Raw genomic sequence first — 72,089 nt, forward strand, 5'->3', positions numbered from 1 at the left:
TCATATATTACCATATATATAAATAATAGGTATTTTAAACACCCGTCATTTATTTATTAACTATCACTCCCTTCATCATTATATGACAGACTTTTTTATAACCATCATATTTTTAGGTATCTTATATTTAAAATTCTGCAGTAGTGTTTTGCCAATATGAAAGATCAAAGATTGATCTTTTTTTCTCACAAATTTTTTTCACTTGTAATTTTTTGATTCTTACTTAGGATTACATTGATTCTTTGGGCTCGTTAATAAAACATGGTCACTAGTTAATGCCTTCAAAGCAAATTTATACTCTTGTAAGTTGTTAAAATCCTTTTCTTTTAATCTACAGTAAGGGTAAAAATGATTTAGAAACCTCCTATGATCAAAGTAAATTGTTTTCCTTTCATGTTTGAGTTGTTACAATATGCAGTTATTGTAGAAAGCATGTTTTTTCTTTTATATTCTATACTCATTGGATATAAGATTTTCTTGCTCTTGCAATTACATGCATTTCAAAAGTCATTATCACTTGTAAACATATTGATGTGAAATGAGAAAAGGGTAGTTGGGGAGGGAGATAGAGAGAGAAAAAGATAAAGGATGAAGAGAGAGAGAGAGAAAAAAGGAAGGGAAAAGCCAATACTACTAAAAAAGAAGAAGAAGGCTTTGACATTTTTAGGTAGGAAAAACATAACTTTAAATTATTACATTTTGCTCAAATTTTGTTACAGGTCTCCGCACTTTTTTTTGTGTATTCTAAGTCTTTATATTTTTATTTTTTAATATTTTAGATTCTTATAACACCGCTTATGGAGGGACTTGTAGCACTGAAAAACAAAAGTGTGGAGACTTAAAATATAAAAAAAAAATATAAACCTATAACAAAACTCAAGTAAAGTAAAATAATTTAAAGTTATGTTTTCCTTTAAAGTATATTAGTCAAGTCATTTTTCCCCTAAAATATTAGTCAAAGTCATATCCCTCAAAACAAGGCACAAAAATATAGTCTGTCATTTTCACCCCAAGCTTCACGGCCAATTATCATTTTATTTATTCTGGTGTTTAAAAAAACACCATCATTTTTCACATTTCATTCTAATTTCCAAAAGCATGCGGTTGGAAAAATGGCAAAGAATTGACGGCAACACAGAACGGCATGATTCCTAGCAATTTCCTGGCATACTTTGTTAATTCAAGTCTCTGCATGAATAATCAATTATGGCTTAGAGTGTATGTTATTTTTATACAATTGAAATGAACTGCATATTCTAAAATGTGTAATATTTTCTTTCAAAAGTGAAGAATTAGTTTCTTCAATTTAGCTTCGCATTGCTATAGGCTGCTTGTTGAGAAAATTATTCTTTCTTATGATATATCAAAAAACTTGTGATATATATTTGCCTACGTTTAATTCAGATTAAACAAGTTTGACGAAAATCTTATTAGAGTATTGCGTCACTAAATCAAGTACCTGAAGTTTTCTCATGTAATATTTTTTATTATTACATTATGCATGCAATTCATTTAAATTTCCTCTCTTAGGAAAGAAGAATAGAGAGAAGTCAAATACCCAGGAGAGAAAGATTCAATAAATTTAACTTGTTTTTATCTTTTGTTTTTACATAACAATATAAAATAATTTATTGCATACAATAATCCTCTTATTGGGTATAATTATATTCAAGATAGGTTCAGGCATTAAGTATGGACCAGCAAGAATTTGAATATTAATTCATTACATTGTAAGAAATTAACTAATTTCTATTAAATCCAACCCTTATTAATAATTTCTTATGATTTTAATATCAGTATAATATAATTATTCTACAATAAAATTTCAAGTATATGTAAAACTATGTCAACTGAACTTATGGCAAATTTCTCCTAGGATCGAATTATTGTCACAAATTGGTTAACATTTAAATTGTTTATATTATTTTATGGTTTAATCAAATTATCTTGTAATGCAAAAAAACACAAAACTATGACTGTATATTTCAGTATGTTTCACATGTGTCCTAATGTGAACTTCGTTATCAAAGTCATGTCCCTCAAAACAAGGTAAAGAAAAGTACAGTGACTTTCGCCTCAAGTCTCGTAATCATTTTCATTTTTTGGTTAAAAAAAAAGGTGAATTGAATTCAAAAAACTTATCATTTTTTTTTCTAATTTCTAACAAGATAATCAAAGATGAGCATGTAAAACTCATCAAAAAGATATTAAAAGTTAAATCAATTATTGAACCAATTAAGATAATAACTTGAGTTTGAAATTCAATTAAGGATTAACCCTTAATCAGATCAGTCATGATTTAAATAATATAATAAAATTTAAATTCATTAAATATTCATATTTGACTATAAAAAACAGTAATATTTAAATAAAAAAGTCTTTAAGTCTCAAGAAAATGAAAAATTCATCTGTAAAATCTTATATTCATCTTATACAAATATTAATTATAAGTTTCTAACAATAATAAAATACAAACATTTAGAATGTTAATTTAGGGATTCAAATTTGATTTAGGGTTCAATATTTAAAAGATAAAAGAAAAAAGTAAAAATAAATGAAATTTAATTTAATCCAGATCAACCTATTAAACTTGCCAAGTTGACTTGAAGTTCATGTATGTTGTATGTTCGTTCTAATGTAAACTTTGTTATCAAAGTCGCGTCCCTCAAAACAAGGCAAAGAAATGTACAGTTATTCACTTTTGTCTTATCATCATTTTCATTCTTTTTATAAAGAAAAAAGGTAAATTCCATCCAAAAAACTTATCATTTTCATTCTAATTTTTAAAAAAATAATCAAGGATGAGCATGTGAAACTCATCACAAAGATACTAAAAATTAAATTAGTCATTAAATCAATCAAAATAATGACTTAAAAATTTAACATCTAACCAAAGACTAATTCTGAATTAGATTAGTCATGATTAAACTAATATAATATAATTTAAATATATTAAACACTCATATTTGACTATGAAAAATAATAATATTTAAATAAAAGTCTTTAAGCCACAAGAAAATGAAAAATTCATCCCTAAAATCTTATACTTATCCTATACAAATATTAATTATACGTTTCTAACAATAATAAAATGCAAACATTTAGAATATTAATTTAGGAATTCAAATTTGATTTAGGGTTCAATATTCAAAAATAAAATAAAATCTAATCTAATCTAATCTAATCCATGTCAATCCATTAATTTTGCCAAGTTGACTTGGTTTCTCGAGTTGAAACCAGGTTGACTAAGTTGAAATTGAGTCACAAATTGATTGGTTTGATCAATCAAACAGATTGGCCAAGTGACCAATCCATTAGGTGGTTTGAGAAATACTTAGATAGATTAAGTGCATCACGTTATTTATCATCTGTCCAATAAAAATATAACTTTTACATGGCATTAAATATAAATTCATTATAATATTAATGATAGTAGAAAGAGAAAAGGAAAGAAATCAAATATGCATTTTATTATAAAAATATCACAGCAATTTTATTTAAATTATTTAGAATATTTTAATTGAACACGCTATAAATAACATGATGCACCCGATCTATCTAAGCATTTTGCAGGTCGTTTTCTCGTTAGATTGCAACAACTTGTATGTTTTATGACAAAAGTTAATCCAGCAAGGCGAAATTGTACCAACACTGAGGCAGCACCCAACAAAACGAGGAGATCACAGATAGTAATTAATTAATTAATTGAGCACAAGGGGAAAAATCCATGAAGATACTCAACCATTCTACTCTTACAAACTAATTAATTTGATGCTTAAATGGCAAATGCTTTAGAAGGCCACCTTTCTGGGAGGAATGACTACATTTTTGTTTCCAGGAAAAGCAGTTCGAGAAATGTCTACCAAAGCCTTGAAGCTATAAGGCTCATGCATGGAAATCTCTGACAAAACCTTCCTGTTAAGCTGGATATTCTCCTTCATCAGCCCGTGCATGAAGTTCCCATAGTTAACCTGTTCAGTAAAACCAAGGAGACAAGTGACCAAGGGTCAGAACATTGATTGACCACTCTACATGGTTACTAAACTTCTGCAGATATATCTAATCCTGCTTTAAAATTGAATGAAATTTTAAGTAAAGAAATCAAAATTCCTCCTTATCACTGCAAAACCATGTTATCATGATTTAAACCAAGCCATCAGAGAAGAGCAAGTCTGTTTGTTCAATGTGCAACTAGCGAAGGAAAAAAGTATGAGCCTAACTGGACTTCCCAACTCCTACTCATACATGGTATAGATTTCATACTGGTTTGTCCAAGTCCAGTAGATATATTGCCACCGTTTACAGGCACAAGTGGCTGCCCTGTTTGTTAACGAGGAGGTAGTGCTACATGGTAACCCAAAATCAATAGTTTCAGCAAGAGAAAAAAATAAATCGATTTTGCAGGTGAGTCGTTTAAATTGGCTGGCTCCACACATGAATAAAATTAAGCATACCAGCCAATGGACAAACCGAAGTTTGTAATCAAATTTGAGATTTATTTGGATTACGTTGTGTAAGGGAAACCAATATAATCAAACGAGGGGCTATTTTGCAGAGTTTCGGTTCAATGCCTAATATAATTGCTCCATTGGCATGTCACAAAATGTTTTGCATGATAAGTAAGTCACCAAAAACAGTATGCATGACATTTTCCTCAGATTCGAGTTATATAGAAATGCAAAATCTCTATACAATACCAGAACTCATCTGACTTTAAATATGGGACTCAAATGACATCATGATGGCAAAATTGTTTACAAAGGAATGCAATTTTTTTATTTTAATAAAATTCTTAAATTTAATATTAGTGTTATGGAAATTAGATCAAGGAGGATAGGATAGGCTTTCACTAAAAATAGATGACAAAAAATTAGGAAATAGAAACAAGGATAGTAAAAATAGACAAGACAAATATCTTCAGTAAATATAGTTTTCCATAATTTTTTTTATGACTAAGACAAGAATATACACAGTGACGCCAAGATAGAAGCACACATGAACACAGATATTCAATTAAAAGAGGCTCTAGCAGAAATAGAAAAGAGGAAAAAAGTCCAAGATTTTCAATCAAGTAGTACTTTGATAGCTTTACCACACACACCTCTCCAATTAATGAGGAAAAGAAAAAAATGAATGCCAAAAGGCAGATATCAATAAAATCAAACAATTCAGAACAATGTTCGATTCACGTAATGACTGCATGCAAGCCAGACCATTTCAACTACTAAAAGCCACGTACAATTTAAATTCCTTCTGAGCCAACCATATTAGTTCCAAGATCCACAAATTCATTTTTGTTTGGACCTCCTTATTCTGTCATCCTCCTCTTCACATTCTTAACGTTTTTAAATCCACTAAAGGAAAAATCCTCTAAAAAGAAAATTATTTATTCTTAACCAATAGATGATCATATTATTGATAATAAATAGAATATTGCAGATGAAGAACATCCCCCTGCAATCATTTTTTTGATCAAGGTGCACGTATCACATGTCTATCAAATGGTTAGAAGGTTGACACACGCCAGTAAAAAATTAAAATTAAAATTAAAATTAGGTAAAAGTGAACTTTTTTAACTCTAACTTCACAAAAGGTTTCAATTTGACCTTTTAATTTTATAAAGTCTCTCTTTAATCCCCTAACCCTAACACGTTAATCTGATTAACAAAAAATGTTGATGAAAGTCAGTGAGAAATGCTGACATTGATTTTGAAAACCATGAAGTGTCTTTTGTGGCCTAGTTTAACTTAAAAATTTCAAATGATTTGATTAAAAAATATCAACAATTGAGAATGCTTTATTAGCTGTTAAAATTGCCATGTCAGCATTTTCTGCTAATTAGATTAACGATGATAAGGTTAGGGGACTAAATAGATGATTTATAAAACTTTAGGATCAATTGGAAACCTAGTATAAAGTTAGAGGATCAAAGGTGCACTTTTGGCTTAAAATTGAAATAAAATAATTTAAAAAAAAAACCCTGACTAAAGAGAACAATGCGACGCATAAGGTGGAAAGCACTGATTTTACAAAACAAGTTGAAAACAGAAACTTAAATGCTACAAGTCTTGATATAAATCATTAGGATGAATCTAGTGGCTAATATGTGATGACTGCACCCTGCATATACTGCAGGGGATCGGCTCTATATTACAGAGTAGAGAATCCTCTTCTAATTCACCAACAACTAATGCTGGTAAATACATTTTCCGAAGAAACTAAGGTTCCAGATGAAGCAATCAAGAAGCAAGGAAAAATAGAGATCACTTAAGAGCAAATGATACTTTGAAATGGTTGGAACTTGGGAAAGCAAGGTCATTTCCTATCACGAAAAACCAAAGAAAATTTGATGACTGGAATAGTCTGTGGGCAATAATCTAAGATGTGAACAGGAGAAAACTGGCATAAACAAAAGAAAAGGGAGGTCAGTCCAGTAATATCCAAAAAAAAAAAATGGTGTGAAACCCAAAAGGGGCGAACAAAGAAAGGGAAAAATGTCTTAAAATAACAAGATGAGAAAGCTGGAAAAATCAATTGAATTAGCACTCCTATATGACCTTAAGGTACCCATGCAGCCTATTTAAAGGAGCTGTGCATTTAAAATAAGACAGCAGTCAAATACCATGTGATGCAATAACATTGAGAGGGAAGTCCAAAAGGCAATTATGATACTCAAAATATCAATCCTAAACCTAGATTCATGAGATTATTTGATATATGTATACACATTTTTGCAAGTCATAAGATATGAAAATAAAATGAACAAAGAAGACAACTAGATTGAGGAGTTACAGAAAGCTTCATATTTTCATGATGACAACCCATTTGGATAAAATATTATACAGAAATCTGGTGCGTGCATATAGGGCAGAGACTAATCTCTAATATGAGTAATAACTAAGAGGCCTAATCCTCTGCAAACTAATAATTAGTAAGTGGAAAAGGAGGGAGTGATACATACACCATGAATGGGGGTGCCAGCATTAATCCGTTGGATCCAAAGGGAGCGCATGTCCCTCTTTTTGTTATGGCGATCTCTGTAGGAATATCGCAAGGCCTTCTCCACCCTTTCCCTGGCTGTCCTTATGCAATTCTTGGCCCTTCCACGGAAGCCCTTTGCCAGCTTGAAGATTTTATCCTTGTTCATTTTCTTGTGTTAATCTACTCTGCAATCATAATTCCACTCATTCAACAGAAGATTATCAAAACAAAAGTCCCAATTACCATAGTTGTACGATAGTTTTTAATATATCTACACTTGGAATCAATAAGAAGGTAAGAACTGTTATTAAAAACTCTTATTTCTGGAATCCATTATTAATTCTCAGTGACCATATGCGGAAAATGAGATATCATCATATGAAACAAATGAACACATCGACAATATGCTCAGAAGTCAAAGTAAGTGAGTCCATAGGCGGACCTACATTACACTCAGTGGGGGCATCTGCCACCACTGAAATCTTTGAAATATACATAGTTGATATAATACCCGTTTAATTTTCAAGCCAAGTTATTTACAAGATCATACATTACAAATACCTTGAGAATTTTCTAAATAGATGATAATATAAAAAGATTAATAAACAGAAAGCTAATACACAAAAAAACCAACATTCCAAAACAACATAACCCAAATCATACAAGTCGCTAGTAATCAAAATGAAGAGGGCAGAGGTAAAACAGCCAATTGCACACCATTCAAGCAAAAACTAGTACAAAAAAAAAATTAAACTCAATCAGTAAATATTCCCAAATTCAAAAGCCTCCATATTTAAACGATTACACGACCAGATTCAAAGCCAAATTAAAATGAAAAATTTAAAACAAGCCAAGAACAACTACGCAGGCAACAGATGACGCGGGGAACAAATTCAAATATACACTCAAAGCCAGATTGAACAAATCAATCTCACCGGACCGAGAACAACCACGCAGGGTTGACAACGGTGGACGGCGTCCCACGGAGCGCGGAATGCTCGTTCGTCGGTGAAGCGAAATGGATCAGCGACTCACGAGATCGGGTTTTGTCGGGGTTTTGGCATAGGTCGAAAGTTTATTACTCAGATAACAAAAATGATTATTTCATCTATATAAAATATAAAATAGTATTAAAAAATGAATATGAATATTAAAATATAAAATAATATTAAAATATAAAATATACTCTTTCCATTAAAAAATATAAGGCATTTTTAATCGAATCTCATCCCTGTAGTTATCTACTTTATAACTAACCTTATTTTTTCATATTTATTTCAATTAAATACCCTATAATAAATATAAAATTATTATCAATATAAATATTTTTGAAGAAAAAACAATAATTACATCTCAAAAGATTAAAAATATTTTACATTTTTTATCATCCAACTTCTCAAAAAATACCTTATATTTTTAATTGAGGGAGTAAATAAATATCTTAAATGTATTTTCATTTTTATTCTTTTTTCCATTTCCATTCCTTCAAAAAATTTCAAATAATTAAAATGGTTCTTAACCTTTTATCATATTTAAAAAAAATAAAGTTTACTAAAAAAAAATGTAAAGTAGGTGGAAACATATTCTAACACAATTTTATGCTAATGCAAGATATATATGAATTGTGAAGATACTAATTCAAATTCAATATACATATATATATATATGTGTGTGTGTGTGTAAAATAAAATATCTATTATCTTTGCATATTTTTATATCATATATAAATATATTAGATATTTAATTTTTATAAATATACAAACATAATAATTACAAAAAACAGAGAAGTTATTACTTAATAGAAATTTTATATTTTACATTGATATTTATTAAATTACATTAAAGTAAATTCATATTAAATTTAAATTTATATTAATTTAACTGAAATTAAATTTAAAGATTACAAAAAACATGATAACACTAATTATTATAAAAAAGACTATATTTTTAAGATCGTAAATTAATTACTTAAAGAAACTACGGCTAATATTTGCTAAATCTGCCAAAACAATAAAATTTGACATAACAACCTACATGATACCCTCTGTGCCAAACGAATCATCCAACTTGCACCACCAGCAAAAAGAATAACCTAAATTTCATTAATATCACTTAAATAACGAAATAACACTCAGTCACTCACATCAATTTTAGTTGATTAATCATATTTAAATTATTAAATGTAATGTTTCCTCATCAAAACTCCCCCTCTCTAAACTCAATTGTTCTTGGCAATTTTTGTGAATTATCATGGCCTCTATCTCATCATTTACCTCCTTCACATTATATAGGAAAAGATCTTTTTCTTTTTCTTTTTCTTTTTTTACATACAAAAGCCAAGACCCAATTTTTCATAAATTCAGACCCATGAAAAATTTTGACATATCGACATGCTAATCCCTTGGATTCAAGTTCCAATTTGATCTCCGCTTGAAAACAGTTTGCTGGATATTATTGACGCCTCAATGTAAAAGAATTGCAAATTTTAAAAAAATTTCAATTGATGTATTCCACATTTTTATTTTTGTCTTATCTCTTTATAAATATACTATTTAATAATTTCTTTAGCCAGATTAAATTCCCTTTTTTTTGCCAGAGCTTTATAAATAGAATACAAACATTTATTTTTATAAACATAAAAAATCAGATTGGAATTTTTTGCCTTTTCCAAGAAAACAACGATTTCACAGCAAAAGGAAAATTGAACTGAGATGTCATCACAAAAATATAAAGAAATCTTGCATATAAATTTAACTAACAAAATTTCCCCAGGGAAAGCATCACACAGTTTTACTTTTTCTCCTGGCTTAACTTGAAACCCATTTCTACAGTTTCTTTCTCAATTTTGTTCTCTGATCCTCACTTTTCCTGCTCCAATAAATATTCAAAAAGCAAATACACATTTCCCACCAGAATGTTGCTGAAAAAGAATCTTACCTTCCTTTCCCTTTCTTTCCATGTCCACCACCACCCTTTCCTTTTTCCCATTTTTACCAAATTTCTTACCCTTCTTAGTAGACTGGCTCTTCAGATGTGAAAGTCTGTTGGCTTTCTTTTGCCGCTCCTTTCGAAGTTGATCAAGATCTTTGATCTCTGAACGCACATGAGCATTAGGCATTGAATGCTGCTTCCTGCCGCCTTTAAATTTTCGAGGACCGCCTCGGAACTGCCCTGAATGAAGGAAAGAAACAAGAGTCAAGTGACAAGAATTCTCTCTCTTAACATTGAACTTGTCAGCCTTAGCACTTCATAATATATGTGAGTGAATGGATAGACGAGATCTACCGACACTGGCATAAAATTGACGATGGCAGTACTTTGTTTTTTGGCATTTACAAAGCAACAGTCACTACCAGCATAGAATGAACCAGATGTTCATTAGGTGAACGAAATCTTGAAAAAGACCTATTCGATCAAACCAACCATGATCAAACATAGAATAGAAGCACGTGAAACATGAAATCCACAGAAGTCTAATCATGTGCTGATGAGTTTACTTATGATTTTATTGGTCACCTAATTTTTCCTTGGCAGGATCTATGTTAAGAATATTTTCTAGTTCCACGGGAAACTTTACAAAAATAACTTGCAAAAACTGCACCAATTGTAAAGAAAAACTTCAGGATTTTATTGAAATAAATCTGAAATTAAGCAATAAGTCCAAATTCATTGCAAAAATAATTATGCCCTCCTGTAGTTTTTTTTTTTTCTCACAACACACGGGAATGGCCAGTGAGTACAAGCATGATTGACATACAATTAAATCATTCCTTTAAGTTTTTGTTCTCATTTCTTCGTAGAATGCATCATGACATTAGATAAATCCAGTGAATGGATGGGAAAAAATGAATTACAATCTAAGATCATATAATGAGAGCGAGCCAGTTTATGTAACTTCTTAAAACCTGTTAAACTAGCCTGATAGTAGGTTGATGGCCTTCCAATCATTTTATGTTATATAATTGTAATACTGACAATTTTAATTGCTGTTACTATCAGCAAGTAGTTACTGTAAGTTAAGTGATTATAGACGTTAGGGGGTTAGATGAGACAACATAGGAATAAAAGGCTGTATATAGAACTACGCTTGTAAATCAACCCATACTCATCCAAAATGAGAATTATTCAGCATATAATTCAGTAATCCTCTTGTATCTCTGTTTTCTCTCTCATTTCTTTAAGATCTCTCTTCTCTTCTTTCCCTCTCTTCCTCTTCTTGGCGAATCACAATCATCTATCATTTTACCTTCACCTCATTCCTTTCTATTAGCAATTAGAAAAAGCCAATGCCCTTTCTCAGTGAAGAAGATACAGATGATAGCCTTAAAGTAAGCTAAAGCATAATTAGGTACGCTTACAGCAACAGCTGCAATAATCCTGCCTAGGGAAACAAGGCAAGACCAACCCATGAGTCTCCTTTGTATCTAAGGATAATAGATGATCTCCAACATACAGGAACTCAAACAAAGGAATATTAAGAGAAGCAAATTCATACTGCTGAACTCGTGGATCCATGAGAATCGCCATCATTGTCCATCCCTTTAAGAGCTATCTTATGCCCTCCTGTAGTTTTTTCCCCATTTACAACACACGAGAATAGCCAGTGAGTACAGGTATGATTGACATACAATTAAATTGTTCCTTCAAGCTTTTGTTCTCATTTCTTCAAAGAATGAATCATGGCATTGGATAAATCCAGTGACTGGATGTGAAAAATGAATTACAATCTAAAGAAAATCATTACTCATATAACTATCATACAATAAGAGAGAGCCAGTTTATGTTACCCCTGAAAATCTTTTAAACTAGCCTGATAGCAGGTTGATGGCTTTCCAATCATTTTACCTTCAGTTAAAGCCAATGCCCTTTCTCATTTAAGAAGTTATAGATAATAGTCTTAAAATAAGCTAAGGTTGCGTTTGGATGGGTGGATTTAAGTTAGGAATTTGAATTTAAAATATCATATTTGAAATTAATAAATTCTAAATTCTTTGTTTGGATGATATTAAAAATTTCTAATTATAATATTAAAATTTTTGGTTAGATCTAAAGAGAAATTTCAAATTTCAAATTCTATTTTTGAATTTAAAAGAAACTTGGACGACTAGTCAAAGTTGACAGTTCGAATAGCCAACTTCCATTAAGATCAAATAGTTAAAGCTGACTGGGACTATAGCACTAGCAATAACCAGGATGAGATGGTCAACTTCCACCAAGACAGGAGCGATATGACAATGGGGATCAAATGACCGACTTCTACTCAAACCAGACAGATGGCAACGATGGCAACTGGATGGCCGACTTCAACTGGGATTGGATCAATGGCAATGATGGGGAATGGATGGCCAACTACCATAGGGACTGAACCGACAATGACCATAGAGATAGGACAGTCGACTTTCACCAGGACCAGATAGCCAACTTCCATCAAGACCAGACCTAATAGAAGTTAGCCGTCTGATCCTAATAATAGTTGTCTGTTTGGTTTCAATGAAAGTCAGCCATCAAGTCCTCGTCATCACCATTGCCATTAGTCATGTCCTAATGAAAGACGATCATCCCATCCAAGTGGTTGTCGTTAGTCTGATCTTGGCAAAAGTTAGCTGTCTAGTCCCCGTCATCACCGTAGCCCTCAGTCTTATCCCTACAAAAGTTGGCCATCTAGTCCTTGTCGTCAACACAGCAGTTGGTTCGATTTTGACAAAAGTCAGCCTTTTAATCCCTATCGTTGCTATCTATACTATCTAGATGGAAGTTGGTTGTCCAATCTCGATCGTCACTATCAGTCTGGTCCAATCTCGATAGAAGCCACCCGTCCCGTCCTAGTCATTACTGTCAGTCCGATCTTGATGGAAGTCGGCCTTTCGATCCCGGTCAATGATGAAGACTTGTTTCCATCAACTTCGACAGTTTGATCCAATTACCATTGGTGGGCTAATCAAGCCTTCTTATATTTGAGTCAAATTACAAAAGTGAGCCACCATGGATTTGAGTCAAATTATAAAAGAGATTGAGTTAGGATTTAAAATAATAAGAGTTTAAAAAAGGATTTCAAATTACAAAAAGATTAAGATGGAACTTAGATTGGAATTTTTAATTACTCAAATAATAAATTTGGCTCAAATTCAAATATAAATCCATATGTATCCAAACATAGCATAAAACATATATAGGTACACTTCACAGCAATAGCTGTAATATTCCTTCCTTGGGAAACAAGGTATAAGACTAGTCCATGCAGCCTCCTTTGTATTTATAAGGATAATAAATAATCCCTAACACACAGGAACTCAAATAAACATGGAATATTAAGAGAAGCAAATTCTGACATGCCAGACTCATAGATCTATGAGAATCACCTTCATTGTCCATCCTAGAGCTATCTTATTGTGTGAGCATTCTTTCCACTTCTTATATATTAGGTTGCACAGATATAGGTACAAATATCAAATACGATATGGCATGATATGGTAATACGGTAAATTTTAAAAATTTTAGGATATAGGTATAGGGATATATGTATTAAAAATTTTAATATTATATATGTATATCTAAGTAAAAAAGAAAGAAATAAATTAAATAAATAAAACTAACCCTAAACAATTAAAAATCTAATAGCCAATAAAAAAAAACAATAGCCTATGAAAAATACCCAAATCCATATGGCCTTGCAGATCAATTCATTGCCCAATCAATATCCTAACTTCTAGCCTAAAAAAGTAATAACCTAACCACTAACCATACCAAAAATAACATAGGGAGAGGAACAAGCTTACATAAGGGAGAAGTAGAGCATGAGTAAGAATAGAGAGGGAGAGGGAGGGAGAGAACTTGACAGTCAGTCATTGACAAAAGGTTGCTAAAAATGGTGAAAGCGAATAAGCAAGTTGGTAGAGATAATGAAAGAAAAGCATAAGCAAGAGCAATGATGCGTATCGGGATATGTGTCCATGTCCAATGCGTATAGTGAAAGCAAAGTAAAAGCAAGAGTATACCAAGTTAAACCACATATCCATGCTTCCTAGCTTGTATATACCAATCTTGGTGGCCTTCACTTTCACTCCGCCCTTTGTCTTTATGTATAATCATGTATAGAATATAAACGTGAGGGCTTGTGTCACATAAGAACTTTAAAAAAGAGAACCCTATATTTAGTTGATCAATAAATGTATCTCATAAAATGATTGCACAAACTCATGGTCAACTCCTCGTGCATGATAACATCTGTCATAATTTCTTTATCGATGTTATCCTAGATATTGATAGTGTCATAAACTCTAAGTCAAACATAATCTTCACGCCCTTGATGCAAGCTGTATAATGTCTCAACATCTCTTGATTCTCATCAAAGAGGTTGCTTTAGATTTAAAGAGGGGCCCTAGGGTAACCTTTCACTTAAGCTTCAGAGAAAGGGTAAGGGTAGTCTTTAAGGGAAGTGCAGGAGCCTTTAGGGCAAATGTAGAAGTGGTCTTTAAGGAAAAAGAAGGAATAGGTTGCATGACAAAATCCTTAGTCCCCATAGAAGCTTTCTTTTTATTTCTCTTTCCTTTTATTATCCTCAGAGGGCTTTTTTAGAGGAAGCTTCTCAACAAGCTTTAATCACATCATGTTAGTAATCAATCTAAATACAAGAAAAAGTAAAAAGTTGAGAAAGGTTTAATTGATATACCTTTGACATTGGCTTCAGTTATGGATCTCGTACAAGATGACTAGGTCAAACAATAAAGCTAGTACTTTTTCAACCACTTCAACATCTGGTATGGGCACAGGTAGGGGGTAGTGGGACTTATTTATAGTCAATAGTTAGACCTTTATATGGTCAGTAGGGAGGGGCACATTGTGAATCACATTGCTCCCTACAGTGTTAAACATGTGTCTAATTGCAACACACACTCATGTGGGCTATTAGCCAAGAATTGAACCTTAGCCTCTCTCTAAATAATAAAAGAAAAACACTATACCATAGTTTTATAGTAAAAAATAAATAAAACATTATACTAAGGAATTTAGCGACATTAACTTGAATAGTTTTAGGGCAACTTTCTTTTAAACTCGAGCTAAGCTTTGCTATGAGATTCCCTGGCAGACGTCCATTGAGTAACATCTCAATGTATTTATTTTGTTGGCCTATGATTGCTTGGGTTTTGTGTAGCTCTATCCATAATAAATTCACCTCTTCATGATTAGTAGTCTTTTTAGGCTTCTTTGGCACTGTCATGAAGTACTTCTTCTTGGTAACTCTAAATCCTACACCTAAAACACGACCAGGGTGGTCAACATTCCCCAAAGTCTTCTCCAAGACATCCTCACCATGAGGAATAGAGCCCGAATCACCCTCCTAAGAAAAGGCCACCTATGAATTACACAACAGAGAAAATTAAGCAAATAATTGATTATTTTAACATTAATACAATTATAATTAACATTTACAATTTTTTCAACAACTTCCTTCACTCAAGGGTCTCAAATGTTTCCCTGATTATCTATTGGGGCCAAAGCCTAAAGCTTTTCTTGAGATACAAAATCCTCTAATCCCTGCTCTTTTAAATAGTCCTTCTCAACTGTGGCATAACTTTTACGCCCTTTCAAGCAGGGATATTTGTTCTTTTTGCCCCCACCCTTTTTTATAGCACTTAACTTATTATAAAAATACAAAATATTAGAGCCATTGTACATATATAATCATTAAAAGCAAGCAACATTAAGGAATAATTATTACCTTAAACTCTTACTGTGACAGAAGTTAACAAAATAGCTCATTGTTTAGCTTAATAATGGATTTCAAGAGCATGACAACTTTATCTTCAATTCTCTCTATGTCTAGGTTTTTTGAGAATTTTCTAGTGATTCATACTCTGAAAAAAGCAATGTGCTATCCTAACTTTGTGGAGAACAAATTCTTCCTACTCTTGTAATCAAATCCCGACTGCAAAAGGAATTAATCTTATTGAGGTTAATATAACAAATTTGTTGTATAACAAATAAGGTGTCACAGCCCAGTACTGAGGGTGTGATCGGCACAAAATATGAGATAAACTCATATTCCATAAGCATTAATTTACTAAAAAATTTATTCAAGATAACAATATATAATTTATGTCTAAATTTAAAATTCATAATATCTTAACCATTATTTAGAAATTTTAGTAAAGTCTCCCTTGTAACTAGGACTTCTCAAATTTTTATTAAATACAACCTGTTAGCCAACCCAAAAAGGAGCTTAAGCACATACCAAACATTTTACAATAATAAAATAAGATCAAGACTTAACTATGATATATGTGGAGTGCTGAACTTATAATTTTAATACAATACATAATTATATCAAAATGGATGGTCAAAGAGTGCTTCATTATCTAAAAAGCAATATTGCCCTTTAATATCAGTAGGAAGTGCAGGGTCAACTATAATATCTAAGACCAAAAAAATTTCTGGTAAATAGCATTCCAATTAGAATAAAATTTGAAAAAATTTAATAAAATGGAACTAATAGACTTCGTTTTAAAATGATTTAATGAAGTAATGAAACATACACATAAACTAATAATGAAGAATAAGTTTCTCAATAATACAATCATGAAATTTAAACAATACTATTAGAATAATATAAATTTTTAAAATTTGCCAATGCGTATAGAATATAAAAATTTCAATTAATGGTACAACGAAGTAGAGCACTTTTAAAGAATTAACATAGAATGATAAATGATTTTAACTTAAATTTAGGAGGGCTTTATCAAAAGGAATAATAAGCATGGACATATAGTCCACGAGGATAAATAACCAATCAAGTGTGTCTGGAAACCACGAAATAAGCGTGAGTACATACTCACAAATGTCCATCCCTCTATTCCACATGCGTTGGCCTACGCATGAGACTAGGACCTCTTACAAACACCCTACTAGCTAGGTGTACTATGATACGTCAAGGGCTATGGAACTACCATTAGCAACTAGCATTTTAAACTTAGTCACTTTAATTAAAATCAAGCATATATGGAGCAAGAAAATAGTTTTAAAATTATCATTTTAAACATTGTTCAATGATCATTTTCCATTGCTCTAATTTATTATCATTTCCTTCATACACAAATCATTGTATTAAAAATTGTGGATCAACATGGAATTAAATAAGTAAACTACTTCTAAGAAATAATGCCAGTATCACATATCTATTTCAATTATTACTTATCAGCTATATAAATCAGTAAAATCAACGCATTATCATTAATAAGACAATGGGGAGAAAAATAGAATTACAAAAATATTTGTACAATTTATAAAGGAATACTAGTAAAAGTTTAAATAAAGAAAGTTTATAAATAATTTACTAGAAATTGAGGCGAAACGCTACCCATGCACCAGAAAGTTTTCCCAAAAATTCTAAAAGGGTCTTATCTTAAGTTCCCTTAATTCTAATGATCTCTTAACTTCCTAATAAAAATACAATCATAGCATCATTTATAAGTAATTTTCTAATACTTAGCAAACATTCAAATCAATTCCCAAACAAACATCACAACTTAAAATATACAATCCATAAACTCATTATCAATTAACTAACTAATTAAAAATCCAACTAAATAAGAGAAAAATATTTTCACCTCTTTTGTACCTTCTTAAAACTTATTGAAATGCCAAAATCATCGTTCACTTTAACATAGTCTACCTTAGGATTCTAATTAATGACTCAAATCACTACATATGCATGTTCCTTCAAAATTAATATATAAAATTGAAACAACTTATATTCCACCAAATTCTTCTCTCATAAATCTCAAGCTTAGCATTTTAACAATCTAAATATACTTGAATCAAAAAAATATTTGACACATTTTAAATCATCCTTATACCTTCTTGTAACCCATCCTCAAGCATAAAGCATAATAAATCACATTGACTATCTCATGCTCCCTTTAGACTTAATAAATTACTATACAAGTATCCTATATAATCTCTTTCTCTATACTTTTTTTTATTTTAGTATCTTCAAATTTTAATCAATAACTCAAGCCACTTCTTGCACCATATTTTTTCCAAGCTATATTATACCAATTTAGAAACATTATTTCTACCAATTCCTTCTTTTAGGCATTTCTACAAACATCTTGGGTGCATCTAAATTTAGCTCCCAACAATCATCCAACCAATTAATCAACTTCCAACATTAATTCAAAACCAACATTAGCTTATCACCAACTAAAATCATACATAGGCTTAAGTGAAATTACAACTTAAAATCAAAAAACATCATGACAACAAAATGCAATAATTCAGCCAAAGGAGGGAAGGATTATTCAGTGTTATTATAAAACTCAAAGGGGGGAAGGAAAAATCGCCAACTTACCTTAACAAAACTCAATCGCAACAATTATGATTAACTAATATACTGTGTTGAAGAAGGAAAAGAGAAAAAGTTTTGGTCTTCTACATGAATGAAAAGGAAGGGGTCAGAAATTTCAATTAGCAAACATAAGGAATCAAGCTGCCATGTACACATATATATAACTTTTAGTAGTGAAAAAGGATGAAGAAGGAAGAAGGATTGATCATGCATATACACATTACACCTCTATCAGCCATGTAACAGAGTAGAAAAGAGGGAGAGATTTAGCTACTTTACCTAATAGAAACAGATGAACAATGTAACATTTTAAAAATTTAAACATGATTAATTAAGTTAATGGGGGTAATTAATTAAGTAAATTAGTATGGTGTGTGGCTAGATAAGTCTAAATTATGTAAATGATTGTGATTTCAACCCTAAAGGTGGGGTTTGAAGTGAAGTTGAGCCATTTAGGCATCAAAAGGAGGAAAAAGTAAAGGAAGGTTATATGAGTCACATGCCACGGTGCGAGCAACGTTCACCATTGCACATAGAGGAAAGAATAACGGAATGACCTCTATATGCCATGTGCCATGCTACTACGTGTGCTACAGTGTATGGCCAACTTTCTGATAAACTAGTTGTGAAGTAGACAAAAATTAGAAAAAAATAGAGAAAATGAAGAGCAAATGTGATTTTCTCAGTAAGGCTTGTGGCATTGGAGTTTATGAGTATTTTGGAGCTAGATAACATTTAAGGTAAGGTTACTAAGCTCATTTCTTCCCTTTCTCTTCCATTTTCTCTAGTTGAGAAGTTAAGGCTTGAGTGTTAATGGTAATTTTATATTTATATGAGATATGGGTTTGAACTCATTGTCTTAAAATGGATATAATGAGAGTATTTAGAGTATTCAAACCCTGCATTAATAATTTTAGAGAGTGTTGGATTATGAGGGTCATTAATATCCAAAATTTGCATTTATTGAGGTTGTTGAGAGTGATGATGATCATTAATGGTGGTTTAAATACTCGTTAATGATAATATGGGTCATTAGACCCTAGTAAACTATTGGATATGATGGGTAGTGAAATTATGATTTAAATAAAAATGGAGAATGTGGAGTTGTGATAGTGAAAACATCAAAAGTGGAGTTGTGATAGTGAAAAGTATCAAAAGTGAAGTATAATAATGTATCCTTATGATATGACTGTAGAGTAACCTTTTGGCACCATTCTACCTAAATAGAAAGCTTTGGAAGTAGTTATATTGAGGGGTAAACTTTTTACCTCTCAAAGGTTTGAAGTAACTAAGGAAAATCTAATTTGTATAGTTATATATTAATAGATAATTGTTGAAATTAATGATTTGAAATTAAAATTGTTTGATGTTAGAAAAATTATTGATGCAATTTTTCAATGTGATGAATTATGTGTGAAATTGTTTTGAAAAATGGAAAAACCTTATGCATGATGCATATATGTGTTTAATGATAATGATTGATTATATGTCATGTGAAAATGATGAAAAATGTAATAATTGACATGTGGAGTATTATCAATATGTGAGTAAGGATATATGAATTTATATGTGATGAATTGTGTTGAAAATGACATATGAAGTGTCAATATTTGTATAGCATGATCATTGGTGAAAGTTCACCTAAGGAGAGGAGGAGATTGGTAAATCTAAATGTATTGGTGGTTTACCATTGGAATCAGAAGCTTGCCTTAGCACAAACCGTTGAAATCACAGAGGTAGCCATTGTCTCATGGTTGATTCACGACTGTCTCACTTGTTCTTTGAGAGACTCAAACTTAACTAGTCTCTATTAGTTTATGAGAACGCTAGATTAAGGGTATGACACCTTATAGTTGTTAGTATTAGAGAAAATTCATAGCACACGAGTGGAGTGAGTTAACGCTAACCTAGTAGCTCCTCATAAGTGGAAGCTAGGTTAGTCTGAGTTGCAAATATAACCACTTAATAGCCCCTAGTTTCATGTCAAAGGTAATAGGAGGGTAAAGGTTGTCATTGATCATGCATATAATTCTGACCACATAGTTGTTATTATTGTGGTCTGGCATGTTTTAAAGGCGCATGGTTGTTATTTTTGTGACTTGACGATTTGTATAATTGGATATGATATATGATATGTGTTGCAAGCCGGGTTACATAGTTTATTGTTGTGGCTGTGGCTATTTTTCCATATGTGCATGATATGTGAGTATATTGCCATTTTTATGTTTTTAATTGATATGCAACTGTATAGATTAGATGGATCTTAATTACTAAGTGGTTGCACTCACCCCTCAATCTTTATATTTTAAGAGCCTAGCTCATCAGACAAGGATCGGGGAAAACATATTGAGGCTTAGGATTATGTGAAAATCCTCTTATAGGCCTCTTGTTTTGATTATGTGTATCTAAGTATTGTTAATTTGCTAACTAGGATTCATTACATTAATTTTTTAGCTACTTGTATTTTTGTTATGGAAATATTATGTATTTTATGCCCTAGGTTAGTGATTGTGGTTGTAAACTTTATATAAGGCCAAAATACTTGTGCAAGTAGGAAAAATATATATTCTGAATTGTTTGGAATGAATATTGATGATTTGTGTAAAGATTTTATCCCCTTTGTGTTTTATGAATTTTAGGGTTGAATGGTGAATTTGTGATATATGTGTATTTGTATGGTTATGGTGTGCTGCATGAATCCTAAATAGTCCATTGAGTGTGGTCTGGCACATGTGTGTGAGTTTGGACACCTTTGTTGTGAATTTGTGTAAAAAATGAGTAAAAATGGATTACATGTCTAACTTTTAATAGAAAAAGAATTTGGTTGTGAAACTTATGCTATTAGCTAGAGCTCAGAGAAAGCTCTCTATGGACACCAAGATCACCTCAATCAGATGTCAGACGAAGTTTTGGAACTTGTTAGAAGTTCACTCCCTATGCTATCAATTGACAGCAAAATACTGCCAAACTCATGCAATGTGCCATGGTTCATGGTATAGAGGCTTACAAGCCGTTGTTACCTGTAGTTAGCCATAGTGCATGTGCCATTTTCTGCACTAATTCATTGGTTTGAGTTTTATGCAAATACCTTGATTTTCTTAACTCTTGTGCTTTTGTAAACGTTTGAAACTCTGATTTGGGACTAATGAAAATGTATAAGACTATTTTAAATGTTGAAATTCATAGGATTCCATTTACAATTATTTAGATTTGTTTACCCTATTTGTAAATTGTGAAGTTTGCTTATCTTAATTGTGTAATTTGTCAAAGTTGTTAATCACATTGATTTGTGGGAGATTGGAGAGGATTAGTCAATATAACCTTACTGGTCTAACCCAGAGTTTGCAAATAGTAAGGGAAAGGAATGAGCTCTAACTGGTGGTAAAGAGACATGTATACTAACAGCAAGATGAAACTTATGTGATGGGAAAGGAAAAAGAAAAACAGAGACAACATGAATGCTATCTCTTACTCTGTCATGCAATTCTTCACCAACAAGGAAAAAGAAGAATTTGAATAAAAAGACCGTGGGAAAAATTATAAAACAAGACCAAAGCTTGTTAAGAAAATTACAGCATAATACCCCACCAGATTTTTATTATTGTTATTAGTTATTGTTTTGTATTTTATTTTTTTAAGGTCATTACATAAGGCTGGAATACAAAGTAACATACCAAGACTGTGTCCTTTAATGAATCAAGGGCCTCATATTAAAGGGCACATTAGCTTTAACCACTACTCTAATATAATTGACTAATTGTCAAAATCAATACATTGGCCCTTGTCGTTCCACTCGATAGGAAGCTTTTTCCCGAGATCTTTAGATTGCTAGCATATCCATCACAACCAAACCCCTTCTCAATTTCTCACCTTTACCCCAACCTACTTGCTACTAGGAATCAATGGCAGTGGCAATGGTTAGAATTGGATCACTTTGAGATCTACTATCAAGAGTACGATTATTACTTCCTGCAGTCATTTAATTGCCTATGAAAATCAAACAAAACTAATTAATCAAACAAAATTCATTTACATGTTCATAGTTTTTCTTTTTCTTTTTTGTTCATAATTGTTTGAACTTTTTTGTCATACCTCAAAAATAGAGGGTGGCTGATATGGGTATGAACCATATTGTAAATCCCCTAAGCCTTAAATCAATAATTTTTTATTTCTAAAATGTAATTATATTGATACTGAAATTATGGTATATTTAATAAAAATTTCAGCAGAATTTTCCCTATAAACAGAATCTCCAAAAAATTATACAACAGAATGTTTCAAGGAAAATATCATGTCAATTAGGAGCTTAACTCCTTCTAGTCAACAGAAAAAATATATATTGAAATAAGAAACCTAGCTATAATCTATGTAGAGCATCTATAATTTAATTTTCAAAGTACAATTTCATCATTCAAATTTTACATCAAAAGGTTGCTTAATCAACAGCTCCTCTACTTCCCAGGTAGTGATAAACACTTCAATGATCTATAAGAGATTTAGCATTAGCTAATGAATTTGAGATCAAAATATTTTATAGTGAATAGCATCCCATAATATAATTCAAAGAGTAAAATAATAAACTCAAACAATTATGTGAAATAATTTAAAAGAAGATAATTCAATATAGTAAATTTGTTAAATCTAGAAAATCTTAATCATAATCATAAAATGAGAGTGAATTGAAATTTCTTTATTCTATTATGATTGAGGAGAAAAAATTATTTATATATGAATAAAAGTAGTACTTTTACTAACTAAAACCATTGAAATTTTAAATACACAAATTGATTAAAAATTTAAAATTTTGAGGACTTAACATAACAGGAAACAAACGTGAACACATAGTCCTTGAGGGTAAATAATCAAATGTGGCTCATGCCATGAAGATAAACTTAGACACATAGTCCACAAGGGCAAGTGGCCAATACAACATGAGCTATGAAACAAATGTAGACACCTAGTCCATGAGGAAAATACTAGCCAAACACAAGCGTTAGGCTAACAAATAACAAACGTGAGGACCAAACCCATGAAACAAACTAGCTAGTCATTAACTATGGGTGCCAAGAGCTAACAGAGCTACTGTTAGCAATGCCGTTCTGTTTGTAGTCCTTTTAGTGATCAATTTCAAACATGTGAGAAAGATAATTATTATTAAAATAAAGTTTTTATTCTTAATGCCAAACTCGAATGAATTATTGTAAGCATCAATCCAATACTTGTCAAAATAAAATTTTATAAATAATGCGCATTATTGCATTCATTGGATAACCAAAATTTTCCAAAGCTAATAAAAAATAATTTCATAAATCTTGAAAATATAACTCATAGGGGAAAATACATGTACATGCCATATTTAATTATTCTTTTCCACTATTTTATATTTTCACATGATAAATAATTCAATTAACAACTTATCTTTTGCTTATCATAGTAATTAAAAATGATCTACGTAAAAAGATAATATTTTAATAAAAGACTATTATTAATAATTTAACTGGGATGTTATTCACTAACTTATTGGATTCCCAAATTCTAAATATTTTCTTCCTTTAATTCCTATCAAGGTCGTTTTTTTCCACACACACTACTAAAAAAAGGCTATATATAGTGCTTTTTATATAGCGGTTATTAAAAAAAATCCCTATATAATTATGACAGGATTCAAAAAACTGCTATATATTTAAGGCGGGATTCAAGAAAAAGAGACCCTATAATGGTTATTTTGAATAACCTTTGTATAGTCTCTATTTTTTTTAGGAATTTATTTTCAACTAACTGCTATATGTTGGATTGGAGAATATATAGTGCCAGAGTATATAGCGGTTAAAAAACCGCTATATATAGCGAAAAAGAACCACTATATACAACCTAATGTTTTCAAAACTAAATTGGATATTGAACCAAAAAGATCAGCAGTTCACAATCTATATGGTTTAACCGAGTTGGACTAATGGTCAAATTGGTGATGTAATAATTAAATTAAAAAATTATATATGTATATAATAATCTAAATATAAGAAATAAATATGAAATTTCTACTTAACTTAAAAAATACCAAATATTTTGAGTTTATCATGACTTAATAAGCTATGTGATACAACAAAATATCAAATGATTAAAGAAATTGGTCATTTTCTAAACAAAATTAATAAAAAATAAAAAATGTTTTTTTGGAAATGTTTAGTTCTTGAAAACTAGATTCGATTCCCAGTCTAACTGCTGATTTGAAATGGCCCAACCTGACTCAACTCCTAAAATAATTTTCTCATATTAACTGAACCAAAATCTGTACTGGTCAACGATTGGACTGGTCTGACTATTCAGTCTAATTTTTAAATCACCGATATAGGCTTTTTTGTAGTAGTAACACCCTATAAGGATATGAATGGGTGAAATTTTAATAAATTTTTCATAAATTATAAAGACTTCTGTCCACTCCTAATATAATCCCAATCAACTACCATCATTTAAAATTCCAAGGCCAAAATTCATGCTTTAGAATTTGTCCAAGCATTATCATTTATATGACTAATTTCTTGCATATTGTTTAAGCCATGCCAACCTATTTACTTGAGATATAATTCTCTCTTATGCTTTACATCAAACACCTTAGGTGCATTATTTCCAATCATTCAATTTAAAATTTTCTAACCTTTCATCTCTTATCCAAAAAAAAATTATCAATAGCTGTAATAAACCAAAAAAATAATATAATAATAAGTAAATATATAAGTTGGTGTTTTAATGATAGTTATATTAAGTTTTAGAAAAATATAATAAGAAGTGAAGCTGGTGTCATGGAAGTGTGTAAACTACTCATTCAATAAGTCTAAGGTTTGAGCTTGTTGAAGCATAAATGGAGGGGGTTTATTTTTGTGACTTTAATTTAATGAAATTACTATTATATCCTCTCCCTCATCAGATAAAATTTTCTCTTTCCTCCTTCTTTATTTAAACACAATATGCACAAAAAGAGGGAGAGAATTCTGGAGTCTTTAAACTTGCTCTCTACTCCTCTGCCATCATTGTTGTCACCAGCGTCTGAGAAGGCAGAAATAAGATGACAAAACATTACAGTATATCGGCATCTTCCTCTCCTCTATTCTTTAACCTCTCACTTGATCTCTCCAATCATGATTGATGAAGTAGCAGAGTAAAGAAAATAGATCCTAAAGCCTTCAACTACTCATGACTCTCTTAGCCTCTTCATGCTTGATAGTTGCCTGCTCATAAATCTCTTCATCCTCTTCACGCTTGATTGCTCTTAACTTCACGTTCGACTGCTGCTCTCCCTGTGTTGGTCACATTTGAGTTGCTGCTGGGTGTTCAGCTTATCTCTCCCCTATTCAGTCATCTGTTTTATCTTCTTCCTCCTTATTTTCTGTCGTGGTGAGCTAAGGGTGTGTGGAAGAACAAGACCTTGATAAGAATTAAAGAACATATTTGAGAATTTTAAATTTTAACAAATAAGTGAATAGAATCCTATTTAATTATTTATTTATAGTCTTCTATTGAAATAATTGATTTTTATAAATTATTTTAGTTTTAGAAATTATGGAACAATGATGAAGGATAATTAAATTATGATACGTGCATCTATTTTTCCTCTAGAAATATATTTTCAATATTGATGAAAGCATTTTTGTTTATTGAACTTTGAAATTTCTTGGTTACACAATTAATGCAAGTTTGTACATTAGTTTGGAAGTATTAATTTGGGAAGTTTTGAGATTTGAAATAATTCATGCTAGTTTGGTATTGAGAATGAAAATTTTATTTCAAAAATAATTATTTCTCTCGCATGTTTTAAATGTGATTTCTAAGAGGACTTTATACAGAATACTGTTTGCTAACGGTAGTTCCATTAGCCCTCAACACCTTAGTTAACGACTAGGTAGTTTGAATTTTATGAGCCTTGTTCTCACATTTGTTGTTCGCAGGTATCGTACCTGCATTTATTTCATGGTTTTAGGCCATATTTGGTTAGCATTATCTTCGTAGACTGTGTGTTCCCATTTATTTTTATGGCATAAGTTACGTTTAGTTATTTACCCTTGTGGATTATATGTTCACGTTTGTTATCTATTATGTTAAATCCTCATCATTCTAAATTTGGATCAATTTATATATTTGAAATTTAATAGTTTCAGTTAGTAGTGTGTTATTTTGATTCTCATATGTATAAATCATTCTTCTCTTACCCTGATGGTATAAAGTGCTTTTAGTTTACTCTCATTTTATGGTTATAATTAATAATTATACATTTATTGAGCACATCATATTAAATTATTATCTTTTCAACTAATTTACACAATTGACTAAATTTATTTTTTATATATTTCTTTTAAAAATTTTATTTTTGGGGATAACATTCACTAAAAAATTTATTTCGATCTTAGATTCATTAGCTAATGCTGATCCTATTGTCAACCTTTAAAATAGCAATACAGTTATACTGGGTGGAAATTTTGCTTGGTATTATTACCTTTAATGTAAATATTTCAGACTCATGTATTTTAATTTAGTAGAAAGATTAGTTGCTCCACATAATTATTATTAGGATTTTATTTTGATTTATATACTGTTGGCTAGCTAGAAAGAGTTGAGCTCCTAATTTTCTTGATATTTTGACTGAATCAGTGTATTTAGAAATTTCAGGAGATCTTATTTATAGGGAAGGTTCTACCGAAATTTCTATAAACATGTTGAAACTTTGTTATGATGATCAGTATCAAAAGTGCTATAATTTCAACATAAATTTGATTACATTTTAGAAATAGAATGAATTTATGATTTGAGGCTTATGGGGATGTGTGACACGGTTCATACCTCGTGCCCGTCGCTCTCCATTTTTAGGAGGTGGCAATTTTTGTATCAGAACTAAGGTTTTATATATAGTTATGTGGATTGAGAACTTTTCAATGGGTCTCAATTATTATTATGAACCCGGGCATAATTATAATTGAGGCATCATTGAAGGTTCTATAGAAAGTCTTTGAACGTTGTTTGTTTCTTATCATTGATTTCTTTTGTTGTATAGAACTATATTTGAAACTATATATTTATTTTATCTCTTTATATAGTGAAACATGCCACCTAGACATTGAATATCTACTAGGAGCTTTACTAGCAGTAGGGCCTTTGGTAGAATTTCTTTGACAGATGATGTGCCCTTGAGAGGTAGAGGATAACATCAAAATAGGATCAAGATTAGGGGTAGTCGAACCCTTAGGCCCCTTCAAGATATTCCTGCTAGAGATGAATGAGAAAATTCTCAATTTGAGGAACAGATTGCCTCTTTGACACATGATATGCTAGAGAAAAATCCTACAATTAAGCTATTAGAATTTATGAAACTAAATCTACCATCTTTTTAGGGAACTAATACACAGAAGGAAGGACCTAATTAAATTTATCAAAGGAATTGAGAAGAGATGTAGGGCCTTGAGATGTCCTGATGTCCATTATATTGAATTTGGAATATTCCAACTTCAAGGAGTAGCAAGTACTTGGGCAAAATAGTCTCAAGTCTTCATGCAGCTAAGGTACCTTCTTTGAGATGGGAAGAGTTTAAAACTATATTTCCAAATCAATATCTATTCAAAATACTAGAGACACAAAAGTTGAAGAGTTTGTGACTCTAAAGTGCAGTAAGGGAATGTTAATAGCAACATATGATCAGAAGTTTAAAGAATTATCTTCTTTTGCCTCTCATATTATACCGACTAAAAGGGAACAGATTAGCAAGTTTGTACATGGATTGCCAGTAAATACATGATAATATAGCATCTATATTGGATCGTGATGTTACTTATATTGAGATTGTTGATGACACACTGAGAATAAAAAATTGACATACGATAGAGGAAGCAATTTCTAAGAAACGCAAGAGAGAGAACCATGAGAAATTTCCTAGTTCCTCCTCTAAAAATCATCGATTTTCAAATTAACCTCACTTTTATACCATGCATTCTGGACCTAGATCATATGGTTCACCATTAATAAGTACTCTTGTCATGAGATCTAATTCTAATAATGGTAAACCCCGAGCCCAGTTAGTTCTGAATCAATCAAGTTACATTTGAATCCCTTGTGTTAGTTGTGGGAAATACCATTTGGGACCGTGCCATAGAGTGTCTGGCGCATGTTTTGAGTGTTGGTAGACGAGCCATTTAAGAAGAAATTGTCTATATCTCTAATATATGTCTAGTCATGGATCAATTCAACCTCCTTCCTACCCTACTTCATCTTCAATCCTACCTTTTAGGGCCGCTTCTGCTTTAGCTAGCAGGGGTATGTCTGGAAAGGGAAATGGTAAGTGAAGACAATCTTCTTTAGTGCACGGACAGGGAAGAGTTTATGCTATGATAAGGGAAGATGCTAGAGCTTTAAATACTATTATTACAAGTATTATAACTATATGTTTTAATTAGGCTTATGCGTTATTTAATCCTGGATTAACTCATTCATATGTATCTGCTTATTTTGCTAAGAGCTTAGGTAAATAACCTACCAAACTTGATAATTCATTTGTAGTTAGTACTCTAGCAGGGGAATCTTTAATTGTTTCTTATGTATATAAGTCTTGTGAAGTGCCTCTTGAGGGTAGAGAAACCTTTATTGAATTAATTATGCTTGAAATGATTGATTTTAATGTAATTTTGGGTATGGACTAGTTAGCTTCTATTATGCTACTGTTGATTGCCACTTGAAAGTGGTGAAATTTGATATTCTAGGTGAAACTCCTTTTATATTGCAAGGGAGTTTTATAAAAAGACATACTAATCTTATTTCAGCTTTAAAGGCCAATGATTACTGTAGAAGGGTTGTCAAGGGTTCTTAGCTGTGGTAAGGGACATTGATAAGTCTACTGTTAGTTTGGATCAAATTTTAGTTGTTCAAGAATTTCCTGATATTTTTCCAGAAGAATTACTTAGACTGCTACCTGATTAAGAGATTGAATTTGCCATTGATATATTTTTGGACACTCAACCAATTTCTATTCTGCCTTATAGAATAATGTAACATCCGAAAACCTCAAATTTGGAAAAAGTTGATTAATTAAGGGATAAATTAGTTAAAAAATATGATTAATTTATTTAAATATATTTTTAGATGGCTAATTGGATTTTTGGGTTATATTTGACTCTAAATTGAGATAGGATGAAAGTCGAATCAAGTCGGGAGGTATCGGGGGGAAGCAAAATCAACTTGTTGCTCGTTGTGTCGTGAGCCGTAGCTTGCGTGGCATGCGCTGCGGCGCACGGCACAGCAAGCAACTTAAAATTTTGGGAATCATCAGAAATTGATAGATTTTGGGGTGGAAAACATAGAGCATGAAGGAGTAACTTTGGGCACTGCTAGGGCATCAATTTAGGAGCTTTTTGAAGAGAATTTAAGCCTCCAAACTCTTGAGTAAGTTTCCTACCCTTGTCCTCTACCTTTTCATCTCATCTTCCATGGAATTTGGAAGAGTGAGAATTTAGTCTGATTGGATTATGCCATAAATCAATGTTTTGAAGGTTTCTATTGACTCTAAAGGTTTGATTTAGGCTCATTGATCTTGGATATGTGGTAATATGAAGCTATTTTGTTGTTTAGTGGAAGTTGGATCAAGCCTTAACTTGTTCAGGGGTTTTGAAATGTGATAAGTTGAGATATTGAGTTTTATGTTGTGATAGAATTAGAAGGAGACTTAAAGGGATGATGTGAACAAATTCTAATCTTGACAAATCTATTTGTTGAGAATATGAGTGAGAAGTGGGAGAATTGGGAGGTCAATATTAGCTAATGGTGCTTGTGTTAATCAAAAATTAACATATAGTACTTGTTGTTGTAAATTGTGGTATGGGAAGACTTACCTTGACACAAGAAAAAATTTAGTACCACGGGTGACCCTTTTAGTAACAAAAGGGTTAAGGTAACTAGATAATTTACATTATTTATTACCTTGTATAAGTTATTCTCAAGTTACTTTTTTATGAATTGTTAAGTATATATGTATAAATTCTTTAAAGGTTAACTATTTTAGAAAATGAGTGGAGTATTGCTTTGTGAAATTCTATACTTTTGAAGTAAATGGTAAGATTTTGTTATATTTGTTTGGAAAGTTGGTTATACATGGTCAAGTGGAGATATGTAGTAAAATGTGGCATATTAGAGGGTGGGAGGTCACCCTACTGGAGATAGTGAAAATTAAGTCCATATGGCATTGCTGGCACCTCGGGACGCCAGGTGCAGCACTTACTCTCATTAGTGCCTGAAAATGGGTGCGGTGTTGGAGACTTATTCTCCTTAGTACCCAAAAGGGTGTGGAGTTAGAGATTATGTTCCTTAGCATCCGTAGGATGCAGTGTTGGAGTAACGACACCCCAATTACTTGTAATAGGGGGAAATAGTAGTTCAGAAGTGGTTTAGGACACCTTGGCCGGGTAGTCCTACCATGGATGGTGAGCTTGGGAACCATACATGTAGTTTAGTTCTGTGAAATAGCATACTAGTTCGGTCGAGAGTATTGGAGGACCAGATGGTTAGGGATCATGCATGCAATTTGTGATGGTCTTATATGATGTGATTATGTTACTTGTTTTAATGCTTGTTTATAACTTGGCATGTTAATCAATAATATAGATTATCTTAGTTATTGAGATTTTTATCTCACCCCATGGTTACCATTTTACAGGTTCTACAGTTGAGACTGAGCGAGGGAAAGAATCGGGTAAAGATTTGTAGATTTGCTACATTGAATAGTAATGCCTGATTTTGGTTTGAGTGGTGTACATAAACTTCTTATATGATATTATATGTTGCCAACTAGGAATGCATATCATTTTGATTGGTTACACTTGTTTCATACTATGTTATTTTGTATTTTAGCCCAATATGGTATATGATATGAATATGTGGGAATTTTTGTGGTTATGGGCTAAAATACTAATACAAGTGCAAGGAATATTTTATCTATGTGATGATAATGTAATTGTAATGTATTATGTGGCAATAGAGGCCAAATAGTGCTTGTAGTGTTAATTGTGTATTTTGGCTATTTTAGGCAAAATGGCCATTAAGTGGCCAAATTTTGCATTTGGTATGTTTTTGTGTACTTGATTGGTCACTCAAGTGTATTTTGGTCCATTAGACTTGGTTCAAGTCTCACAATGGGTTAATGGTATAAATTATGAGTTTTGGGTGCTTGGATGGTTGAAAATTTCTTTAAAAAATTGACTTTTGCATCCGAGTGTAAAAATTTTCATACGGTGTCGAATTGTAATAAAACTTATACTATTAGTTATCTTATTGAACAAGCTTCGTGTGGGTGCTTGAATTACTTCAATCGAACATCGGATGTGAAAATGGCGCGCGTTCGAAGTTCGTCTAAAAAAGCTGTTATGAGAGCATTGCTGTCATAGACACGTGCACCACAGCACATTTTGCGGAAGCCATGGTGTATGGTATAATGAGCGAACTTGGCTTTCTGTGCCACATGCAGCGGCACACAAACCACGAGCCACAGCGCATGGACCAAAACACTTAAAAATGACATTTTTGGCCCTGTTTTGAAGTGATTTGCTTCCCAAAACTTTTTTATACTTCCAATACCTATATAAATCATTAATTTTGAGCTCAAACTATCAATTTAAAGGATTTTTATGGGATCCCAAATATTCCACAATTATTTTCAAAAGATTATTAGTTTTAACCCTTATATGGATAACGTGAGCTTAGGAGCAATCCTTGCTCCTAATTATGATTGTTTGTTGTGATTATGTGGTGAATTTTGGTAATGTTAAGGTGGACATTACAAATAACACCTTCTGAGCTAAGAGAACTAAAGACTCAATTACAAGAACTATTAGATAAGGGATTCATTTAACCTAGCACATCTCCTTAGGGAGCACCAGTACTCTTTATGAAGAAAAAGGATGGGTCATTAATATTTTATATTAATTATCAGTAGCTTAATAAGGTAATGGTGAAAAATAGGTACCCACTACCTCAAATCGATGATCTTTTTAATTAGTTGCAAGGAGCCCAGTGTTTTTCAAAAATAGACCTATATTTAGATTATCATTAGTTAAAGATAAAGAAGGAAGACATACCTAAGACTACATTTAGAACTTGATATGGTCATTATGAATTTCTTGTAATGTCATTTGGGTTAACTATTACACCAGCAACATTCATAGATTTGATGAACTGTGTGTTTAAACCATTCCTTGATAAGTTCGTGATCATTTTCATTGATGATAGTTTGATATATTTAAAAAGCCCATAGGAGCATAAACATCACTTGCAACCTATTTTACAAACATTGAGAGAGTAACAACTTTATGCTAAGTTCTCTAAATGTGAATTTTGGCTTGGTGAAGTTACTTTCTTGGGACATGTTTCTAAAGATGGCATTCAAGTTGATCTAAGCAAAGTAAAAGTAGTGTAGATGTCACGCCCCGCAATATGGGAGTGACCAGCATGGGACATGCACCTAAACACACATCCCTTAAGCCTAATTCAAGAAATGTTCCATTTTAAAAATACTTTTCATTTAAATAAAGCTTTAATATTTTTGTGAAAATTCCGACAGAATTCCCCCTGAGAATAGGATTTTCCTAAAATTTACAATACAAAATTTTTAAAGAAAGATTATATCATCTAGGAGCATAGCTCCTTCTAACCAGCAAATAAAATATTACAAAGTAAAGACTCTAACCATAAGCTATGTGGAGCACTTATAAAATTATTTATAAAAGTACAACATATAAATTAAAGTTTTACATCAAAATAGAGATTAACCAAAATGATGTCTCAACTTCAATCTAGTAGCAAAATCCTTTGAATGATCTGATGGAGGCACATGCTATCTGAAACCAAAAATATTTTTCAGTGAATAACATCCCAACCATAACATTTTGCAACATTAAGGTGAATATAAAATATAATCATTACATAAATTAAAGAAAAAGTAATTCAATGTAAACGAATTTGTAAGCTCAAAATAATAGCTTTATTTAACTTCAATATCAAGAAATATTAAATTTATGACGATAAAGCAGCTTTAACATTTGATCTTGACAAGTCAAAATAATTAAATAAATACATAAATGAAAATAATAACATTTGCTAATTAAAAATTGTTAGAGTGTGAAATTATCAATTAATTAAAAATTCATATTTATGGGGATTTACCAAAATAATTTACAAATGTGGACACACAGTCCATGAGGGTAAATAACCAAATGTGGCTTATACCATGAAGACAAATGTGGACACACAGTCCACGAGGGTAATGCTAACCAAATGCGGCTTAAAGCCATGAAACAAATGCAGGTACAAGGCCCATGAATAACAAACATGAAAATAGAGCTCACGAAAATCAAATTAGCTAGTTATTGACTATGACGTACTAAGGGCTAATAAAACTGCTGTTAGCAACTAGTGTTCTATATAAAATCCCCTCCAAATTCATTTTCAAACATGTGAGAAAGTCATCACTATTAAAATATAGTTTTCATGCTCAAAATCAAACTCGCATGAAGAATTTTGAACATTCAAATCTTATCATAATAAAATTTCATAACTGCTATCTATGCTTGCATTTATGGAAAAACCAAATTTCTAAAGCTAATAAAAATAATTTCATCAATTTTAAAAGTAACCTTTACAAGGAAAACACATACACATCATAATTTAAATTTCCTTCAACATCTCTTTATAAATTTTCTAAGATAAAAATAATTTAATTAACAAAATATTAAATACGTAATATAATCATTATAGAATGATCTATGTAAAAAAAATATATCTTCAAAAAATTTTATTGATAAATTAGTTGGGATGCTATCCACTTACCTACAATATTCTCAAGTGCAAAATTCACCCTTTAAAGCTTCAATCCTCCCTTACTACTTCAGTCGAGATTTTCTTTCATCCCTTTAAGTCCACCATGACAGAGCAAGGATAAGAAACTCAAAGTTCCCTCTAACCAAAAAAATGTCGAGGACATAAAAAAAGAGGTTCTTGCTATTGCGTAGAGGGAAGTGGGAGGACAAGCAAATTGAACCTCCAACCAAAACAGAAATCAATTCTACTGTGTGATATTGAAGCACCTGGCACGAAACTAATAAGGGAGAACAAAGAATGATAGCAGGATAGACAGAGCTTTCATGGCAGTGAGCACCAATGATGTGAGGTAGAGAAAGAAAAATGATAAAGAACTTCTGACTTTCCCTCACAACAACATAGTAAAGGAAGAGAAAGAAAGTTCATTCATGATTGCCGGTAATGACAGGAGGAAAAAATTTCAATTTTCTACAGCAATCACAGGGGGAAGAAATAAGGAACTACAAGAGCACACTCAAGCTTATAGGCAAGCTAAACATAATCAGGAAGAGGATGGAGAGATCTAATGAGGAAGGGCAAGCACTCTTTCCTCTGGTCTGGAATGTTCGAAAGAATGAAGAAGAGGAGGCTAAAGAATGAATTGATACTTGTGTTAATGTGTTTGCCTCTTTTCTCTTTTTTTAATTATTATTATAGGGCAAAATGGTAATTGCTAAAAGTTGAACTAAAAGAATAGAAATTTTCACTCTCAATCCTTTAAATAATTGATTGCATAGTCTCCACTAGACCAGGTCCTCTTCTTGTTAGATTTATTCCCAAAACCAATAAAAATACTCTTAAAATATATTATTTTTTATTTTAAATTTTACTTAAAAATTATGGGTTATTACAGTAGAATTGGCCATAACCTATGACAGTCATAAAAATTCACAGTTTCTTGAGTCTTATAGGATATTATCATCCTTTTATCAAGGATTTCTCTAAAATAGTTGCTCTACTAATGAGACTGACTCAAAAGAATGTGAAATTTGAATGGGATAACAAGTATGAAGATAGTCTCTCGAAGTTGAAGGAATGTTTGACTTCAGCACCAGATTTAAGCTTACCATCTAGCACAGGGGGATTTGTAGTTTATTATGATGCTTCTTGTGTGGGTATGGGTTATGTTTTAATGCAACATTGGTGAGTTATTGCTTATGCCTCAAGGAAAATTAAGAAGCACAAGCAAAAGTACCTAACCCATAACTTAGAGATGGCAGTGGTTATTTTTGCATTGAATATTTAGCGTTACTATCGTTATGGTGAGACTTGTGAGATTTACACTAATCATAAGAGTCTTGAGTACATTTTTGAGTATAAGGATCTTAATCTTAGATAAAGAAGATGGATGGAGTTGCTTAAGGATTATGATTGTACAATTCTTTTGCCATCCTGGCAAGGCAAATGTTGTGATTGACGCTTTTAAGTAGAAAATTTATGGGAAGTATAGCACATATGACTTTGGTAAAAAGGCCTTTTGTGTAAAAAATTCATAATCTTCAACAAAGTGGAGTAAAGTTTGAGATTATTAATAAGGAAGCATTTCTAGCTTATGTACAAGCTCATTCTTCTCTAATAGATTAGATCAAGAGTGCTTAATTTTTAGATCCAAAGTTATGCAAGTTAAAGGAAGCAGTCATAGCATGAAGTAACACTGAGTTTGAAGTTGACTAGGAAGGGATATTAAGATGCAATGGTAGAATTTGTGCGCCACCAGAGAAAAACTTAAAGTGACTTATATTAGAAGAGGTTCATTATTCTACATATACGGTTCATCCTAAAGCAATAAAGATGTATCAGAATTTGAAATAATTGTATTACTGGAATGGCATAAAAAAGATGTGGCAGACTTCATTTCACGCTATTTGACATGCTAGTAAGTTAAGGTAGAACATCAAAAGCTAGCTGGATTACATCAAATATTAGAAATACTATAGTAGAAATAGGAAAAATATCACAATGAATTTTGTTACTGGATTGCCCCATACTACAAAAAGATATGATTCTATTTAGGTTATCATTGATAGATTGACTAAGTTAGCTCATTTCATTTTAGTAAAGATGACTTATAATGTTGATGAGTATACTTAATTGTATATTGATGAGATTATTCAATTACATGGGGTCCCAATATTGATAATATTTGGTAGAGGTCCTCAATTTACTTCTTGATTTTGGAGATCATTCTAAGATGCTTTGGGTACTCGATTGGATCTTAGTAATGCTTTTCATCTTTAAACTAATGGCTAGTCTAAGAGAACCATTTAGATACTGAAGGATATGCTAAGGTCATATATTTTAGATTTTGGGAGTAGTTAGGATTGTTATTTAGAATTAGTGGAGTTTGCTTACAATAATAGTTATCAAGCTAGCATACAAATGGTTCCATATAAGGCACTTCATGGTAGGCAATGTAGATCTCATATTAGATAGTTTGATGTTGGTGATGCTGAGCTTTTGGAATCGAATTTGGTGGAAGATGCCATTAAGAAAGTGAAAATAATTAGACAAAAATTAATAGCAACCCAAAGTTAATAGAAGTCTTATGTTGATAACCAACGTTGGGAGTTAGAATTCATGGTTCGTGTAAAATTCAAGAAAATTTAACCATGATTCAGTAATCTAATGAGTGTGATTAATGACTTAATAAGGTGTGTGGCCAGAGGGGCCTAATTGATGTAATTTATTATAATTTTAGCCTTGAAAGTATGTCCGAATCGATGGTGTGCTACTTGGGTAAGGAAAGAGGAAGAAAAAGTGAAGGAATGCCTTTTATGCCACATGTTGCGGTGTGTAGCCAATCTGCTATGGTGCATAGAGAGAGATTCAAATGCAATGGGCCTTTTTGTGCGATGTGCCACAGTGGATGGCTACATGCGCCACGACACATAGTCAAAAATCTAACTTATCATATACGATTCTGTGTGTGAAAAACATAAAAGAGGAAGGAAAAACACAAAGAGCATGTTAAAAGCTCTGCTAGGGCATGGCATTAGTTCCCATTGGTGATATTTTGAGGCTTTCAAATGTAACAGACCTGATTTTTACCACTAATTTTTTTTTCAAAAGAAAACCTTCCCCCTTTTATTTTTATAAATAAACATTTTTCTTAAAAAATGTTCCTATCCAAACAAAGCGATATTAAGATTAACAATTATCACTGGGCTTAGGATAAATGAGGCCCAATAAATAGCAAGTCCAAGGTTCAACAACAGTTTATAGATATAATCAACTCTGCTAAACACACATTTTTATACCATTAATATGTATAATCCAAAATAAATGGGCTTGGCCCAATAGAAAACCATGGTCCAGATTGACGTGTTTAAAAGTTATCCAGCTCAAACAAAAAGATTGAGGAGTTATAGTTGAATAACCTATAACGATTATCCAAAATAAAATTTATAAGGGTCCCTAGGTCATGGCAACTATAATTACAAAATAAACAGAAAACCATACACCAAACCGAGAGAAGGAAGCCTAAGCTCACTTCGTTGGTGCCTTCCCTGTAGCTTCACTTGACTGCTCACCTAAAAATGATAAGAAATAACATGAGATTAAAAATCTCAATAACAGTTAGTTATTCTAACATATACTAACATATTTCTTAAAATCAGTTCGCAAACATATCCATAGATATACATATGCATTTCACAATCAATACACAAAACAAGAAATGTAATATTCATAATTTTATAACAATTTCTAAATCAATGTCAAATTAAAACAACAGTAATACATTTCTCAACCTCACCCTTATGACTCCCAACTCCTTTATTATCACTATCTAGAACCTAGACTGAGGTTATATCTGGCTAAAGGTATATTGCCATCAGAATAGGACTCCCCTCCTTAAAAAGGGGGTACCCATCATCCCAAAATGTCAAAGACATTGGGAGCTATAAGAAAAGGCCAACAACTATGCGTGTAATGGAGGCAAACCATGTGGCATAATATTTAATCATTAATCCCAAACAAACAATTATATTACTAGCCATCCTTATTACCTTTTTTGCATCATATGGAATAAATATCACATTCCACAATAAGATCACACAAGTATTAATATATATATATATATACAATAATAAAAACCAGTATCTCAATATATAAAAGGATAGTCCAATGTTATCTCTTTTCCAAGCTATAACTAACTCAGACGTGTAGGAAACTTCTTAACCACGATAATAGATTAATTTATGACATCAACAACAACAACAACAACAATAAGCCTTTATCCCACTAGGTAGGGTCGGCTACATGGATTGCAAGATGCCATTGTGCTCTATCATTTATCAAGCTTTTAGGAATATTATTAATTAAGAGATTGTGTTCAACAACTTTCAAGAGTGTTCTCTTAGGCCTTCCTTTACCTCTCTTAATCGGACTCAAAGTTATATGTTCCACTCTTCTCACTGGTACCTCCCTTGGTCTTCTTTGTACATGCCCAAACCATCTCAATCGATTTTCTACCATTTTTTCTTCAATAGGTGCCACCCTCACTTTTTCGCATATGTGCTCATTTTGAATTTTATCTTTACGTGTATATCCGCACATCCATCGTAACATTCTCATCTCTGCTACTCCAACTTTATGCTCTTACTGTCCCGTTAGAGCCCAGGATTCACTACTATATAACATTGCCGGTCTGATAGCAGTGCGATAAAACTTTCCTTTAAGTTTATTAGGCACCTTACGGTCACAAATAACTCCTTTAGCTTTTCTCCAATTAAACCACCCAGCTTGAATTCTATGTGAAATATCTCCACTGATTTTGCCATTATTTTGAATAATGGCTCCCAAATATCTAAACTTTTCCACTTGAGGTATAATTTGATCTCCCAATTTCACTTCCAAATTATTGTCGAATATTCCTTACCAAATTTACAATATAAATATTTCGTCTTACTTCTACTCAGACGAAAACCTTTCGACTCCAATGTCCTCCTCCATAACTCAAGTTTACAATTAACCTCTTCTCTTGTCTCTGCTATAAGAACTATATCATCTACGAAGAGCATACATTTTGGGATTTCCTCTTGAATATGTTCCGTCAAAACATTTAAAATCAAGTTGAACAAATAAGGACTTAGAGATGATCCCTGATGTAGTCCAATCTTTATAGGAAAATCCTTTGTTTGACCACTAGGTATTCTTATACTAGTTTTTACCCTCTCATATATATCTTGTATAGCTTTAATATAAGCAATCCGTACTCCCTTTTTTTCCAACGCTTTCCAAAGCACTTCTCTTGGTATACGGTCATAAGCTTTTCCAAATCAATAAAAACCATGTGTAGATCTTTATCTTTATAACGATACTTTTCCATTAATCCTCTTAGTAGATAAATCGCCTCTGTAGTTGATCTACCTGGCATAAAACCAAATTGATTCTCAGAAATACTTGTCTCCAATCTCAACCTGTGCTCAATTACTTTCTCCCACAATTTCATTGTGTGGCTCATGAGTTTAATCCCTCTATAGTTAGTACAATTCTGAATATCTCCTTTATTTTTATAAATAGGAATTAATGTACTTCTCCTCTACTCATCAGGCTTTTTCTTGGACCGTAAAATCAGATTAAATAACTTAGTTAACCATCTCATCCCTTCTTCACCTAAACATTTCCACGCTTCGATAGATATACAATCAGGTCCGTTGGCTCTACCATTTGCCATTTTCTTAAGAGCTTCCTTTACCTCCTTATCACGTATTATTCGATAGAATGACAAATTTTGTTCTCCTTCACCAATTACTAAATCCTTCAAGTTACTAGATGAATCCTCTCCATCATTGAAAAGTTTAGAAAAGTAAGTCTCCCATCTATTTTTAATTTCATCATCTGTAACTAAAATTCTTCCCTCTTCATCCTTAATACACCTTACCTGTTCTAGATCTCTTGATTTTCTTTCCCTACTCTTGACAATCTTATAAATATTTTGCTCTCCTTCCTTCGTCTCAAGGTTCTTATAAAATTCTTCAAAAGCTTTAGAATGAGCTTCACCCACAGCTCTCTTAGTTTCCTTCTTAGCCATACGGTACCTCTCCCAATTTTTCTCATTATTACACAAATGTATGGCTTTAAAACAGTTCTTCTTATACTTGATTTTATCCTATACACTATTATTCCACCACCAAGACTCCTTATCTCTCGGACCAGAACCTTTCGATTCTCCCAAAACTACTTTTGCAACCTCCCGTATCTTTTTAGCCATATCCTCCCATATGATGTTAGCACTTCCTTGAGATTCCCAAATTCCTTCATCCAAAAGATTTCACTTGAAAATATATTGCTTCTCACCTTTTAATTGCCACCACCTAATCCTTGGTGTTACTACTTGTCGACGTTTTTGGATTTTACTCATAATACACACATCAAGGCCTAGGACCCTATGTTGTGTCGTTACAGCATCTCCGGGGATCACCTTACAATTTTTACAAAGTCTTCTATCTGTGTTCCTAACTAAAAGAAAATCAATCTGTGACCTTGAGGCTCCACATTTGTAAGTGATGAGATGCTCATCTCTCTTCTTGAAACAAGTGTTGGCAATCTTAAAATCATACGCCAATGAGAAATCAAGAAGAGTTTGTCTTTCATTGTTTAGCTCTCCAAAACCAAAACCACCATGAACCCTCGCATACTGACCAGCTTCCCTCCCAACATGCCCACTAAAGTCTCCTCTAATAAAAATCTTTTCACTCTGTGGTATATGTCGAATCAACCCCTCCAGATCCTCCCAAAATAATTCCTTAAGACTGGCTTCTGTCCCGACTTGTGACGCATAAGCGCTAACAATATTAACAGTCTCACGTCCAATTATCATTTTTAAGGAAATAATTCTGTCTCCAATTCTGCTAACTTTTACAACGTTCTTCTTCCACTCCTTATCTATAATGATGCCTACTCCATTGCGTGCACTTACTTTTCCTGTATACCAAAGTTTGAAACCTTGAATATCCTTAGCTTCTTCTCCACGCCATTTTGTTTCTTACAGGCAAAGGATATTGATTTTCCTTTGAATCATAACCCCTACAACCTCTACAGATTTATAATTTAATGTCCCAACATCCAAGTACCAAATCTAATTTTGCTCTTATGGACTAACTTCTTTAGTCGCGTGCGTCTAGAATGACATAGTAGCCCTTGCTCATTTAACACTACATCCGGGCGCCAATGCAGCGGCTCTAACTCACTTATCACTGTACTCGAGCCATGCAGCGCGTTACTTATGGGCAACGACCTAGCATTAACATTATAACGTCTATTGTCCATGTTCATGATAGATTCAATAAAGTTTTACATTAGCTGTTGATGGCCTAACACAACCCTCCTCCTTTCCCCGGGCTTGGGACCGGCTATAAACATAGGCGGAGTTGATTAATTTACGACATCAAATGATATAAATAACATTAGATATATATATATATATATATATATTAATTTATCAATTAAATATAAAATTCAACTAAACTTCTCAAATTTACAACCATATCCTTCCAATCTAAATCCCTTCAATAAAAATCCAAAATTAACTTGAATTAACTTATCTAAATCCTAAAACATAATTTAATCTATATAGATATCCTATACATCAGAAATCACAAATTTTATAGTTAAAAACTTAATTTTAAACTCTCAAATCAATTTATAGAACAAATCTAAACAGATAAAATTTAAGTGCTAATTTATCTCTACTAATTAATAGTTTTCTGTTGTTAAAAGTCAATACTTACTCTAAGTTTAAACTTTAAAATTTGCTTTACTCATCAAAATTTTACTATTATTAGAAAGCTCTGGATGAGTAGGAAAATATTTATAAAAGAAGTTTTGGGAATAGAAATAGTTTTGAGCATAAAATCTTACCTTAAAAGCCTTCAAGCCCTTATCCTTCTCCTTTCCTTCTCCTTCTCTCTATCTCTCTCTCTTTCTCTCTTTCTCTCTTGTCTTGTGCGTTTCTATGGGAAAATGAAAAGCAAAGAAGAGGACTTTTATATGCTCTTTCCATCGCCTCTTGTTCTCATTCTCTCTTTCTTTCTTTTTTAACTTTAATATACTTCCTCATTAAGTATTCTCTTTATTTTACATACATATATATATATATATATATTATCACTTATCATTATTATTTCCAATTTTTAAAAGCAAAACTTAACATAAAATTATATTCTATGTTAAACTAAAAAAAATCTTCTAATTAATTTCTTTATCCTCAAACATTCTTTCCATTTTTTTATTCTAATTAACTTTAAAAATTAAGGTAGAATGTTCCAATTCTCCCTTCCTTTAAGAAATTTTATCTCCAAAATTTAATCTACCTATAACTATAGGTACATTATGAATGTTAGTCATAGATCAACCTACCTATCTAAATAAGTGAGGATAGTCTTGTTTCATTTTTTCTTCTGTCTCCTAAGTCGCATCATTGGGTGTCATATCTTTCCACACCACCTTAAGCAATTTGATGGTCTTGTTTCTCAATTGCTTATCTTTAATATCCACTATTTGCTCTAGCTCTACCCTATAGGTCATGTTGTCCCTCAACTCAACCTCCTCTGGTTCAATAATATGAGATGGGTCTGGGTAATACTTCTTTAATTAAGACACATGGAAGACATCATAAACTCTATAAAGCTGTGGTGGCAAGGCTACACGATAGGCAACTGGTCCAAATCACTCTAATACTATAATATCCTCCTCCTTTTGGCTCATTATTAAACTTAAATCTCAAGAAATCAGGAAAAATGAGACGATAATAATCATTAAATACAAAATTCTTATTGGTTAATAAAATAGGGACCCTAGATTTATAATTCCAAGTTAAAACAAGTCTTGTAAAAAGGTAAATAGAGTTTGAAAATACGCGAAAGCAAGGGATTATCACATAAGTGGTTATAAAGGTGTGAAAATCTGGAACAAGAAAAAATTTAAAAAATTAAAAGGTGTACACCGTAGCTCGTTGGATAGGCACTGCGGCGTGTTTGCCTCTATGACACACACTGTGGCGTGTGACGCCATGTGCCGCGGTGTAAATGCATGAACTTTGACAATGAATTCTACTATCAATATGATAGCTTTAGGGCCAACTTCTGACGTGCCCCAATTCTCCGTCCGATGTTTGAATGATGCAAACTAGGAGTCTACAAAAAGCACTTTCTAGGCTCTAACCAATGGCATTGGTCTCAAGCTCAAATTATTTTTAAAATAAGAATTGGACACCCTTTTCAAAACTTACTGCTTTACCTTAACTTTCATAAAATTCAAGTGTCCTATCCCACAATTAAGGACCAATAGCCACAAACACCAAATGACCATATTCAACTCAATAAAGTTAATTCATGCAAAGCACCAAAACAAAAGAAATATGTCCAGATCAAATTTTTCCTACTTGACCCGTTAACTCAAAATTATAGGAAGGGGGAGTTCAACATAATTTTCATTAAGGTTTCCCAAATCATCACAATATATACACTACCCTTACTTACATTAGTATTTTGGCCCTATCAACAATACACATAATAGTCAACTCTCTCACTAAGGCCTAAAATACCAATTACAATTTACTTTTCTCTTAATGCAAGTAAGTAACAAAAAGGAAAATCCTAGTTGGCAATTGAAATTGTCATACACACCAATTACTCAAATTTAAGAGGCCTACTACAAAAGGATCGTGATCCTAAGCCTCGAGTTGTTTTCCTCTGTCCACACTTTTTAAGCTATTTCCTAAAATATTGAGAATAAAGGGGTAAGTACAACTACTCAGTAACCAAGGTCCGACTAATTCATGCGAATGCATCACAACTAGTTTAAATACAAGTGGCAATTAATATTATTACTCTAAACCATGTAAGATATTTGAAAACTTAATATCCATATTTTAGCTAAAATAATAGCAATGACTAGGAAAATATCACTTTTAACACTTTTCATAGAGCTAGAGTTGATCAAGCAATTTATTGACAAGCATAAAAGCATAAAATAATGCTCAACTCAAAATACCATCCTTATGGACTCAATATGGACAAGTGTCTTTACTTACTATATGCATGATCGCACCTCCCTTATCACTCCTTATTCCTCTGACATGAAACTGTAGGCTATAACTCAACAGGATATTCTATATTCATTGACTTCCCTAGCCTAAACACTTGTGAGGGAATTACCCGGCCAAGGCATACCTAACTTACTTATGAATCACGATTTCTCCCATTTCTCACATTATAGGGTGTCATATACCCTAGACTAGCTTCCTCATTGAACAGGTGGATAGTTAGCTAGGTTCGAGTCCCTCGTTAAACCAGTGGGGCAGTCCCTCGTTAAACCAATAGGACAGTGAGGATAGAATTAAACTAGGCAATCCACCACATGGATGGAGCTTTACTACGTGGATTTCTTATCTACTCCACTTCCTAGGCAAACTCCCGCCTCTCAAGATCATGCAATGGACATTCATTCCATAACTCACATATACACAGTTTCTTAGAACATCACATTACACAATTATTGGACTTCTCACACATATTTTATGGAACTTCAAAAACTAACAAGTCATTGAACTCCCAAATCACAATCATTGTACCTCACACATTTAAAATTATTGAACTTCAATATTACACAATCATTGAACTTCTCAAACACATTTCATGAAACTTCTAAACCAAAAAATCATTGAACTCCTGAATCACAATCATTGTACCTCACACTTTTAAAATCATTGAACTTTATCATTACACAATCATTAAATTTCTCAAACACATTTCATGGAACTTCTAAACCAAACAAATCATTAAACTCCCAATAAACATTAATGCGAAAATCCACCACTCTTATTTTCAAGGAAAAATTTGCATCATGAGACATAAAGCTCTCAAATTTAATCTAGCAAATTTCTTCACAAATTAAGCCACACATGCATTTTCTCTAGTTTGTACATTTCAATAGTATTTCATAAATCAATAAACTAATACACACACAAGCATAAGATAGAATTCCTTCGGTTACCTCAAACCTTTGAGAGGTCAAAGGTTTCACCCCTTAACTATTCGCTCCTGAAGCTTTTAAGAAGCTTGAATGGTGCCAATGGTAATTACACTACAAGCATTTATCATGCAAAACATTAATATCTATTTTAAGCTATTTTTTACTACCATTTTCATCATTTTTTAATACTCAAGCTTTATTCTAAACTCATGTAGAAGTACCCATGAGGTTTCTTAGCTTCCTTTAATTTTCATTTATAACATTAAACTCTTAAATGGGAATTAATGAAGCCACATTATTCCCAACTACCAAATTTATGGGAATTTCAAACATTTAATGTCCTCCAACCATCAATCATCATAAAATCATAATTATCAAGTTTACTTAGCTCAACCTACCCCCATTAACTCTATTTAAGTCAATGGGTTCGAACCCATAACATCTATGGACCAAAAATCACCATTAAAAATTAAACCCTAACTTCTACCATTAAGAAAATGGAAGAAGAAAGGAAGATTTAAGCTAGGAGACTTATCTTAGGTGTTTATAAGCTCCAAATTACTCCCCACAATCAGCTTCTTCAAACCCTAACTTAGCTTTTTTGCCCCTCATTCATTCTCCTTTTGTTTTCTCTTCTGTTTCACATCAACTTTGCAACTTAATACTGTAAAATTCTAGCTATGTGCTACGGCGAATGCACAATGCACTGCGGCGCATGGCACAGAGAGCTTCTCCTAGGCGTGTTGGCACACATTTGCCGTGACGAACTAACCCCATGTCATAGTGCATGGCACAGAACCACTCCCTTCAAAAATTCTTCCTCTTATATCCCTAGGTGACCCGATTCTCTTTCAGACCCATGTTTGATACTAAAATTGAGATCAAACATGCCTACTAGATCTCTCTGGCCACACACCTCAAAGATTCACTTTACTAATCTTTTTAAGTTTAGTTAATCTGGGTTTAAAATTGAGGATGTTATAAATACTTCATAAGGGCGCATGAATCATGGTGTTAATTTCTTCACCTTAATTGCCCTGCTAATACCAGTCATTGGTGTTCCCCTCAAAAAAACATGTTCCCCAACAAGAAATTCCAATGGTCGCCTTCATCTATCTGCATAGCTCTTTTATCTACTTTACACCATTAACAACCTTTGTCTAATCATCTCGATCTTTCTGGTGGTTTGATCTACCAATTCAGGACCCAACAAAGTTCTCTCACTCAACTCTATCCAACAAAGAGGAGATTGACATTTTCTCCCATATAAAGATATGTATGGAGCCATTTGAATGCTCGAATGATAACTATTATTATAAGCAAATTCGACTAATGGTAAATGATTATCCCAGGTACCTCTTAATTCAATAGTGCATGCCCTTAGCATATTTTCTAATGTCTGAATAGTCCTTTCAGTCTGTCCATCCGTTTGAGGGTGGTTGGTTGTGCTGAATTGTAGCTTAGTCCCCATTGTATCTTGCAATGCCTTCCAAAATCGTGAAGTAAAATGAGGATCTCTATCTGACACTATGCTTTTTGGCACTCCATGTAATCTCACTACTTCCTTATATAAATCTCTGCTAGCTTCTCTATTGAATGAGTCATTCGAACAATCAGGAAATGAGCAGATTTAGTTAGTCGATCCACAATTACCCAGATTGCATTATTTCTAATCGAAGTCCTTGGTAATCCTGTGATAAAATCCATGGATATGCTATCCTATTTCCACTCAGGTATATTCAGTGGCTGTAACAAACTAACAGGCTTTTGATGCTCAATCTTAACTCTCTAACATGTCAAGCAATGGGTAGCAAATTCAGTTACGTCTTTCTTCATTCCTGGCCACCAGTAATTCCTCCGAAGGTCATGATACATTTTGGTTACCCCAAGATGAATCGTGTATTTACTTTGATGAGCCTCCATCAACATGAATTTTCAAAGTTGATCATCATTAGGAATATAAACCTTTCCTTTGTACCTCAATATACCATCATCCCAAACTTAAAATCATTCAGTTCACCTTCTTCAAGTCTCTCTCTTAACCCTAACTGGTATTCATCCTCCAACTATATAATTTTTAAATCCTTCCAAAACTTATTTTCAATTTTTACCATGCTTATATAAGTCAATCTCTTAGACGGGACCTCCACTGGCATGTCCATCAGCAAGTATGCCATGTGTATGGATTTCTTATTTAATGCATCTATTACTACATTTACTTTCCCGGGATGATATTTCAATTCAAAGTCATAATCTTTGAGGAACTTCATCCACCTCCTTTGACGCATGTTTAGTCCTTCAAATCCATAAGGTATTTTAGGCTCTTATGGTCGTTATAGACCTCGAATTCAGAGCCATATAAATAGTGTCTTTAGATCTTCAAAGCAAACACTATTGCTGCTAATTCCATATCATGAATAAGATAATTTTCTTCATAGGGCCTTAATCGTCTGGAGATATAAGCAACCACTCGTCCTCTCTACATTAACACATATCCAAGCCCTTTCAAGGAGGCATCGGTGTATAGAGTATAAGGTTGGGTAGGATCTAAGATCACTAGTATCGAAGTAGTTGTCAACTTGTTCTTCAACTCTTAGAATGCTACTTCACATTTATCATTCCATATGTACAGTTAGTCCTTCTTAGTTAATATGGTTAATGGCATAGCAATTTAGGAAAAATCTTGAATAAATCGCCGGTAATAGCCAACCAAACCCAGAAAACTTCTTATCTCAATCATATTTTACGATCTCTCCTACTTAGTTATTACCTTGATTTTACTCGGGTCTACTACCACATCTTCTGTTGATACAACATGTCCTAAAAATCTAACCTCATGGAGCCAAAATTCACACTTCAATAACTTTGCATAAAGCTTATGTTTCCTTAGAACTTGTAGTACGACTCTAAGATGCTCCTTATGCTCCTCCTTATTTTTAGAATAAACGAAGATGTCATCTATGAAAACTACTACAAACCTGTCCAGATATGCCTTGAAAATCCAATTCATATAGTCTATAAAGATTGCAGGTGCATTAGTAAGCCCAAACAGCATTACCAAGAACTCATAATATCCGTATCTAGTTATGAATGCAGTTGTTGGCACATCTTCCGCCCTAACCTTAACTGATGATATCCAGACCGTAGATCAATCTTGAAAAATACTACTACACCAGTTAACTGATCAAGCAGGTCATCAATTCATGGTAGAGGATATTTGTTCTTAATTGTGACCTTATTGAGCTGTTTGTAATCAATGCATAGCCTCAAACTACCATCTTTCTTCTTAACAAATAGTACTGGGGACCCCCAAGGAGACACACTCGGTTTGATGAATCCTTTCTCCATCAACTCCTCAATCTGCTTTTTCAACTCAGCTAACTTTAAAGGTGACATTTGATAAAGAGCCTTAGAGATGGGCTTTGTCCCAAGTACCAAGTCAATAAAGATCTCTACTTCCCATTCTGGTGGCAAGCCGACTATATCCTTAGGAAAAACATCTAGGAACTCTTGTACCACATCAATCAATTTTAGCCCCTCTTTCATATCTATATTGATAGAAAAGAAAATAGCAAATGCTTGACACCCTTTTTCTAATACACCTATTCGCCTGAGTAGCCGACAATAATTAGGGTCTACTAGATGTAACTATTGAAGCAATGAACACAGGCAGGACACAATTTTCTTTTTACAATCTAAAATGGCATTATTTGCTGAAATCCAATCCATTCCAACAATCAGATCAATCCCCTTCATAGGCAGACAAATCAAATCCATAGTAGAAGTTCTATTCTCAAACTCTACCACACAATTTAAACAAGATTTTGATGTCACAACAACAGTACCGGATGGTATACAAACTCTCACATTATAAGGTAGATCATACACATTCAAGTTAAATTTCTCCACACAATCATGTGACACAAAAGAATGAATTACCCCAGAATCAAATAAAGCAATAAAGTGATGCCCATTAAGTTTTAAATTACCTCAAATTAAGTTTGGGGAGGCATCAGCCTCCTGCTGAGTCATAGCAAAGACTCGTCCAGGAATAATAGATCTAGCCTTACTAACTACCCTAGAACCCTCTTCACAGTATCATGAGATGTGGCCTGGCTTCCCACACTTAAAACAGATGAAACACTAACCTTGGTAGAACCTCCCACACTTAGTACACTTTTGACTATTGGCGGTGCTAACTGTAGGGGTTATGGAACCTCTCTACAAGCTCTGGCCTCTATTTTGACTACTACCTTATCCACCACCATACCCACTTCTCTATCCTCCACCAAATCTCCCTTTCTAAGTGAACCTCAATCTACCACTAGAGCTACTAGAGTACCCACTCCTCTTATTAATTTCACTTGTAAGCCTCATGAACTGATTAGGCCTGAAAGAGGTCTCCTTTTTATAAGCTATCTCCTCCTCTCTCTTCCTTCAGGCCATAATACCCAATTTAATAGACATCTCCTCCATAATGTAAACCTCTAGAGGAGCTAAAGCAGTCCTCAATTCTGGTCGTGTCTTCTCTAGCAGCCTAGTCGCTTTCCAGTAAGAGTCATGTACCCTATTTGTATACTGCACTAGCTTATTAAAATGAGCTATAAAATCTTCCTCATTCATATGTCCTTGCTGTAAGGCATAAAAGTCTGCCTCTTTTTCAGCTCTCAAAGCAGTTGGAAAGCAGTACTTAAAGAATTTCTCCTTAAACTTCTCCTAAGTCATAACCCCATCCTCAGCTGGACGAATGCCATCCCACCATTTCTTAGCTGCCTTCTGTAACAACTGCTTAACCATCATTACTCTTTATTTAGAAGTACAAACTATAACTCAAAAAATCATTTCTAACTGGTCTATCCACTCTTTAGCCTCAGTTGCATTAAGCCTTCCTTCAAAAGCTGGTGGATTAAATTTTCTAAAACTCTCCTAAATCTTTATGATTTGTGATAGTAAGAGCTCCTAGGAAGGATTTCCACTACTACTCGCTCTTGTATTAATAGGAATTGCCCATGAATGTTGCTCACTCTGCCCTTCTTCCTTGCCAAAATCTTCCTCTCTCCTTAACTAAGTAGTCTCATGCCTATCGTTATTCCTTAGGTTCCCAATTTCATCTTCATTTCTTTTAACTCGACGATCGATACTAGCAAGTAAATCCCTCATTTCCCCCAGAAGTGCCCCATTATCATAATTTGAGGGCAATCCAAGAACATTATTTTCTCTACTGGTCATAACTGTTTCCCTCTCCTTCTATCAAAGATCATAACAAGAACTATTTTTAACAAATATGTTAAAATTAGTATAATCTAAACAAGTCTTAATAAACAGGAAAGTGCACATGTTTTATAATTGCCATGACTACTAAGTGAAATTTTTAAGATGCTATCATGCCATAAAAACACATAGCTCTGATACCAAAAATGCCAAGAGAAGGGAGCCTAAGCTTAATTCTTTGCCTTCCCTATAGCTCTACTTGACTGTTCACCTAAAAATGATAAGAAGTAACATGTGAGATTAAAAATCTTAGTAACAGTTGGTTATTCTAACATATACCAACATACTTCTTAAAATCAGTTCGCAAACATATCTATAGATATACATATGTATTTCACAATCAATACACAAAACAAGAAATGCAATATTTACAATTTTATAACAATTTCTAAATCAATGTCAAATTAAAACAACAGTAATACATTTCCCAACATCACCCTTATGGCTCCCAACTCCCTTATTACAGCTAGCTGGAGCTTAGACTGAGGTTATACCCGGCCAAAAGTACATTGCCATCGGAATAGGATTCTCCTCCTTACAAAAGGGGTGCCCATCATCCTAAAATGTCAAAGACATTGGGAACTACAATAAAAGGCCAACTACTACGCGCATAGTAGAGGCAAACCATATGGCATAATATTCAATCATCAATTCCAAACAAACAATCATATTACTAGCCATCCTTATTATCTCTTTTGCATCATATAAAACAAATGTCACATTCCAAAATAAGATCACATAAGTATTTATATATATATACACAATACTAAAAATCAATATTTCAATATATGAAAGGATATTCTAATGTTACCTCTGTTCCAAGCTATAACTAACTCGGATATGTAGGAAACTTCTTAACCAGGATAATAGACTAATCTATGACATCAAATGATATAAATACCATTATATATATATATATATATATATGTAATTTTTCAACTAAATATAAAATTCAACTAAACTTTTTAAATTTACAACCATATCCTTCCAATCTAAATCCCTCCGATAAAAACCCAAAATTAACTTAAATTAACTTATCTAAATCCTAAAAACATAATTTAATCCATATAGATATCCTATACATCAAAAATCACAAATTTTATAGTTAAAAACTCAATTTTAAACTCTCAAATCAGTTTATAGAACAAATCTAAATAGACAGAATTTAAGTGTTAATTTATCTCTACTAATTAATAGTTTCTGTTGTTAAAAGTCAATACTTACTCTAAGTTTAAACTTTAGAATTTTCTTTACTCATCAAAATTGTACTATTATTATAAAGCTTTGGATAAGTAGGAAAATATTTATAAAAGAAATTTTGGGAATGGAAATAGTTTTTAGTATAAAATCTTACCTCAAAAGCCTTCAAGCCCTTATCCTTCTCCTTCTCTCTATCTCTCTCTCTCTCTCTCTCTTTTCTCTCTTGTCTTGTGCATTTCTATGGGAAAAGGAAAAGCAAAGAAGATCACTTTTATATGCTCTCGCCACTGCCTCTTGTTCTCATTCTCTCTTTCTTTCTTTTCTTAACTTCAATATACTTCCTCATTAAGTCTTCTCTTTATTTTTTATATATATATATATATATATATTATCACTTATCATTATTATTTCCAATTTTTAAAAGAAAAACTTAACATAAAATTAAATTTTATGTTAAACTAAAAAAAATCTTCTAATTAGTTTCTTTATCTTCAAATATTCTTTCTACTTTTTTTATTCTAATTAACTCTAAAAATTAAAGTAGAATGTTACACCAAACACTTAAGGTAAGTTTGTTCTGCTCTCTTCTTCCTTTCTCTTCCTCATTTATAAAGGTTTGAGTTAGGTTTTAAACAATAATGGTAATTTTCAGTCTATATGAATGATGGGTCTGAACCCATTAGTTAAAATGGATATATTAGGAGTTGTTTATGGTAGAAAAGCTGTATATTGATGATTTTATCTAGAGTTAGTTGAGGTGAGTTGTTGTTATGCAAAAATTGCCATTAATGAGGTAGTTAGGAGAGTTTAATATCCATTAATGGTAGTTTAAAGATCTATTAATGATAATGTGCATTAGTGGAGCCCAATGAACCCATTGGGTATGAATAGGTAGAAAATTTATGGGATCAGTAGAGTAGAGAAAATTTAGAATTAATTTTGGTTAGTCCTTAAGAGTAAGATTTTGATGATATTCTTGGTTATGATTATAGTGTAAATCATTTAGCACCATTCAAGCTAGTGAGAAGTATTGGAACTGTTTTTGTGTGAGGGGTAAACCTTTGACCTTTCAAAGGTTTGAGGTAACTAGGGAAAACCTAACCTTATATAGTTGAATATTAATTGATTATTTCTTGAAAATGGGTTGACTTTGAATCATGAATTATATTGTAAACCATTGATGCAATTTTGACAAATGTTGATCTTGTAAAATGAAATGAATTTAAAAATGAAAACCTTATGCATGCTATCTATGAGTGTGATGCTTTCGAATTTTGACAGTTATATGATTGATAGTTGAGTTGCATGAGTATGTAAAATGCGTACATAGAATGATCATTAGTAGGAGTTCACCTAGGGAGAGGAGTAGATGGTTCAATCCATATGGTATTGGTAGTGATCATTGGAATTAGGAACTTGCCTTGGCACTAACCATTGGAATCGAGAGGTAGCCTTTGTCTTATAGTTGATTTGGGACAGTTCTACTTGTTCTATAAAGGACTCAAACCTAACTAGTCTCTACCGGTTCATAAGGAGGCTAGATTATGGGTACGCCACCTCATAGTTGTTAGTATTGGAGGTAGCTCCTCACAAGTGAAAGGCTAGGTTAGTTTATAAAGGATGTAGCCATATGATAGCCACCTATTTCATATCAGAGTGTATAAGGTTGGCATTTGATCATGCATTTAAATCTAGCCATATAGTTGTTAGTATTATAGTCTGATATGTGTTAGGGGCACATGTTTGTTAGTATTATGAATCATAGCCAAACCTATCATATGTATTGTGTTTGTACATTTTTATCTATTTGCATATTTTTACAACTGATATGCAACTATATAAATTAGGTGAAACTTAGTTATTGAGTAATTGTACTCACCCTTCAATTCTCAATATTTTTAGGACCTAACTCATCAGATATGGTTCGGGAAAAACCATTCTAAGGCATAGGATTGTGGTAAAATTCTATTTTCATGCCTCTTTACTTTATTTTATGTATAAATATTGTATAATTACTAAATAGGATCACATGTCATTATTTTATACTATATACAACTTGTGTATTTTGTGCCCCGAGTTAGTCAGTTTTAGTTGTAAACCCGTGGATAGGGCTAAAATACTTATGCAAATAGAAACATGAGTATTATGAATCATTTTGTGAATGATTTTCCTCCCCTTTGTGTTATGTGAAATTGGGTTGAGAAGTGATTTTGAGAAATATATGTTTTTGATTGTGTATGGTACATTGCATGGGTCCACTAGAGTTCATTGAGTACAGTCGAATGGTTGGTGTAGACTTTTGGCACGTGAGGTTGAGTTGGGACACCATGATTGTGAAATTTTGGTGAAAAAGTAGTAAAATGAGTTTTGGTGTCCAACTTTTTATTAAAAATTAATTTAAGTATGTAACCTATGTCATTAGCTAGAGCTAGAAGAAATTAATGTGTAGATACTGAAACCACCTCAATCGAACATCAAACAGAGATTTAAGATACGTCAGAAGTTCACTTCCATTGTTATCAAATGACAGTAGCTGCTACTATTAAATTTATGCAATGCACTGCAGCGCATGGCATAAAGGTGAGTGAGCTATGATGTATATGTCATAAGCTATGGCATATGGATCATTTTCTGCACAAAACATAGTTTTGAGTTTTAAAACTCTTTGTTTTAGGCTCTCATTTTCTTTCTAAGCTTTCGCATTATTTTTAAACTCTAATTTGAACATTTTAAGTGTATATTAGAGATTGAAAATTAATTTCTTGGGGATCTCATTCTAAATGATTTGAGAATTCTCTTTTATGTAATTTTTACAACTTTGGTAATCCTTTGAGGGTTAATCCCTTAATTACCTTAATTATGGAGTTTAATGTGATTAAGTAAGGGAGACCTTACAGTTGAGGATAAAGTATTCTTAAGGTGTCTCTTATGAAAGGAGTGATAAGATTTGGGAAGAAAGGTAAGCTGAGCCCAAGGTATATAGGCTGATTTGAGATCTTAGAGAGAATTGGTATAGTTGCTTTTGGCATTACCACCTAAATTATTAGGTATTCATCTAGTGTTTCATGTATCAATGCCACAGAAATATTTATATGACCTTTCTCATGTGATAGAAACTCAGGGGATTCAGATAGACCCAGACTTATCTTGTGAGAAAGTTCTTATGGCTATTTTGGATCAACAAGTTAAGAAGTTGTGATTGAAAGAAATTGGTTTAGTGAAAGTATTGTGGCACAATCATTCTCAAGAAGAAGCTATATGGGAAGTCAAAAGTGATATGCATGCTATGTATCCATACTTGTTTAAGGATTGAGGTAAGCACAAATTTAATTTTGAAGGACTGAATTTCTAAGGGGAGAAGAATGTAATAACCTAAAAAAATATAATAATAAGTAAATATATAAATTGGTGTTTTAATGGTAGTTATATTAAGTTTTAGCAAATATAACAAGAAGTGAAGCTGGTGTAATGAAAGTGTGTGAACTACTCATTCAATAAGTCCAAGGTTTGAGCCTACAGAAGCACAAATAGAAGAGGGTTTATTTTTGTGATTTTAGTTTTATGAAATTACCATTATACACTCTTCCTCATCAGATAAAATTTTCTCTTTCCTTCTTCTTTATTCAAATATGATACACATAGAAAGAGGGAGAGAATTCTAGAGTCTTCAAACTTGCTCTCTACTCCTCTACCATCATCAACCTTTTTCTCTTCCTTTATTTATTCATTATTGCCACTAGCATTTGAGGAGGTAGAATTAAGACAGTAAAACCCTGTGGTGTATCAACATCTTCCTTTCCTCTGTTCTTCAACTTCTCACTCGATCTCTCTAATCGTGATTAATGAAGCATTAGAGTAAAGAAAATGGATCCTAAAGCCTCCAACTGCTCGTGAATCTCTTGGCCTCTTCATGCTTGACAATTGCAAAATGGATCCTAAAGCCTCCAACTGCTCGTGAATCTCTTGGCCTCTTTATGCTTGACAATTGCATGCTTATAAATCTCTTCATCCTCTTCATGCTTGACTGCTTTTGACTTCACGTTCGACTGTTGTTCTCCCTGTGTCAGTTATGTTTGAGTTGCTGCTAAGTGTTCAGCTTATCTCTCCCCTATTCAATCATCTATTTTATCTTCTTTCTCCTTATTTTCTATCGTGGTAAGTCAAAGGTGTGTGGAAGAACAACACCATGACAAAAATCAAAGGAAGAACATCTTTGAGAATTTAGAACTCTAATGACTCGGAAGTATTAATTTGGCAAGTTTTGAGATTTGAGATAATTCATGCAAGTTTGGTATTGAGAATAAAAATTTTATTTCAAAAATAATTATTTCTCTCGCATGTTTAAAATGTGATTTCTAGGAAGACTTTATATAGAACACTAGTTGTTAATGACAGTTTTATTACCCCTCGGTGCCTTAGTTAACGACTAGCCAGTTTGAATTTCATGAGCCTTATTCTCATATTTGTTGTTCATAGGTATTATACTTGCATTTGATTTCATGGCTTCAGGCCTTGTTTAGTTAGCATTACCCTCATGGACTGTGTGTCTACATTTGTATTGTAGCTCAGGCTGTATTTGGTTATTTATCCTCATAGACTGTGTGTTCGCATTTGTTTCTGTGGCATAAGCCACGTTTGGTTATTTATCCTTATGAACTATGTGTTGATGTTTGTTATCTGTTCTATTAAGTCCTCATCATTCTAAATTTTGATCAATTTATATATTTGAAATTTAATGGTTTCAGTTATCAGTATGTTATTTTGATTCTCATATGTATAAATCATTCTTCTTTTACCAAATGGAATAAAGTGTTTTTAGTTTACTCTCATTTTTATGGTTATAATTAATAATTATACCTATGGCTGACCATTTCATGGGTATTTTTACCCCTTTTTAATCCACATCAGTAAAGACTGATGTGTGGCATGCACAGTCAGCATTTAACACTGAAAACTAACACTGTTGGGAAAAAGTGAACAGTTTGGTCACTTCTGCACCCACTCATGTAACGTTATGGTATTTATACCCGCTTCCTCACTTCATGATACTGGGTGGCCGACTATTTATGTGTATATTTTCCCTTTAACCCAAACATTATTAGTGCAAAAAACAAAAGGTACATTATAGAATATGACCTTGTGCACTGCAGCATGTTGCTCGTTACACCATGCACTGCAATATAAGCATCATGTGTCGTGGCACATTGTATAGAATAATTGCTTTTATTGCTATCCTTTAATAATAAAGGCAAACTTTCAATGTGCCCTAATTCTTCAGTCTATGTCCGATTAAGGTGATTTAGGGGTTAATAAAAAGCTTTATCTGATCACTAGCTAATTGAATTGGTTTCATATTCAAATTATTTCTTATTCAAAAGTGGGATACTCATTTTCACATTCACTCATTTTATAATAAAACACATAACTTAGGTGCCCAATTTATAATAAAGTACCAAAAGCCTATCCTTAACCTTAGATTACACTTAATAGACCAAATGACACCTATGCAATACACCTTGACATATACCTTACAAATATACAATGTTTTCAATGCTCAACCCTTTAATATCAAAATAGAAGGGGGAGCCTCAATTGCATTAAGTATCATATAATTCCTCATCAATTACAAATTTACTCATTCCTTACTTGCACTACAATTTTGAGCCTTTCTAGATATCACCTTAAACGCACATATGACCTAGGCTCAAAATACACAACTTAGTTTAAATTTAAATAGTGCAAGTAAGTAATGTAATCTCCTAGTTGACAATATCATGATAAATTATGCACATAATTCTCAAAATAAATGAGGCCTATAAATTTAGGATGAATATCCTAAGCCTTAGGCTGTTTTCCTCATTCTTATCTCAATGAACTAGTACTTGTAAGACTGAAGAGCAAAGGGTAAGTATGATTACTTAATAACTAATGTACATCAAACCTATACTAACGTATGTCAATTTATTTCAAAATTCAAGTGGCATAACATTTCTCACACATAAATTAATTTATCATTTACAGGGCTTATTTCACATTGCACATGGCTAACAATATAAATTTACATAATCTCATTAGAAGGATCACAAAATAGACAACCATGTGCCGTTAATAACAATATGTATGATCTTACCTCCTTTATATCCTCCTTATGCCTTTGACATGAAATCATGGGCTTGTTTATATGATAAGACTTCCCTAGCCTTTCAACCATATAGGGTGTCATTCTCCTTAAAGTAGCTTCCTCGTCGAATAAGGAAAACTATATTATCTTCAAGTCCTTCTATAAATCATGAACATTTCCTCGTCGAACAAGTGGGATAAATTATACAATTACATCAAAGCAAGCCATCGAGCTTTGAATGGTGACAATACTACATGTATTTTAACTCGCTACTTCTCTACCTAGGCAAACTCCTACTTCCCACAATCATACAATGCACAAGTGCAATATTTCATGGCATGCAAAGTATACACATTATTGGCATACTTAACAGTATCATCTTAATCATATCATTCTATAAACATTAAATTTTCATATTACAAAATACCATTGAACTCCATATCATAAATTATCATAAGACTCTACATTGTCATACACTCACATAATATCATATTACCATTAACTCCTATTAGCTCACATTAACTTTATTAAACTTCCAAATCACCATTAATTGATTAACAACTTCCAACCACCTTATTTATGATGAATTTTCAAAATATAATAGCTCCCCAACCACCAAAACCCACAAAGCCATAAATACTAGGTTTAAATGGCTTAAATAACTGAAGTTAATTGTATTTAAGTCAATAGGTTTAGACCCATAGCCTCTATGGTCTAAGAATCAACTCTTATCTTCAAACCCTAACTTCAAAAACTTAAGAAAAATGGAAAAGGAAGAAGGATTTAGGCTTAAGGAACTTATTAATAGATATTAAGAGCTTTAAATAACTCCCAAATGGTTTCCCAATTCATGCCCTAGCAGAGTTTTACTTGTGATCCCATTCTCTCTTGCTTAACTCTCTTTATTTCCTTATGTCTCTGTCTTTAATTTGTGTTTGACTATCTTACATCTAACTATCTTAGTTTTTTTGCCTTGCCTTGCAGTATATATTGGCCGCCTTATGGCATGTGGCATAGAGAACACTGTCTCTTGTATAATTAGGTCATGGACCACAGAACACACTCCTTGTACCGCTGCATATGGCACAAAGAACTTCCTTATCTAATTTTGGCCTTTACATCATGGCACACAACACATACACCGTGGCACATGGCATAAAAACCTCCTTCACATGCTTTCTTCAATTTTTAGGGCCTAAGTGGACCATTATCATCGAACCCAATCCTAAAGCCATAATCACAATCCAATAGGCACCTAAGCCATCTTAAATCACATATCACAATAATTTACCCAATCATCCTCAATGACTAACTTAATCCCATTTAACTAGATTAATTGAGGTTAAGATTTTTTTAGAATGTTACATTCCCCCTTTTTAGTATACAAATGCCCTTGTTGTGATCATATCTCACATACAAAGTATCATCTTTAGTACCAAAATCATCATCACTATCAAATGTTATCCAATCAAATGGATCATCCTCAACTTTGTTATTTATTCTATTGCCTTTATTTTCCCACCTTTCTCCACTATTTTCCTCATTAATTCCATTGCTACTAAACAAAATAACAGACTTTATTTACAAGATTATGCACATAGAAAACTTGTTTAGCCTAGGTTGAAAAAAATAAAAAGATCACTTTTATACCGTTATTCAAATTCACCTTAATCAACCCAAAATTATCAACATTCAAACAATTATTCTTGTCAACCCACTTACACCCAAAAATTAGAATTCTAAAAGCAATGTAATCTAACTCTTAAATGTGCTCAATTACCCCACGGCTTTAATAATGATGAAAACACAATGGAGAGCACAATAGAAGATAACCCACAGTGTTTCAAAGGTGAAGAATGATAGGGATAGGTTGGAAAGTCATTTTTGAGATCAATGGGGCAGTTTTCATGGAGAATGGGAGAGGTTTGTGAGAGGAAAGAGTGTTTGAAAGTTTTCAAAGACATAATGACTGGAAAAAGAGATATTTGAAAAGTTTTTAAAATGAACTATTTAGCAGTTATTTTAAAATAATTGTTATATAGTCTCTAAAATAAAAAAATTCAAGAAAAAAAGGTCTATATAAACAATTACTTGAACTAACTATTTTATAGTTCCAAAAACTATTTAGCAGTAAGTTTGAAATAACCATTATATAGTATCTAGGGTAAAATAAAATTTCAAAAAGAGACTATATAATGATTATTATTAGTAACTACTACATAGATGAAAAGACTATACATAGTTATTTTGAAAAACCATTATATATTCTCATACACTCAATCCTGTCTCCTTTAAACAATCATTATAAAGAGGGCTCTATATATTGGCTTTTTTAGTAGTGTATAACACAATTCTTGTTTATTAGTTACTTCACTTTGAATTTTTCCCCATATTACACAAGACATGAGCTACGTTGTCTATGATTTAATGGTAGTTCAATTTGTGTTATAGATTTTGCTGTACATATTGATATATAATTATACCACTCTAGTGTTTTACAAAATTATAAAATAATAACAACACGTCATATATTCTTAGCTTGTCCTTTTTCTTCCAAAGTAGTTTGGAGTCCGTATGCGAAACAACAAATTTTACAAAGCAAGGCATGAAGGGTTGTTATTCTCACCCATTTAGAACAAAGAAATGATGCATTATTGATAAGCAAATCCATCATTGTTTTGTCAAATATATTATGATGGAAGAGGAATCAATCATTCATTGAGGTTGTACTTTTACATCTTATTAAGTAATTTCTAATTTTTTGGCCTTTTGCGATATCTTGAAAGAATTTATGATTGGAGATGTCCCAGAGGTTTGTCTGTCTTTTTGAAAAAAAGGAGCATCTTTCATATATATAGAGAAAGAGAGAGAGTGCATTTAATGGACCTAAAAGTTGTTGGAATTCATTCCAATGCAACGTTTTGTGAGAAATGAAAATGGAAAAATGATAAAAAAATTTCTTTAAATGATTTAAATGATATTTTAATTTTTTAAAATGTCATAATTTTCTTGAAGTTCTTTAGAACTTTCTTGTCATTAAGGAATTGATGTAAAAGACTAAATTGTCCTTGATTGACATAACAATCTCAAGCCTTAAAACAGATACTTCATGCCCCTAATTTAAAAGTTTTTTTTCTAATATTAATAACTTTTCTTCTTAAAATCGTAAAAATTTAACAAAAATTCATAGGGCAATTTGATCTTTTACATTAATTCTTTAACGACAGAAAAGTTTCAAAGGATTTCAAGAGAAGTATGGCATTTTGAGAAACTAAAATATCATTTAGATAATTCAAAGAGATTTTAATATCATTTTTCCAAGGAAAAGGTTTGCTTCTTAAGTACATACTCAAAATGGAAAAAAAATACATAAATATAAGTAATAGTTGCAATATTACAATAACACAACACATAGCACAGAACAGAACAAATAGTATTTAAAAGCTTAGCAACATGCATGCTCTAGTATTTGGTTCATGTCATATATCCAACATAGCATGCATCCCATCTGACTTTAAACTTCGATTTCTTCATCTTAGTCTCTCCTACAAAATGAAAGGGAAAAATAAAAGTTGTATTTTTTTAAAACACAATAGAAAATTAAGACAAAAGATGCATATATGATTGATTACCAAGTAACTTTTGAGCCTTCGATTGCATCTAGTCATATTTATTATGGTTAGAGAAACCATAGTGTCTGTCAAATTGTTTAGAAATTTGAAGTAGGCATGTCTCCAAGAGCGACTAAAAAGAATTGAGCCGAAAATCCCCCAGAATCCTGTGATAAATCCCAATGACATGCTCCAATAGAACTCCTTGGAGAGAATTGATTCATGCTCATCTTCTTTTAATTTAGTTGGCTTTTGAGATTTCTCCTCCTCAGGACATATTTTCTCAAGCGGTTTTCCACAAAGATTGAGATTTCCTTCATAACTTGTACTATGGAAACTTTGCAATTGTGTGCTGATTGGAATTTTTCCAGACAAGTTGTTATATGACAAATCCAACACTGAGAGACGATCAATCTGAGTAAGGCTTGAAGGAATTGGACCATATAAATGATTTCTTGATAAATCAAGAAAATCTAATGATGTTAATTGTCCAAAAATTGAAGGAATTTCTCCACTTAATTGATTTCTTGATAAGTTCATGGATACCATTAGAACTAAATTTCCCAATTCAATTGGAATTCTTCCTGTTAGCTGATTACTTGAAAGATCGATGCCTATTAAAAGTGTGATTTTCTTAAAGGTTCGTTCCAGACCTTTCCACATCAACACTGCAGTTGTCTCAGATGAAAACTCCACATAACCTATGCCAAATAAAATATCATAAAGATATAAATTGCTTTCTAAAGCCATTTCTGTAAAGTTTTTGAAGCATCTAAGTATTCTTCCTGAAAGATTGTTCAATGAGAGATCCAAGAAATGAATTCTTGACAGATAACAAAGATGAAGTGGCAAACTTCCAGAGAAGTTGTTATTTCTCAATATTAAAATTTCTAAAGCATGTAATTCAGTCCCAATCCATGAAGGTATACGTCCTGAGAAATTGTTTTCCCCTGCATCTAGAATCCTTAAATATGAGCAACTCCCCAAGGTAATAGGCAATTCTCCAGTAAACTTATTGTTTCTCAATATCAGTTGGTGAAGATCTTTTAGAGATCCAATAGAAGTAGGAAATTCTCCTGAAAAATTGTTATTACTTAAGTCTAAAAAGGATAACCTTTTGAATTGACCCCAACAATCAGGAAGCTGTCCAGATAATTGATTGTTAGAAACATCTAATATTTGCATGTTAGTTGCCCTTGGTGTACTTAAAAAATGGTTGGCATCTGAAAAATTATTATTCGATGCAAAAAGGACAACTGCATCACGTAGAAATTGTGGAATTTCACCTTCAAAATGATTTGAGGCCACAGATATAAAAGGGCCAGAAATAAATTTTATGGGAACATTTGGCATTGTACCAATAAAGTTATTGCATGAAATATTCAAGTAACGTAGCTTTGGTGTCAACAATGGCCAAAACCATACTGGGATAGGAGCTATAATTCCAGAATTGGAAATATCAAGTTCAACGACAATATTTTGAGTTTGCAACCATTTGGGAAAACTAGGACCTACCATACAAGATCCCATATGTATGGCTTGCAATTGAAATAATGGAACCCAATTATGGCTAAAGTTCAAAGCCAACATGTTGCCAGATAGGACTAAATTTTTTAAGCTAGGTGTATTAGCAAAATGGATTTCATTGAAAGAACCTTTCAAAGAGTTGGAATGGATATCCAAAGACTCTAATGAAGAGGAAAATTGAAGATCTTTAGGTATTGACCCATTTAGCAAATTCCTTGAAATGTCAAATGTCTTTAAAGATGTGAATGTTGAAAGGTTAACTAGCGTGCCACTGATTTGATTATGCCTTAAGCTCAACTCTTGTAAAGAATATCTAGCACATCCAAAAAGAGTTTGAAGGATTGTTAAAAGGTCTTCACTCAAATGGTTATAGGCTAGGGATAATGAATGTAAGGTACATATATTCCCTAAAGATTTAAGCCCACCCTTGAGATGATTAAAAGTAAGGTCTAGATTCACAAGAGAATTCATGGCTCTACCAAATTCATGTGGTATGGGACCCTTTAAGATGTTGAATCCAAGATCCAGCTTAAGAACATTAGAGCTAATATTTGAGATCCAATGGAATACTGCAGATGACATGAAGTTATTTCCAGATAGATCAAGCACTTGAAGAGAAGAGGAATTGAATTTTAAAGAGGATAGTGAAAGGATATACTGATCTGAAAGATCATTTTGAGGTAGCCTCAATTCTTTCAAGCTCAGTAGCTCTCCAATCATTGGCAACCACTTGTAAGAATAGTTGAGATTGGTTATGTTGAATAATGTAAGATGGGTTAAACTTGTGAGATTAGAGAGCCACTCCCCTCCACCCCCATTCTTTTGGTCAAATTTGAGTGCAACACCATTTCCAAGAAAAAGCTTTTGCAAGTTTGAAAGGTTGCCAAATTGATAAGGTATTTCTCCTACAAGACTATTCCACAAGAGATCAACATGTTGTAGTTGTGAAAGACTTCCAAGTTGGTATGGTATCACTCCTACAAGTTGGTTGTATGAGAGATCAAGATGTTGCAATTGCAAGAGATTTGCAAGTTGACTGGGTATTTCTCCTTCAAGTTGATTGAACGAGAGATCAAGATGTTGCAACTGTGAGAGATTTCCAAGTTGATTGGGCACTACTCCTTCAAGTTGATTGAATGAGAGATCAAGATGTTGCAATCGTGAGATGTTTGCAAGTTGATTAGGTATTGCTCCTTCAAGTTGATTGGATGAGAGATCAAGATACTGCAATTGTGAGAGATTCTCGAGTTGACTTGGAATATTTCTATTCCATAAATTACAGCCTCGAAGATCAAGGTACCTTAGGTTGCTTAGAGATCCAAAGAATTTAGGGATATAGCTGTCTTCAAAATAATTAAAACTAAGGTTTAAATACATCAAATATTGCAACTCCATCAACGATGCACTGATCTTACCTTGAAAAGGTGGATCATTAAAATCACCGGCAAGGTGAAGCATCAAGACATGACCTGTTTGGTTGTTACAGTGGATACCTTCCCATTGACAACAATCTCTCTTGTGCTTATGGCCACTCCATGAAGACCATGTGTAAATGCTTGAGTTATCCGCCCCAAGGCCATCCTTAAACTGAAGCAAGGCTTGCCTCTCTCTTTGTATGCATTGAACCTCTATACTTGTAGCTCTCCATGAATTAGGAGCAAGGACCCCATACTCAAGCACTAGTATAACTAACAGTATTAATTTGAAAAAACCAATGAACATCCTCATTGTTCTTTTCTCTTGGCAAGTGAATCTATCAATTGTCGATATAGTTAGGGGCTTGTGATGAACCTATTTATAGAGGTTACTGCTTAGAGTATGTTATTTTTTAAACAACTAAATAAATGAACCTCTCTCTATACATACTTATCATAAGTGTAATGTTTTACTATTTCAGAAGCGCGTATTAGTTTCTCTAATTTAGCTTCACATAGATTTTTTTTTTTGTTAAAAAAATCAATTATTTCTTACGTCAATGTTCTATTCACATAAACTCTACATCAAACAACTTGAGAATTGCCTTCGTTTTATATATTCTGATCAAACAAGCTAGTTTGGCCCAAATATTTTATGAGATTACTGTTTCAATATATAAATCACATCAATTTTTTCTTCATGATATTTATTGTTATATTATGGCTATCATCAGTATATCAATTAGAAACTATATATAGGTATGACTATACATATATAGTTTCTTACGATGTTGTTATCACTATACTAGTTACTTTTATAATAGGAATAGGGAGAATGATAGTTAAGTTTTGAAGAGATCAATTAATTTAAGTTAAGTCCCAATCAATTTTAGAGTACCAATAAAATTGTTTGGTCCTTTAGTGGTAATAAGTCTAACATATCAAGAAATTTGCAATTTTAACTCCCAATTTTGCAATTTTACTATGATACATTTACAACTTTTTTTTCAAATTTTAACAAGGTTAAAAAATAAATAATAAGCAATGGAAAAATGAAGAATCTATATATTTTATTAGTAAATAGGTAATAGGTAAAGAATAAACAATAGACTTAATATTTTTCAACATTAAATATGAACATTTATGTTCTCTGTTAAAATTTAAAAAATAAATTATAAATTTATCACAACAAAGTTGTAAAATTGAGACTGAAATTGCAAATCATTGGAGCTGTCAAACTTAATACTTTGTAATATTAAATATGAACATTTGTTTTTCTTGTTAATATTATGAAAATAAGTTGCAAATGTATCACAACAAAATTGCAAAATAAAAAGTTGAACTTACAAATTCTTGAAATTATTAGACTTAATAATTCTCAATATTAAAGATAAACATTTTTGTTCTCTGTTAAAATTTAAAAAATAAGTTACAAATATATCACAATGAAGTTACAAAATTGAGAGCTAAATTTGCAAATTTTGATAAATCCTTATTAGACTTATTACCATTGAAAGACTAAGAGACTTTATTGGCATTATGAAATTGGTTAGGGCTTAATTTAAATTAATTGATCCCCTTGAGATTTAACTATCATTCTCCTATAAAAATATTCTATTAAGTATATTATAATGGAAAAATAACAATAAAATCCCATCGACATATATAACTGACAATCAGATTCTTTGAAATACCATAATTTCTTGGAAGTCCCTAAGCATCTTTCTAACAGTAATGATTTTAAGTTAAATAATTAAATTACCATTTTTTTAAATAAAAAAATAAAAGGTTCACGTGGAAAGTTATGATTTCTTATTCAATTCTTGTAATTTACAGAATAAAAGTTGTGATTGTTTGAACAAAATCATGATTGATTATTTTCAAAATTCAATGATAAAAAAAATTTCATGTGAAAAGTTGTGATTTTTTCACTTCTTATGATTCACAAATAAAAGTTGTAATTACTTAAACAAAAGTTATAATTAGTTATTCTCAAAATTTAAACTTCAATGATAAAAGAAATTTCACATGAAAATTTATAATTTTTTATTCAATTTTTATAATTCACATAATCGAAATTGTGATTACTTAAATAAAAGTTATGATTAGTTATTCTCAAAACTAGGACTTCAATGATAAAACAATTTCATATGAGAAGTTTTAATTTCTTATTTATTTTTTGCAATTTAAAATAAAAGCTGTGATTGTTTAGACAAAAATTGTAATTAGGAAAATAGAATCGCAATTTTTTTTATGTTTTAAATAAGGAATAATTTAGTCATTTTATCCATAAACTTTAGTGGTATTATAGCATTTTGAGGAAACTCAACTATCATTATATGTTTCAGCGTAATTTTATTGTCATTTTCCTTTTTTTAATTTAACTTTTGGTGAATGCATAAGTATTATAATTGAAATAAAATTATCTTCTTGAAATTGGAAACGTCAGGATATAATTTTGTAGTATTGTTAGAGTATTATTAGTCATAGTCATTTTCTTCAAAATAGTCTATTATACTGTTCGCTCTCACTCTAACTTCTAGAAGCAGTTACACTTATGGCGATGAAGAAAATTTCTACCAAAGAAAAAATACATCATCGTTAATTAATTCAACCCGTACTTGCCTTTAATTATTTATGTCCCCATAAACAATACCATTGTCTATTTTTAAGAATTTCACTGCCTTCAAGTTAATATGACTTCTAATAAAAATAGAACTTGTGCTGAAATAAATTTTTTTATGTTATTTTAATTGCATAACTTTTTGATAAGTGGGATTTATGCTTGCAATTTATAAACTTTTTTCCTCCTAAATTAATTAGCTATGGCAAAGAATAAACAAAAATAAGAGTAAACCAAAGAGGGTTGGGTCAAATAAAAAGAGGCTAGCCTATCACAATGTGATAAATTAAGATTTAAATTATTGTTAAGAGAGATACTCACATTAAGCATCTAACAGTGTCTCAAACAAAATTAATTCTAATAGAAGAATATTTGTGGGTTAAAAAAAAAACCTCATAATGATATTTTGTGCCACTTTCAGAGAAAAGGAGTAATTATAAAGAGGAAAATAGACTAAATACACAAAGCCCAATTTGAAAAATCCAAAATTAAATATTAAAATACTTAAAAAATTTAATATGAAAATTTTTATAATTTTTACATTAATAAACACAATATTTAAAAGTAATTAAAAATTAATTTAAATGAACAGAAAAAATCATTTCAGAATGAAATGCTCTGATTGAGCTACATATGATGAGCATCAAATGCATATGCATCCCTGATGTTTGTTGATTAGAAGGGATATTTTTCATTGTTACTGCCACTATTTGTTCTATATTAATTGCATTTAAATTGTTTAGTTTAATTAGTTATTTTAAAAAAAAATAATCAGTTTAATACCCTCTAGATAACCAAGATCCTTGCTTTCCTATGGATTCAACACCTACAATACTCCAAGATTTTTGTTCCTCCGATTTCTTGCTCTTGCGAAGCTAGTCACTTTTGTATTGTTTCTTCAGTATTGTCATATCAATTTACTAGATATGTACAATTATATATTATCGGAGTAAACCGCAAATTTGTGCCTAAAAAGTTTCCTTAGGTTTTGACTGGTGCAATATTTCTCAGGAAAGTTTTAAAAAATGATGTAATGTCATTATATAGTAACGTTTTGCTGACATTGACTATTAATGGAACAATTTTGATTAGAGTTAAAAGGCAATTTTGCTCTATAATATTTATTAAAGAGAAATTGATATCTTTTTTTTTTAATGGGGTAATATTTTTGGGCTATCAATATTTAATTTAGAAGGTTCTAACAATTCATAAACAATGTTAGAAAATAATTCACTTTTCTAGATTCTTACTAGCTAGAGGTCTTGCATGAGGTTGCCCAGACACAAGATATATCCAATTATGTGTTTTAAATTGTCTACACATGATTTTACCTACTGCTCGATGAGAATTTCTTCAAGACGTCTCTTGTAACTCATTCACCACAAGGGTGTCACCAATGACACATGCCTTTGGAGATCAAGACGGATTGCAGGTTGACATTAATAATGGATAGTGAATGAAAGCAATGCTTCTAGCCTAGATTCCAATCTAACCTAGGCCAAAATCACAGATTTTGGAGGGTTATAACTTCTTGTTGGATTCTTCTTTTAAATTAAACATTAATAACTCAAAAATATAGTTCCAATCAAAAGTTTAAAATACTAATTTTTTCTTTGAAAAAAACTTGAGGCAAAATTGCCAATTACCCCTCATAATGATTAAACTAACAGTGAAATATTGTCGGACATTACTATAGGATGACATTATACCATATCAATTTAAAACTTTTGGGAAAACATAACGCCAATAAAAAGTTAAGGATATCAAGTATATCTAATAGAAAACTTCCACAATCAATTTGTTATTTAACCTTATATTCTTTAGAAAAATCATATTTATGTTTTGCATGCCTTTTGTTCTCACTTCTCATAGACAAAGAAAAATGATATATTATCATGACAATATACCATTATATTGATGCCCCAAGGTTTGAATACTTTACAAAAGAAAGTTTAACCAAAAAAATTAAAAAAGAAAGAAAGAAAGGATTCACAGAAATTACTCAATTAGCAACACTGCATTTCCTTGCAATTTCTGGGCAGACTTTAATCAAGTCTCCGCAAGTGGATTAATTTAATTGCATGTAGATGCTCCCATTATTATATGCATTATGAAACCATGGTCTATTATTAAGATTTTAATAATTTAGGGTCTGTAATTATTATTAATATTCTTATGAGTCCCTCGTTGTCATTTTTCCTATTATTAATTTAAATATAATATGACAAAATAATTTAATTAAAATATTAAAAAAAAAGTCAAACCAAGAATAGCGTGGTAATTGTTATTCTTTGGAATAAGAACATAGTTTCTCGCAGATATATGCAGGGCTATGGAGGAACAATTGTGGAATTTTGTGCTTTGAGGTGTGTGTCTTTTTAGTCTATTTTCTTTTTATTTATTTATTTTTCACTTCCATAGTCTTCATAAATCAAGTCTCCTTCATTCTGTTCATTACCACTTTTGCCTACATGATCCTAGGCATATGTTGTGCACTGCTTTCCTGCGCTATTGATGTTGCGAATTTTAAACAATATGATTTATTTTAAATAATAAAAAATTGATGATTAAAATTTTGGCTGTGAATCTATATTTTATAGAGATTATTGCTTCCATCAGGGGCTGGCTTAAGGTTTTTTTTTAGGGGGAGATTTTTTAAAAAAAACCTATTCCCTTTATTAAAAAATATAAGACATTTTTAAACGAATCATACCTCTTAATAAATTAATTAATTATCTTTAAATTGGTATTATCTTTCTATATTTGTCCTTATTTAATAAAAATATGGGAAAATCACCCTTAGATCTCACATAAGCTACTTCCAACATGTTGTATTAGAAATAAAATAGAAAAATATTAAAATTCATTAACTTTTTAAAAGTTTAATAAGTTTCTAATTTCATCCCTAAGAAATATACTTATTTTTCGGTGACACTAAATATACACACTTTAATAGCATACTTCTCACACTATTATTTAATGAAAAATAAAAGAAAAAAATTATAATAAAAATGTTAATCACATAGCTTACGAGTAGGAAAAATTAAAAACCATTCTCTATCATATAAGTAAAATAAGACGGAATATTACATAAGTGTGCACTTTTGTCTTTCTTGAGGAGAAGGGGGTTAACGTTTTTCATGGGACTAAATATTTGGAAATCCATATCATATATGAGAAGAGGTAGAGTCTCTCTCTCTCTCTTTTTCGGGAGAGGACACCCCACCATGCAAGAGGTTTTGCCACTGGATTTGAGAACGTTCCTCACATACAATTTATATTGTTCTTTAATTGGATTAAATTCAAGCATTTTCGTAATTCAATTAAGGATAGTTCTCCCAATTAAAGATGTTTTCTATATTTATACCAACTTGAATTCAAGACCTTATGCTTAAACAACTATATATTTTAATTAGATTGGGAGCAACTCTGCATATGATTCGTAGAAATTTCCAGCCACTTGCTTTTAATCAACTCTCTGCGTATGAATAATTAATTGCATGTGGATAGACAGTAAATTGGTATGCGTATGACTAAGGATTTGTTTGTTTATGCTTACGAAATGATTTTGATAAGTTAAACATGAAACAATCATCATTTTAGATTGGTTTTCTTTTTTTACAAAAAAAACCCTATTTCAAACGTATTTTAATAAGCTATTTAAAATAGCTTATTTAAGAAAGTTATTATTTTCACTCAACTTGTTAACTCTTTAGTCTTTATATTGTAGTTGCTAGACGCAAACCCCCCAGCATAACAAAAAATGGGAAAGAAGAAAATTGAGAGAATTACAATCAGGTTTCACACAAAAAAATTAATTACTATATAATTACAGTTTAATTCAATTATCAATGAACCTTAGTCAATGCAATTTAGTTTAATTATTAATAAATTTTGTAATAATTAATTTTTTTATGTATAATTTTAATGTAATTCTACCAAAAAAATTTCAACCAAAGATGAATGTTAAAAGAAAAGATTCATTAATAAAAATTTTGAATGTTTCGTAGCAATTAATTTCTGGGCCCGCATGATGTAATGAACTCTCCGCACGAATACTTAATTGCATGGGCGACTTAGTCCTCATGACCCTGCTTGATAACTCTTTATTGGTACGTAAGTGATGGAAAGAAAGGTAGCTTGGACATGAATATATATATATATATATATATATATATGTTTTATTTTTAAAAAAAGAATTACAAGTCCAATCAGCTAGAAAAATGGGAAAGAAGAAAATTCAACCAAAGATGAATATTTTTTTAAAAAAAATATTAATCAATAGAAACTCTGAATGCTTCCTAGCAATTAATTTATGGGCGCGCATGATGTAATGAACTCTCTGCATGAATACTTAATTGCATGTGACTTAATTCTCATAACCCTGCTTGATAATTCTATATTGATACGTAAGTGATGAAAAAAAAAAGTAGCTTGGACATATAATATATATATATATATATATATATAATGTTTTATTTTTAAAAAAAGAATTACTAGTCCAATCAGCTAGAAAAATGGGAAAGAAGAAAATTCAACCAAAGATGAATATTAAAAAAAAAGATTAATTAATGGAAACTCTGAATGTTTCCTAGCAATTAATTTTGGGCCCGCATGATGTAATGAACTCTCCGCATGAATACTTAATTGCATGTGTGACTTAGTCCTCATAACCCTGCTTGATAATTTTATATCGATACGTAAGTGATGAAAAGAAAAGTAGCTTGGACATGATATATATATATATATATATATATATATAATGCTTTATTTAAAAAAAAAAGAATTACTAGTCCAATCAGCTAGAAAAATGGAAAAGAAGAAAATTCAACCAAAGATGATTTAAAAAAAATTAATTAATAGAGACTCTGAATGTTTCCTAGCAATTAATTTCTCGGCAGGCATGATGTGATGAACACTCTACATGAATACTTAATTGCATGTGTGACTTAGTCCTCATAACTCTGCTTGATAACTACATATTGGTACATAAGTGATGAAAAGAAAGGTAGCTTGGACATGATATATATATATATATATATATATGTGGTATATTACTGAGACAAATAATTGTTAGAAGAATATCAATTATCATATCTTTCATTAGGTCATACTGAAAGAAGTTATTATAATTTTTTTG

At 31.9% G+C, this 72,089-nt stretch overlaps 3 protein-coding genes across 4 annotated transcripts; all 3 read right to left on the minus strand.

Moving 5' to 3' along the window:
• Positions 1–3,680: 3,680 nt before the first annotated feature.
• On the minus strand, positions 3,681–8,042 carry LOC129317059 (uncharacterized). 2 transcript variants are annotated; one of them, XM_054961394.1, is made up of 3 exons: positions 7,917–8,042; positions 6,962–7,166; positions 3,681–3,971 (listed from the first exon to the last, which is right to left on the minus strand). In XM_054961394.1, exons 2-3 carry the CDS (start codon positions 7,145–7,147, stop codon positions 3,792–3,794), a joined length of 366 nt encoding a protein of 121 aa, XP_054817369.1. In that variant the 5' UTR covers positions 7,148–7,166; positions 7,917–8,042; the 3' UTR covers positions 3,681–3,791. The 2 variants fall into 2 exon arrangements, with proteins under 2 accessions (XP_054817369.1, XP_054817370.1); XM_054961395.1 differs by having other exon boundaries at positions 6,962–7,161; positions 7,917–8,024.
• Positions 8,043–14,372: 6,330 nt separating this feature from the next.
• LOC129317352 (uncharacterized) lies at positions 14,373–49,978 on the minus strand. Its single transcript, XM_054961692.1, has 7 exons — positions 49,910–49,978; positions 49,633–49,813; positions 48,457–48,729; positions 48,160–48,307; positions 47,952–48,009; positions 15,155–15,319; positions 14,373–14,450 (listed from the first exon to the last, which is right to left on the minus strand). The coding sequence occupies exons 1-7, from the start codon at positions 49,976–49,978 to the stop codon at positions 14,373–14,375; spliced, it is 972 nt and encodes a 323-aa protein (XP_054817667.1).
• An 11,150-nt stretch (positions 49,979–61,128) lies between these two features.
• LOC129319031 (receptor-like protein EIX2) lies at positions 61,129–64,660 on the minus strand. Its single transcript, XM_054964062.1, has 2 exons — positions 61,406–64,660; positions 61,129–61,318 (listed from the first exon to the last, which is right to left on the minus strand). Exons 1-2 carry the CDS (start codon positions 64,637–64,639, stop codon positions 61,304–61,306), a joined length of 3,249 nt encoding a protein of 1,082 aa, XP_054820037.1. The 5' UTR covers positions 64,640–64,660; the 3' UTR covers positions 61,129–61,303.
• Between the last annotated feature and the right edge of the window lie 7,429 nt (positions 64,661–72,089).

This window comes from Prosopis cineraria, unplaced genomic scaffold (assembly GCF_029017545.1).
Source record: "Prosopis cineraria cultivar Desert tree isolate PC_DT_omini unplaced genomic scaffold, ASM2901754v1 PC8, whole genome shotgun sequence".
NCBI classification, from domain to species: Eukaryota; Viridiplantae; Streptophyta; class Magnoliopsida; order Fabales; family Fabaceae; genus Prosopis; species Prosopis cineraria.

What these genes read in the sequence shown, in the direction of transcription:
- LOC129317059 (XM_054961394.1), bottom strand. Translation starts at nt 7,147, where the DNA reads ATGAACAAGGATAAAATCTTCAAGCTGGCAAAGGGCTTCCGTGGAAGG. An exon ending in CTGGCACCCCCATTCATGGT is followed by an intron (nt 3,972 to 6,961) that starts GTATGTATCACT and finishes TTTACTGAACAG; the next exon opens with GTTAACTATGGGAACTTCAT.
- LOC129317352 (XM_054961692.1), bottom strand. Translation starts at nt 49,978, where the DNA reads ATGGTTAAGCAGTTGTTACAGAAGGCAGCTAAGAAATGGTGGGATGGC. An exon ending in TTCGTCCAGCTGAGGATGGG is followed by an intron (nt 49,814 to 49,909) that starts GTTATGACTTAG and finishes TATGCCTTACAG; the next exon opens with CAAGGACATATGAATGAGGA. An exon ending in AGACTACTAATCATGAAGAG is followed by an intron (nt 14,451 to 15,154) that starts GTGAATTTATTA and finishes TTTTCCTTAAAG; the next exon opens with ACCACTTCTACATTTGCCCT.
- LOC129319031 (XM_054964062.1), bottom strand. Translation starts at nt 64,639, where the DNA reads ATGAGGATGTTCATTGGTTTTTTCAAATTAATACTGTTAGTTATACTA.